This window comes from Phascolarctos cinereus, unplaced genomic scaffold (genome assembly GCF_003287225.1).
Source record: "Phascolarctos cinereus isolate Bilbo 61053 unplaced genomic scaffold, phaCin_HiC Scaffold_3;HRSCAF=262, whole genome shotgun sequence".
Taxonomy (NCBI): Eukaryota; Metazoa; Chordata; class Mammalia; order Diprotodontia; family Phascolarctidae; genus Phascolarctos; species Phascolarctos cinereus.
Window position 1 is genome coordinate 11,586,411 of NW_027555736.1, and position 68,349 is coordinate 11,654,759.

A 68,349-nucleotide genomic window follows, 5' to 3' on the forward strand; every position below is an offset into this window, starting at 1 on the left:
TTCTTTTTAATTTTGCTACAAGGGAGAGGGAGAGATTTGGAATCAGAGGTAACAAAAACAAAACAATAAAATAAAATAATTTTTAAAAACTTGCAACTAATATTTGGCGGGAGAATGCCCAAGAAAACGTTACAACAGATGTCAGGGTAGCTGGCTATAATGATACATGACCTCAGGGCAATGAAATCTTCTTTTACTATCTTCTCACCAGTCTCAGATTTTAGGTCACAGACTCACAGATTATCAGAGCTGGAACGGACCTTAGAGATAGTCTAGTGCAAAGTTAAAATCCAGCCTCAGAGACTATCTGTGTGACCTTGAAAAAGTCACTTGACTTCTCCCCACCTCAGTTTCCTTATCTGAAAAATGGGGATAATAGTACTCACCTCACAGAGTAGTTGTGAGGATCAAATGAATTAACATAACTAAAGTATTTTGGAAGGCTTGAAGTGCTATATAAATGCTAGCTGTCATCATCATCATCACCCTAACCAAAGCTCATCAACTTGGTTTTACAAAAATGTTTTGATAACTATTTCAATATAGTTGGATTCCTTTGTAATCCTATGGATTTTAGTTTAAAAGCATGATACCGAGAAGGGGTGCATGGCACACAGAAGTGAGGTGAAGAACCTCCAAGCTGGGCCACTCTGTCCCATCTACCCCTCTCCTGCCAGTGCTGTGCAGCCTTTGCTCAAGGACTTTGGGTGATGAAGGTCCCACCATCTTTGGAGGCACCCATCCCGCTTCCCTGCTGCCTTTGGAGGCGCCCATTCCACTTCCCCACTGAGAGCAGTCCATCCCACTTCCCTGCTGCCTCTGGAGGCGCCCATCCCACTTGGGGCAGCTCTGATCACTAGGAACTTTCCTTTTAAACTGGCCCTACACTGTCCTCTTTGCAGCCTCTGCCGAGTTCTAGTTCTCCCGCTGGGGCTAAGCAGACCAGCCTCTTCCCTCTACCACATAATGGCCCATTAAAGGCTTGGAAGCTGGCCATCCCAGAGGGCCAAAGTCTCCGTTTACAGACATCTGTCCCACCCCCCACTCCTCTTCTTGTTGGAGAAGGAAGCACTTTGGTTCTCACCCAAAGGCTCACTCTTGTGCTCCCAGCGCTATCCTGGCTTTCCATGCATGTTCGTCTTCAATGCAGCCCTCCTCCCCCACTCTTTTCATTGAACGTGGGATACCCTTCCATTACCATATTGTATTCACAAGTCCCATTTCCCCAAGCTTTGGTAGGTGATAGCTGTGAGCTCACATTTACCTGCTTGTTTTAAAATGTCAGGGTGACTTTGCTTATTACAGTTCTCTCTTCCACGCCATGGGGGCTAGGGGCATGGAGCCCCCTCGATCTAGAAAGTCCGCATAAAAGTTTTTGGTCCTCCCTTTGTACCAGAGGTCTGAATTATTATGGTATTAAAAGATAAACCATATTGATATTATATAACACTATACATCTACTTTATGCATTTCTGAGTTTTCAAACTTTTTATGTGTTGTCCGCTGGCCTTGTTATGTCATCTGCAGCTTTCACAAAACTCCCCCTCAAATTCCCATTTAATTTCTTATGATGACCTTCAATATATCGAAACCACAATGGGGAAAGTCTCGATGTGGAAGGTAAAGCTGTAGTGCCTAGCCCAGTGCCTGGAACATAGCAGATGCTTAATCATCGCTTACTGAAAGACTGATAAACTGCCGACTAACCATCCTCTTTGCGTGGTTATACAAACGTCTGAGGCCATAAGCATTTTTCTCAGAAATGGCACCTCCTCCTTGATCTCTCCCCTTAAATGCCAATGTTGTGGTTCTACAGAATCTGGCTTTACCGTTTCCCCCAAGCATTCTCCCTTTCCCTCCTCATTTCTGTTTAAAGCCCACTACTTGATGAGGTTTGCAGTTTTCATGCTTTCTGGTGTCCATAAAAAGGGACTGTCTCTTTGTTCAGCCTTTGGATATCGTGAGCTATGCTCCAATCTGGACACACCAAAGGCTGAGACTGAATATCAGAAGGGCGGCAGGGTCTTCACAGAGCTTCCCCATGCCTTAAATGGGAGGTCTGCTCAGAATATTTACTCAAAAGTTTCATTTACTGTTTGGTTTAACACTTTACCAGGGAAATGGGGACAAGTCCGAGACCTCACGAAAAACCCCAAAGCTCTGACAAGGCACATGAAAACCCCAATCACCATGTTGCTGTTTGCAACTCGATTTATTCTTTTTGGTACCCAAGGAGATTCCAGTTTACTGTCACCATAAGCTCCATCTTGAGTTGGAACATTCCCAACAGAAAACAGCAAAATGTGTGAAAGCAATAAATATCAAACCATCTGATCTAAAAGGTATAAATATAAAATATCAGTTCTGAAAACATCTTAAGAAAATCCAGCAGCTGTGTGTCCACAGGGGCAAGGGCATTGGGATGCCGTCTGTCTTTGAACTTCATCACCTCAGGTCCAGCACTGTGATGCTTATGTCTTGGCCCACCACATGCTTGCATGTCTAGAGGAGAGAGCAATTTGTTAAAGGCTGAAATATCTGATTAGGTAAATATTCTTTTAACATTTATCACCTGATCTTATTTGCACAGAACCCTGGATTTTGACCCAAGAATGACTCATTAACAGGCTGGTTTTCAATGGAGGAGTAAAGGTGGAAGAGGAGTGAGTATGATGTGGGTGTTCTCCTTACAACCACTAGAAATAAAAGCTATTTCACTTATTTCTACCAAAAGAGGGGGCAGAGGGAAAACAAAGAGGCAAAGTCTGATGAGGAGGAAAGAGCCTTGGAGTGAAATGGTGTGGGTGGGGGTTGGTCCTCCACCTGAGCAGTGTTAGTAGATGTGTCTGTGCTGACCAGACGGAGTCCCGTAGTGGAGGGCCACCTCCATGCGACCTGAGATTACCCCAAATCACAAAGAAGCAGAGGGCCTATGAAAAGAAGGATAGCTCTGGGGTCGCTGGCTTGGCCCTGGGCTGTTTGGCATTCTTATTAGCGAGTTAGATAAAAGCATAAACTGTACACTCCTCTGATTTACGGATGACCCCAAGCTGAGATAGACACTATAGAAGACAAAGTGACAGGTACTGGACCTGTGATTTTATTGGTATAAGGAACTCCCAGGGGAGGACACTCCCTCTACCGGTGTAAGCCAGCACCTTCTCTGCATCTTAGAGAGTGGCTGAGAGCACTGACTTGCTCAGGGTCACTCTGACATACCTCATTACCTTATATTACATTATCTTTGGTCCCAAGATACGAGTCAAATAGTTCAACCATGGAATTAACTCTCCTCCATAATGTTAGAGCATCTAGTATTGTGTTTCCTTGAAGTCACCTATCAACACCATGTCAGAATGGGGGAAGTGGAGACCTCTAATTGACTCTAATTGGGGGTCACTAGGTTAGAAATAAGCAGAAGGTTGTATAAACCGTGAACGATGAGACCCGTCCACACCAATGAACAACTGTGCCATATTGAATTGCTGAGGATGGAGAACTCCCAGTGTGAATACCTCCTCTATTAAAACAGATTGCAAATTGTCTATGGTGTAGTAAGTGAGTTCTATAGGGAGTTGCTTGAGACACAGAGAGGGAAAGTCCCTTGATCAAGAATATGGTGTGGGGGCAGCTAGGTGGCGCAGTGGATAGAGCACCAGCCCTGAAGTCAGGAGGACCTGAGTTCCAAGCCGGCCTCAAACCAAACATTTGACACTACTGGCTGTGTGACCCTGGGCAAGTCACTTAACCCCAATTGCCTAAAAAAAAAGAATATGGTGTGAAAGTGTCAGTGGTGAGATTCAAACCAGGCCTTCCCAGCACCCTGGCCTCCGTTCCTCCAGAAATGAACCAGTACTCTACTTACACTGAATAGCCTGGGATCCTTGGTGTGGGGGTGAAAGCCCTTCTTTTTACAAGCTGAGACCTCCAGCATCCCTGCATTGGTGAGTCGGAAGATGCCAGTACTGGAACAAGAGAAAACAGACTTATCTATGCCCACACTGCCTCCCTCTTTAAAAAGTAAACTCCAGGAGGGCAGGGGCCTGTTTTCTTTGGGCTTTTGATCCTCAGCGCCTAGTCTAGTGTCTACACATAGAAGGCACTCAGTAAACGATCGAGGGCTATATCCTGCATTTACTAAGAGGTACGTGTTGTGGATATTCCCAGGGGAATGGAAGCTGCCTGAAGGCAGGGAATGGCTTGTTTGTGTCAGACAACAAGCCTTTCTTGTGTTTGTTATTTGCCAGGCACTGTGCTGAGCCCTGGGGAGAGAAACAATAGCAAAGACAAAGTCTCTGCCTTCAGGAGCTCAGAGTCTCACAGACTGAGTAGAAGGAAGGTGACTTCAGAGCAGGGCTAAGGGGACCCTGGGGGGAACGACCAGGGAAGCTCCTGCTTCCTCTCTTTTCAAAGATATCAGCTCAGAAGAGAGCACCCATTGTGGCCACAACCATCCATGGCTGGCAATGGTGACATCTGCCCTAAGATCTCCGGGGGCTGCTGCCATGATTATCTGATCCAGTCCAACTCAGCAAGCATTGCCTCGAGCCAGGCTCTGCGTTGGGTAGAGGGAGTACAAAGACAAAATGAAAAATAGCCCCACTCCTCAAGGGGCTCCCATTCCATGGTGAGAATGAACATGCGCAGAGAGGAAAGATGCCTGTGATTATTTTAGGAGGGAGAAAGCATTGACAACTAGGGAGATCAGGGAGGGCGTCCTGTAGAAGGCGACACCTGAGCGCCTTCCTTGAAGGAAACTTGTGCAGTAAGGAGGGAGTGCATTCCAGGCCATGCAAAGGCAAGGAGGTGGGAGATAGAATGGCAAGTTTGAGGGACAGCAAGAGAGACAATCTGGCTGGAACACAATGCATGGAGGGAGAAGAGGGAAAATCAGTAAGCCTGGGCAGGGGATGGACAGTGAAGGGCTGCTGGCTCCCAGGATCACAGATTTAGAGCTGGAAGGAGTGTTAGAGATCACCTAGACCAACTGCTCCATTTTACAGAAAAGGAAACTGAGGCTGGGCACGGTGGAAAGGGCACTGGGCCTGGGGTCAAATATGAATGCAGACACTTACTAGCTGTGGGGTGTGAGAAAGTCTCTTAACTTCTGTTTGTCTCAGTCTCCTCATCTGTAAAATGTGTATAATAATAGCACCTACCTCTCAGGTTGTTGTAGGATCAAATGAGAATAATTGTAAAGCACTTAGCCCAGTGCCTAGCATGTAGCAGGGGCTTAATAAATGTTTGTTCCTTTCCCTCCTTCCCCCTTGCCTAAGGTCACCAGCGAGTAGGTGTCGGAGGCCATATTTGAACCCACGGCTTCCCAACTCCAAGTTCAGTCAGTGCTGTCTCAGGCATGTGCACAAAATGGAGGGGAGGGCGCAGTCCCACCCAAGCCCTTCCCTGACTCCTGCCACCTGTGGGCCAGGCCTCAGAGCAGGTTTGGAGGTGGGGAGCCGGCCTCCATGGATATCTCCCTGTGCCTCTCACTCCCAGACTCACTCCTTATGCTTGGGCGAGCAGACGATGGCGATGGCCTCTGGCAGCATGAGCTGGTAGGAGCAGTGCGTGTGCAGATCGACGCTGGACAAGAACGCCGTCTGTGTTGGGTGCGTCTGCGGAAAGAGACGGACAGCTTTTGCTAGAGAAAGCCCAGCTCCTTCCTCTCTGAGGCCGGGGCTAGCAGCCCTTCTCTGCTCTGCCTCTCTCTCCTTCTGCAAGGGAAAAGAAAGAACTGCCCCCCGCCATGATTCCTCCCTTCCCTGCCCTCCAGGAGCTTCCAACATGGCTCCGGGGCTCCAGAGAGAATCTGTGGAATGGGCTTCACAGCCCATTGGAGCTGTCAGTGGCCCATTGGCCATGAGTAGAGTCAGAAATTGTCACAAAACAGCCAGGGGATGAGGGGATCTGAGGGGCCAGCGAACTTTGGGGGCCCTAGGCAGGGAGCTGGGACTTCATTGGCTGCCAGGTTCTTCTTCAGCTGGATCACAGGGACCCGACACCCTAAAAGAAATTTGATTCAGACACTCTCTCCCAGGCCCCTGATTGCTCTCTTATACACCCAGACAGGCTGAAATACACACACCAATACTTTCTCAGACAGAGTCTCCACTGACATTCCCTGCTTACAGACTTTTCACTTTGAGGTGCAAGAGGACACAGAGCCATAGGAAGGGAGGGGGGTTTGTTAGGGAGGCAGCTTCTCACTAATTAATAACCCCCTCTGATGTATTCATCATCTTTGGGGAGGGGGTACTATTTAATTTAATATTAAATCTAATAGTCAAGTATTTATTATTAGAGATACTTACTATTTGTTATTAGTATTAGAGAGATGTCCAAATTAGCATGTCCTTCCTGCTGCCCCATTCCCTCGGACATGTCCCTACCCTAAGATGGTTTGAGGTAACATTTATAGGAATTTTGAAGAAGAAAAATCACAGTATGCAAAAAAAGGGAAAAAAATCCCCGACCCTCTGTTTTACTGTTGAAAACACATCAAGACCTTTGCTGTTAAATTTATAAATCCAGGTTTATTTATATTTATTTATATATTTATAAATCCAACCTTCCCTTTGGCTCAGGATTTAACACAAAGGGGCCCCTTAGCTCTGCATGGCTGTCCCATGTTCATTACCTCCACTTTCTCTTCAATGTGGGCAGCATGGTCATTTGGATCGCGAACGTCACTAACAGGTCATCTTTTCTTTGAGGGACAAGGCCAGCCAGAGTCTCTGGTGGTTGTTCCTTGAAGAAGTCACCCAGGACTTCCGAACGGCTTTCTCTTTCACCAGCAGATGAAGGGCAAAGCCAGCTTATCTTTGCAGACAGCACAATTCAAGGAGAAATGTCTGCATTATAAATGCATTGGAGAGAAGTAAGGGCGGGAGCAGGCCCAGTTTTAGGAACCCACATCCTTCTGTCCGAGGATGAGGAGAAGCACCTGACTGCAGCTTAGAATGGGCTTTCTTCAGGAACCACCACCCTCAAGGACATCATCTTAATAAGACATGTTCCTCAGAGAGCAGGCTGGCCTGCTGGTTCAGAGGAAGGTTCCAGTGTACTGAAGGGACATCTTATGGAGAATCCAGGGACCTGGTTTATTCAAGTTCTTTGTCTGATGCTTATTGCCTGCATGACCTTGGGTAGATCACTTAACTGCCCTGTGCCTCAGTTTCCTGCTCTGTAAAATAAGGAGGTTATGCTAGATGGACCCTGAGGTTCTTTCCAATGTTAGACTGAGGGTCCTCTGGTCCTGTGGCAGGACGAAGGTCAGTTAGCATCCCAGAATCTATAAGCTGGAAGGTGCTTCAGGGGCCAACTAGACAAACTGGGCCTGAATAAAAAATCCCCTCCACAGCATAAGATGTTCAATAAGCCACTTTTAAAAAGTGAGAAGACCTCCAATAAGGGAGAACTCATCATCCTGTGAAGCAGTTCACGGCATTGGGGAAGAACTCATTTTAGTCAAACTGAGTTTTCTGGTTGTCACCGAAAAATCCATGTGGAGGCCAGTCTGGACTGATCTAGCCATCTCCAAGGACTGAATGAATGGAAGAAGAAGAGCGGGCTGCCATGTTCTGGAGCAGGTCTTCAGGAAATGGGTCACCATTTGTCAGGCATGTATGCTAGAGAGGGTTCAGAATGGTGACTAGTCTCTGAGGTTCCTCCCAACTCTGAGATTCTGGGGTTCTGGAACATGCTTGGAAGGAATGTACTGTGGCCAGTATTACCCCACTCTTCCAGAGAAAGAGGTTGTAAGAAGTTATGGAACTTTCCTATGGTCATTAAGCTAATAAATTTAAGGTGTGGAATTTGAACCCAGGCCTTTCTTGATGTCAAGGCTCTTACCTCTAAGGGACGCTGCCTCTCCAGTATTTATACATAAATAATTAGCATGAGAAGCCAAAAGAAGATGGCTGTATCTTGTCATCACGTCCCCTTGGGCAAAATGGGCAACTGAAGACAAGACCCCGGAAGGAGTTGGGGTGAGGTGTGAAACTTACATGGATCCATCCTAGGGTGAGAAGGCTGTGCTGGTCCTGAATGCCGAACAGCTCCTCCACATTGGCTACGTCACAGTAGTCTGGGCCGGCCGACTGCTTTGGCACGATGACGTGGGTGATCATAAACTCATTATGTGTCTAAGAGAAGGTCAGTGAGAAGGCGCTCATCAGCAAGCATCCTCACACCAGGAAACAAAGGAGCACTGTCTCCCTGGGGAACAGGGAAAGAACCCTGTCTCCTGCCAAGGCTAGGTCCCAGCCCGGAAAGTGCCCAAGAGATAGGCAGAGCAGGTGTCAAGGGGCATCGAGCCTTGTGCCTGAGACCCCCAGGCAAAGTCTGTCATTCAAGGTGTAAGCTTCCTATTTAACCCAAAGCCAGGTGGCAAGACTTCCCTCGCTCTACTCCTTCCCTCCCTCCCTCCCTTCCATTCTTTCTTCCTTCCTTCCTTCCTCCCTCCCTTTCTTCCTTCCTTCCATTCTTTTTCCTTCCTTCCTCCCTCCCTCCCTCCCTCCCTCCCTCCCTTCCTTCCTTCCTCCCTTCCTTCCTTCCTTCCTTCCTTCCTTCCTTCCTTCCTTCCTTCCTTCCTTCCCACCTTCAGGGCTATTTTATTATATGAGATTGGTTCTGAAAGCTAAAGATGTTCATTATGGATTTCTAGCATTTTCAATGATCTCCTTTCCTTCTACAAACATTTTATTTGTGATCATATCAATAGTGATGGGGATATGACCTTTGCAACCTATACCGTAACAGAGGGCTCTAGAGTAATCTGTGACTCTGGCAGGGTGTAACCTAAAATCCTGGTCAGAAGTTGGCCAGAAGATGAAGTCTATGGTCTCTGACAACTGCCCAGTAGATTTATTTGATGATTGCTGGCTGAATACAGCCTGCATTCACATGTACTTTTGCTACCATATCCTGAAGAGGCCACAAAATCTTGGCGTGACTGTTTTGAAGACGTGATCTTAAAGATACAGTAAAGAAATCTATGTTCTCTGTGGATGACACCATTGAAGGTGTTGCTAAAGGTCCCAGAACATAAATCTAGGCCTTGAAGGGACCTCAGACCTGGCACCCTCCTTTCCCCTCTCTCATCTGGGGTAGACTAGATTGCCCTCCAGGTTTGTCTTAGCTCTCAGTCTGACACCCTACAATTCCATGATGTACTATTGAAGGAAATGAACTGCATCACTCTTGGCCTTACCACAAACAAAACCAAATGATGGGCAAGAGAGAGGAAAAACCAGTGGACAGCCTGTGGGCCCCAGTGGAATCCTTGAAACACCAGGAGAAATCAAGGAATGTCTCCAGCCCATTGGATTGTCCTTCACCCACCCCCCAGGGCATCTTATGGGAAGACATGGAAGGGAGTCCAACAGGATAGGGAGACAGGGATGGAGAGTGATCTGGGTGCTGGGAGGGAGTGTGTACACTGCAGAGATCCCAGACCCCTTGGAGGGCCTGAGGAACAATCGTGAGTGCAATTAGATGAGGAAATCTGTGAGGAGTGCTTAGAGGATTATTGAGATGTCAGCATTCATTCTCATCCTTGGTGGTGGCAGCACACCTTGCCACAGTAAAGCCCAAAACCCTGCCTGCAGAGGAAAGGCTGGAGCCCACATACCAGTTTTCCACAGAGAATTCCACAGGTTTCTATGCCCCTCACTGTGTTTGACTCAGCCAAGAGCAGGAATCGGTGACAGAGATCCCTGGGGAGCAGGACACATCGCAGGTCCTCCACCAGCAGGTCTGAAAAAGACGAGGAGAGACCAGGAGCTCAAGACTAGGGCCACTTGTTGTCCTGGAACATTCCTGGAGCAGAGCACACGGAGTGAGCATCCAGGCAAAGCCCGATACCCTTTGCTGCTGGAGCTCATTTTGTGTTAAAGACGGCACAGAGCTAAGAGTTAAGACCAAGGATGCTGGAAAAGCAAGAGCCTTGCTGGGACTCAAATCACTCCAATGCAAGAAAGCACACGTTCAGTGTTCACTATCTCCAGCCCATGATGCCAAGCACAGAGAGAGACAAAAAACAATCCTTCCCTCAAGGAATTTATTTTCTACTGGGGTGTACAACAGTTAAATAGCTAAGAAAGTGAGGTCATTTGGAGAGGGAGAGCGTACTGATGGGTAGGGGCATCAGGAAAGTCTTCCTGTAGGAAGTGGTCCATGAGCTGAGCCTTGAAGAGTGTTAAGGATTCTAAGAAACAGAGATGAAAAGAGGGTGCATTTCAGACGTGTGAAGATGGGAAATAGAATGTGCCCCCAAAAATGGGCCAGTGGGGCTGGAACATGGAGAGAAGTAATGGGAAATAAGGCTAGAAAGGTAGGGATGAGCCAGACTCAAGCAAAAAGTGTTGAATTTAAAAGTATTTCCATGCCCACTGGTCATTATAGAGACTCCAATCCATAACATGATAAATGACAATCCTTGAAAGATCATCACCACATACAATAACTGCTTATTATTAAAGGGGCAGCTAGGTGGTGCAGTGGATAGAGCACCAGCCCTGGAGTCAGGAGGACCTGAGTTCAAATCCGGCCTCAGACACATAACACTTAGTAGCTGTGTTGACCCTGGGCAAGTCACTTAACCCCATTGCCTAGCCAAAAAAAAAATACAAAAACAAAACCACATATTAACATTATTTGTGTCCTATTGTATTTGTAGTTGTTCTGTTAAATATTTCCCAATTATATTTTAATCTGGCCGGTGTTTGACGCCTCAGGTGTATACCATGGAAAGTGAGGTTGCATTTGAAAGGGCTCCTGAAAATTCTGCCAGAAGACACGCAGGCCCCACCCAAAGGCTCGGCTCCTAAGTATGGCGCCAATGGCCAAGCTTGCCGCAGGCCAGGGACGTCCTAGACGTCCCATTACTCACTCTGGACAGCGCTCAGAGCGGTCGCTGGCTTCAACGCTCTGTTCACCGGTGGCGACTGGCCAGCATAGGTGAGAGCATCGCTTCTAGGAGCTTGATCCGAAAAGACGCCAAGGGAGGGTCTGTTCTGATGAGGGGAGAAGCAAGACAGGGCGTTGCCATCAGTCTGCTCGGACAGCACCGGGGCCTCCTTGCTGCGCAGTTGGTCTCTGGCCAGCTCTTGCTTCCTGAGCTGGTCTTCGAAGAAGTGGAACTGTTCTGTCTCCAGCTGCTGCCGCCGCATCTGCGCAATCCGCTGCTTCTCCGCCTCGATCAATCGCTGGTGCTCCAGCTTCCTCAGGACGTCTGCTTTGTATTTGTTCTGAAACAAAAGCATGTAAGCCCGCGCTTTCCTCAGAGGGTGTCCCCAACTGCAAAGGCTGTACCAGGGCAAACGGGCACTCAGGATTGTTTTGTGCCAGAGGGGGCACAGCCGGGCGCTCCTAAGGGGTCACAAACCTCCTCAGAAACACTCCGCAAAGCATTTCCAAATCCCCATGTTATCAGAGGTGTGTGCCAGCAATATACGTTTAAATCTGGAGGGGAACGAGCCTAACCCTGCTTCACTTTACAGATGAGGAAACTGAGGGAGAGAATGGGGAAGTGCTCTGCCCAGATTCACAAAGGGATCGAGTAGCAAAGCTGAGGTTGGAACCCAGAGTCCTGAGCGCAGGGACTGATCTGAGGAGGGCTGCCCAGCCAGCGATGTATGAGGACGCAGGGCTAGCCCTCTTCCAGCACATCCCTTTGCCAACCTTCTCTTCCAAGACCACCTTGGGTTGACTCTCTGTGGATCTTGTAGGAACGCAGTAATGTGCACGTTTCCCATTAAAACACAAGCTCCTTCAGGACAGGGACTGTTTTTGACTTTTCTTTGTATTCTTGGCACTCAGCACAGAGGCAGGCATGTAGTAAGCACTTAATAAATGTTTTTTGATTGGCTGACTTTTCTCTGGCTTTATTGCTACTCCAAACATAGTATTGGAATGCAGGAAGTCATATGACAAAGCTCTAGATCTGAGATTTATAGGCAGCTTGGTGCCACAGTGAATACAGCCTTGGAGCCCATGAAGTAAACATTTATTGAGTGCCTACTATGTGCTACGCTATGTGTTAAGTGACAGGGATACATAAAGAGGTGAAAGACAGTCTCTACCCTCAAGAAGCTTACAATCTAATAGGGGAGAAAACATGCAAACATACATATATATGTATATATCAAGCTATATACAATAATGAACAGAAAGAAGGCAAGAGGGGTTGGGGAAGGCTTCTTGTAGAAAGTAGGATCTTAGTTGAGACTTAAAGGAAGCCAGCGAGGTCAGTAGGCAGAATGGAGGAGATGGTGTTCTACATCCAGAGGTCAAAAACCTCCACAGCTGAGAGACACCGTCTTGTCTGTGGAACAACCAGGAGACCAGTGTCAGGATCCAGAAAATCTGAGTTTGATTCTGGCCTCAGACACTTACTAGCCATGTGATTTGGGGCAAAGCTCTTAACCGCTTTCTGCCTCAGTTTCCTCAACTGTGAAATGGGAAGGAATCCTAATAACACCTACCCAGGGTTGTTCTGAGGATCAAATGAGGTAATGTTTGTAAAGTGTTTAACACAGTCCATGGCACGTGGCAGCCATTTTTAAAATTAAATTTTAATTTTAAATTAAATTTGAATTGTCAGCTAGAAGGACCTTGGAGGACATCTGGCTCGACATCCCCCTTTTCCAGATGGGAGCCTTGGGAAGTCACTTGCTCAGGTCACACAACAGGCAGACAGTGGCAGGATATGAACCTGGATCCTCAGACTCAAAGCCAAGCCTTCTCTCAATGCACTCTGTGACCTCAGCGACCTTCCCCCTGGTGTCTGTTAGGGCAGTCTGGCTTCTCTTCCCTGCAGAGCTCAGGCCCCATCGCTTTTCTCCTGGACTCTTTAGTCTCCTAACTGGTCTCCCTGTCTCTGGCTCCTTCTCCCTGCTTCTCCTTCCCACATCTGCCACTGTGACTGTCCAAGTGCAGGTTTGAGCGTACTGCTCCTCCCACCCCCTCCACCTCAATAAACTCCAATGGCTCCCTATTACCCACAGGATCAGATAGAAACTTGTCCTTGGCGGTATTCAAAGCTCTGGAGGACCTGGCCCCCACTTGACCTTTCCAGCCTTATTACCCATTACTTGCGCTCACATGCACTCTGGTCCAGCCACACTGGCCCACTTTGCTGTTCCAATGATGCTTCATGTCCATCTCCATTTTGGCATCCCTCCTACCTAGAATGTACTTTCTCCTTACCTCCACCTCTCAGAATCCCAGCTCCCTTCAATATTCAACTCTAGGGCCATTTTTTTATAGGCAACTGGGGTTAAGTGACTTGCCCAGGGTCACACAGCTAGTAAGTGTCACGTGTTTGGTGTAATGCCGGATTTGAACTCAGGTCCTCCTGACTTCAGGGCTGGTGCTCTGTCTACTGCGCCACCTAGCTGCCCATCTAGGGCCAATTTCTACATGAAGTCTTACCTGTTGCTAGTGCCTTCTCCCCTCCCCCTCCCCTATCTTACATATTCCATTTTGTGTATGACTACCCATGTATACATTTACCTCCCTGATAGAATATAAGCCCTCTGAGGTCAGGGACTGTTTTGCTCTTGTACTTTTAAGCAAACCACCTTGCACATAGTAGGTGCTTTAAAAATGCTCGTTAATTTGGTTGACTGTGTCCAGGAAGGCCTGGACAGCCATTTCCAAAGTTCATACCAATGGGCCGCCATGCAATAATGACGTTGAGGAGCCACGATGAAGCCAAAGAGACAAGTGAAAAACGTGCCTTTGGAAAAATGCGAGAGAAAGTGAGTGGATTCATTCCCTGAAGTCTGAAGTCTGGGGTCTGGGCTTGGGCCATTCTCTTTCATTCTCTGTTTGGGGCCAGGCTTCTTCCTAGATAAGGATCTGCAAGATGCCTCACCTCCCGGCTGGAAGGGACGACTTCCAACAGAACTTGTCAAGCAGCCACAAGACCCCAGATTCAAAGCGATAAAAGAGGGCACAGTACCCAACCTTCCAAGCCACTCTTGTGCAGTCCTGACCCAGCAGTGGCCCAAGTCAAGATTCAGAGCCTCATCCTCTGACCCAATATACTCCGGCCCAGGTCTGCCAGGGACTGGCCCCTCCCCTCCGCTGACCCTTGAGCTGTGTCTTCTCGGCTAGCCAAGAGCTTCCATCTATACCCCTGCAAAGTGGGCACACTCAGGGCAAAGAGCCCACTTTAAATCAGGGCCAGAAATCCATCTTCTAACACTTTGCTTTATTAGCTGCAGCAGAGAAGTGGAGAGACCGCAGGCTGGCGGAAATGCTCTGCTTGAGAATTAGGGGCATGAATTTTTCATCAACTTTGACATCATCATGGTGTTAATTTTTCATTGGGGTGCCTAGTACGTTTGAGAGATGCATCACACAGAAATGAGACTGAAGGAAATATTCAAAGATAATGAACAGCACAGTTGCCCCACTTACTTTGCTTTGCAAGCATTCTTGGTACTCCGCATTATATTTCTTTAAAAGATCCTTTTTCAATTCATCTGTCCTTGGGAAGGCAATCTCCTTCAGTTTCTTTTAAAAATATATATACAGATTGATTAGTGGGGATTTCAGGAAGACACTTTCAGATCAACAGCTGGGGAGTAGAATGAGTCAAGGAACATGAAAGCAAATGGAAAAACGCAAAATAAATCTGTCTTTCTTAAGGGACACAAGTGGAGTTCGAAGAGAGCCCTGAGTCTAAATCCCCTATTGCACAGAGGGGAAACTGAGGTCCGGCAGGTCAGGTGACCTAGGATCCCAGGATGCCAGGGTCCGTAGTCCCCAAGGGACCACAGAGGTCATTTTAAAGTCTCAGAGGGATTGAGACTTCTCCAAGGTCACACGCCAATGAAGCATCAGAGTTAGAATTTGAACACAGTACCCTGGACTCCAAGTTTGGCAGGCACTCTCCATGGCACTACTCCCACAGGTATTGAGTGGCAGAGAAAAGATTCAGGCCTGGGGTGTTTGGTTCTGAATACAAGGCTCTTCACTCTATTTGAAAATGTTTAGACAAGGGAACTTGGGGGTAGTGGGATGGAGTGTCTCAACTCAAGTTTTCATTGGTTTCAGGAGCTGAGGAGGAAACTCCTTTCACTGATGGAGGTCAGCAAACTCTTGGGAATGCTGAAAGGAGTTGTCCTGGGTCACAAAGCCTATAAACTGTGTTAAAGGCAGGACTCAAACCCAGGCCAGCTCTTTACCCACTAGGCCGCACTGCTTCTCCTCAGAGTAAATAATCACCATTTCTCTCACAGGCAATGGCCCCTGGAGAAAGTCCATGTGGGCTGGACTGAAGAGCAGCCATCAGCAGGACCTCCTGACTTGGAAGGAAACACAGTACTTATTCTATGTGAAGTGCCAGTGGCCAGCTCTGGTACAGAACTTCCACCTCTTTCAAAAAGGAACAACTTTGAAAGAATTTAAGAGAATAGCAAAAATAAACCAGGAGAAGCTATTTAATATTTATGTTTAGGACTAGACTGGCCAGAGCTGGCCTTGGAAGTCTTGGCCTCAAGTCCTGCATCTGACACGTGTGATGCTGGGCAAGTCAGTCAATCTCAGTGTCCCAGAGTCATGCTCTAAGACGGTAAATGCATAGAAAGTTAGAAGGGCTTCCTCTGAATACCAAGGACAGGCCCAGGCTCTACGTTCCTCAGCCACTCCTGGATTCCTTGAAGACTCAGCTCCACTCTGGCCTTCTGAGGAAGGCCTTTCTGGGTCTGTCCCCAGACCCCCACCCACTCCCATCAGATCCACTCTCACCTTCTGCAGGAGGCCTTTCTGGGTCCCCAGACCCCCACCCACTCCCATCAGATTGGCTCCCACCTTCTGCAGGAGGCCTTTCTGGGTCTGTCCCCAGCCCCCCACCCACTCCCATGAGATCCGCTCCCACCTTCTGCAGGAGGACTTTCTGGGTCTGTCCCCAGCCCCACACCCACTGCTATCAGATCTGGTCCCACCTTCCACAGGAGACCTTTCTGGGTCTGTCTCCAGCCCCACCACCCACTCCCATCAGATCTGGTCCCACCTTCCACAGGAGACCTTTCTAGGTCTGTCCCCAGCCCCCCCCCCCCACTGCCATCAGACCATTCCTTTGAGCATGACTTGTCCACATCTTGTGTGCACCTTGTGATAGGCACATGGGACTGTTTTTCTTCTTCGTGTCTGTACCCCCAGTGCTTGGCACATAGTAAGTGTGTGCTTGATAACTAAATGCTTGCCTCCTGGCTCTTCTAGGGCAGGCAAAGCCTAACAGATAGAAGAGTGGGCCTGGGGCCAAATCCCATCTTGGACCCTCTTGTGGCCCTGAGCAGATCATTGCACATCTGACCCTCGGGCAGCACAAGGAGACTCATCTCCTGGGTTAGAGAGTGCTGGCATGGGCAATGTGGAGGGTGTTCAGACACTGATGGGATCACATGTGCTTGACGTGCTGATCTAGGTACTACCAGGATTTCAGGATGTATGTCCAGTGATTTCCACAATAAAACAAATGTGACTTTGACCCTTGCAGTGCCAGGATGTGGCTGTATGGGAGCTCTCTCTGCTAGCCCACACCACAAGCCCTCCACACCTCACAAGTTGGGCTTTTTGAGTAGTTGTGCTGAAAAACAGGGATCCCCGGTGGCCATGGTCATGGTGATGAGCCTCTAGGGGCCGAGAGGGCTGATCCTAAGCACATTTAGAGTTAGGCCCATCACTGAGCCCTCCCTTAAACCTCATGAGACCCACCAGAGCTCAGGCTCCCAAGCAGGGCCTTGCACAGGGTCAGCCGTGCACTATGATGAGCATTGGAGAAGCAAAATTCCCTAGACTCACTGCCACAGTCTTCCTCCCTGTCTGGAGCACCCCATCCCCTCCCCCTTCTCCTTCCAGCTCTAAAGCCAGGTCCACACGGGCAAAAGTACTTGGCTTGGGCACAAACACTGAATTTGTACAGCTGCCTTAAAATGGCACCCACCCCGACCCTCACAAGGGATGGGGCTGCAGCTGCTGTTTAAGAGTGCTGGGTTTGGTCCCTTGCTCATGGAGTGTGTCTCAGGCTCATTCTTGCTGAGAAGAAACAAGTGGAAGGACGGCTTTCCCACCACCTGGTGAGTGACCAGGTGGCCCCATGCCAGCGGCCCGAGGATGGTTAGTGTCAGTGAAGCCCCCTCCCCACTGTGACCAGTAATGGTGACAGAGCGGCCAAACAGAAATCTAAATGACTGAAGGCTGGGGCATGGGGGTGCTGGCGGGGAGAGCGGAAGGGGCGCCTGATGCCCAGCGGGGCGGCCCCCCGGTACCTTCATGATATCCTGTTTTTCTGGGATTACACACTGCTGATAGTCTCTGTGGCTAGGCAGCTTCTCCACGAAGAGGCTGGAAGAGGAAAGAAGGGACCTTTTGCTTTATGTGACAATAGAAGATGCGCCGTGTCTGTGAGGAAAGGAATAAGGGTCTTTTCATACATGAAATGTTTAATTCACTCCTGCTCCCACCTGGTTTTCTTCTACTGCGTTTGCCTAGTCAGCTCCAGGCCAAGGTCACAGACTGGGCCTTGGCATCAGCCAGAGGCAGTGTGGTTCAGTGGGTAGAGCCCTGGTCTGGGGGCTTCCAACATAGTTCATCTCACCCCCAGGCTGAGGCTCTATCTTTCCCACTTCCTCAGGAAGGCACAGAACAGAGAAGTCAACAAGAGTTTATCAGCTTGTGATTTCTGCCTCAGAAGCCCTAAAGGGTTGGAGAAGGGCCAGTGCCTGAGGCAAGGGGTGGGGACGCCTCCTCCGTTCACGTTTATGAGATAATGCCTAGAAAACAGAAAGCCTGGCCACAGCCATGGAATGCCTCCTACCAGGCTCATAGAAAACCCCGTTAGCAGCTAAGAACAGAGGGGAGCAAGATGGGGGTGAACACCCTTTAATTTCCCCCTTGGCAGGAAGTCGGGAATAAGGCTGCTTGCTTTTCTGCCCTCGCTAAATAACTCACCTAGCTCCTTTCTCAAGCCTCCTCCCAGGCTGTGAACTTCCAGAAGACCAGCATAAAATGGGAGCCTGAAGCAATAGATGAGCCTGGGCTCCAGAGACAGTGGAGAAGTTAGCCCTTGTAAAGAGGCTTCCTCCCAGCAATGGCAGGGACCCAGCCGGGCTGTGGGACTGCCCCGTTAGCCCAATACATCCACAAAATGTGTCGTTAACATAACTTGTGGCATGGAAGCAATATAGCCAGACTCAGAGATGTTAAGCGATGTGCCTCTGGTCACACAGCAGCTTCTGAACTCATCTTCCTGAACCCAAGCCCATCTGCTATGCCATCCACTGGCTCCCATCCTCTGGCTGTGTGACATTGGGAAAGTCACCCAGCCTTTTAAAATCTCACCTACATGGGGCAGCTAGGTGATGCAGTGGATGGAGCACTGGCCCTGAATTCAGGAGTGCCTGAGTTCAAATACGGTCTCAGACCAAACACTTGACACTTATTAGCTGGGTGACCCTGGGCAAGTCACTTAACCCCAATTGACTTAAAAAAATAAAATAAAATAAAATCTCATCTACTAGCTGTGTGACCCCGGGCAAGTCACTTATCTCTTATTTGCCTCAGTGTCCCCATCAGTAAAATGGGAGTAATGATAGCACCTACCTCCCAGGGCTGTTGTTAAGAGATAATAGGAAAGGTACTTTACAAATCTCAAAGTGCAATATGAATGCTAGCCATTATCATTATCATTGCTGCTGTGGTTTGGTTTTATCTAGGTCCCAGAGCTAGTGAGCACCAGAGGCGGACTGGACTCTAGGATATCAATAAATCCATCAACCAGCATTTATTAAGCTTTGATGATGTGCCAGAGATACAAAGACAAAATGAAGCCGTTCCTGCCCTCAAGCAGCTTACATTCTATTCTTCCTCGGTTACCTCCCATCATGTAATCTACCTGCTGCCCCACAGCACACCAGCCCCTTTCATCCATGACAAAATGGAGGTCCCAGTCTGGGTCAGGGGCCCTTCCACGGTTACATGGTTAGCCAGTGAGATGCAGGGCTAGACCCTGCCCTCCACCTCTGTCTCCTGACTCCCAGCCCAATGTGTGACGGGATGAGCACAGAAGACTTACGTTATAAACTTATTATAGAGGACAAAGGCATTTTCCAAGTTTCCTTCCTCCAGGTACACAGACGCCATTCTCTCCATCTCCACCCCAGATCGGAAATAGCGGCGCGGAGTGATGTCTTCATTGATGGTGATGTTGCATCCTAGCTTGCTCAAGGCCCGGACCCGTTCTTCGGGGCTCAGGGACACATCTGTGTGGTCCGGCTCGGCAGCTAACTTTTTCTGCAAAGCAACATGGGAACCACAGCTAGTGTGAGTCCAGGAAGGATGCTCTCCTAACCTTCTCCCTGGTGAGGCAGGATGGGAGGCTCAACCCTTGAATGGTGCTTGGAGGTCAGCCCACACAGCTCTAACGAAGGACCATAGATCTCCAGCTAGAATGTACCTTGGAGGCCTCTAGCTCAAGGTCGTGCAGGTATGAAATAGAAAGCCAGGATGTGAACCCTGGTTCTCTGACTCCAAGCCCAGGGCACTTTCTACTGGGCCAATGTCTCCACCAAAGGGGAGCTGTGGGTGGTGGTTAAAGTGGGAAATGTAGGAAATGTGTGTACTCTGTTTTGAAAATCCCGTTCCTTTCTGTGCGACAGCGAGGTGTCCAGATGTATAATCCAATCCAACCCAATCCAATAATCTTTAGTGTAATTCAATAATAATAATAATTCATTGTGTATTGTATATTGTGTATTGTGTAATTGTGTAAGTAAGACACTCTGTCTGGCCCCAAAGGTTCAAAGACAAAAGTAAAACAGTCCTAGAATCTTACTTTCCAAAGGAATCAAAGTCATAACCAGGACTTATTATAACCAAGCCAAGACACTGGGGAGGAGGTGACATGGAGGACTGTCTGCATGGGGCTGGGTGGTCGCCCTAGTGTCTAGCCCAGCCAGCAGTGCCCAACCTTTCGATCCCCATGAGGAGAGAGAGGCAGGTGGGGGATTCCAGAAGCATGAAAAGGTGAGCCCTGGATGAGGGGGCTCTGTGGCAATGGGACCCAGGGATTGGTAGCCCAGGGCCAGATGAGAAATAAGGAGTAGGTTGTGTGGGGAGTGAGCGCTACTCCTCAATGTTTATTCTGTGGTACAAAGCCCCAGTGGCCAACCCTGATTAAATCTGACTGGTGCCTCCAAAAATCTATCCCAGTAGAAGACAAATGCAATACCTAAGAGCTCCAGAGGATTCACCAAATATTTACTAAATACCTCTTATGAGTCTTACTAAGTGGGGATCTGGGAAGGGTTCTTTCCTTGGGTCCACCCCCTTGACCTAAATCCCTCAGCTTACTGAGTCACTGAGTGCTATGACACGGAGCTAGAAAGTCCTGGGTTCAAATCTCACTTCTGATATTTCCTAATCCTGTGCAACCAAGGCCAAGGCATCTAAGCTCTTTGAGGCTTGGTTTCCTTATCTGCAAAATGGGGGCATTTTATCTCACAGGGTGTTGAGAGGCAAGGATGAGATTAAGATACGTTTAAGCACTCTCTAAGCTTTAACAGATCAATGCTGGTTGTTCTTGGGGTGCTTATCGTCATTCCTGTGACTGTTATCATCTGCACACCCGCCTGAATTCTTTGAAAGAATTAAGCCATCTGAGCCTCGGCAGGGGATCCCGGGACCAGAGAGAGAGAGCTAAAGTGAGAAGGGAGGGACCTCAGAACTTCTCCCTTTTCAGAGATGAGGAAACCGTCCCAGAGAGGTTGGGACTTGCCCAAAGTCATTGTGACTGGCTGAGCTAGGATTTGAACCTGGGTTCTGGCCCCAAATTTATTGCTCTTTCCATGACACACCGCTGCCTCTACCTAAGCACCCAGGTGGCACAGTGGAGGGAGCACTGGACCTGGGATCAGGAAGCTCTGAGGGTCAAATCTAGCCTCGGGCACTTTCTAGCTGTGTGACCCTGGGTAAGTCACTTCACCTCTGTCTGTTTCAGTTTCCTTCTCTGTAAAATAGGGATGATCAAAGTGTCTACCACAGGCTTATCATGAGGATATTTACATAGTGCTCAGCACAGAGCCTGGCAGGCAGCAGGTGTCTAATAAATGCAATTTCCTTCCTTCCTCTCTGTTCTGTGATGCCCCCATTCTTAGATGTCAGCACCCCACAATCCTCGGGGGGGAGCCTTGAACACCGCTGAAGCAAGCCTCCCTAATGTACGAGAACCTTCTCCTCTTACATTTATCGGAGACTTGAAGGGAACTGAGAAAACACTTGCTATACAGTTGCTTTTTCACCCTCTCCTCCCCCAGACTGGTTCCAGATGTGAAACCCACTTTAATTCAGGTCAGCCAGCATGTACTAAATGCCTGCTATGTGCCAACCAGGCACATGGAGACAAGAAGGAAGGCATGTCTGCTGCCCGCCTCCTGGCAGACGGGGACGGACTCAGGGCACAGAAGGTGCCGTCCATTTTTTTTGGCCACGTGGAGAATTGTTGTACGTGACTAGGCATATTTGTTACAAGCTTATCTAGTGGGGTCAAGGGGAAGAGGAAGGGATAAAACACAGATTTTTGATCATTGAAAACAATAAAATTAAATTAAAAAACCCAATAGCTTCTGTCCTCAAGAAGTTTATTTTTGAGTGGAATCAAAGTCCTAAGTAGGAATTCTTTATCATTTGAGCATTGCAGTAACCCTAAGAAATGAGTGATATGGATATTATTATCCCCATTTTATAGAAGAGGAAGTTGAGGCTCAGAGCAAAAGTGGCTTATCAAGAACCAGAGGTAAGATTCAAGCCCAGGTTTCTCCTGACTCCAAACGGTGCGATCCTTCCACTACACCTCTCTGCCTCTTACCGAGCTCTAAATTAAGAAGCTTCTTTTTCTTTTTCACCCAACATCCTCAACAAGGCTTGCAGGCTGGGCATGGCAGGAAGTCAGTCATCCTTTAGAGAGAAACTAGAAATTCAATAGAAATTGGGGCATTTTCTGAGAGGAGAAATGAAACTGAGTCAAGCCAGGTTTGTCTTGGGCAGGGACCCCATGACAATGCTTGGTATGCTTCTGATGCGGTGCTAAGAAATGGACTTTCCCACTGAGCGATTCCAGGCCCCACGGTGGGGCTGGGGAACAGCCAAAGTGGTCTGGGGATTGCTGGGCCCCTTGGGTGGATGCCTCCAGACAGTCCTAACCTTCCACACATGAATCATCCTATCCCATTGGGCCCAATGAGTGCCCAGCGCTCACTTGCTACCCAGTGGAAGCCTGGTTTACCCAAAGTGCCCCCAAAAAGGCCGTCCTCCCATGATGGGCCAGACTCATGCAAAATGCAGGCGTATGCAGAGCTGCCCAGTTGTTTTTAGACCTGATGAGGTGGCAGCGATATTCATCACTTCCTCAAAGGAGGAGATGAGGAGGGTGCCAGGCGGCTGCAGAGAGGCCCTCTGTTAGGCAGCCCCAAGTGTGGTCCATGGCCACGGTCTGGACTTTTGTATATATAGTGAGTGTGTGTGTGTGTGTGTGTGTGTGTGTGTGTGTGTGTGTGTATGTGGAGAGAGAGAGAGAGAGAAAGGGGGGGGAATGTGAGTGGGAGTGTGTACGTATAAATGTTTTTGTGAGTGTATATGTATGAGAGTATGGGAGTATATGTGTGTGTGAGAGTATGTGTGTAAGGGTGTTTGTGTGTGAGAGCATGCAAGTATCTGTGAACACGTGAGTGTATGTATGTGTGAGTACGTGAGTATATGCGTGAGTGTGTATGAGCACATTTGTGAGTATACGTGTGCATGTGAGTGTGTGCACGGTCACCTTTTTAAAAGGACATAACGAGCATCAGCTGGGGACATACCAGAGCATTCACAGTCAAAGGCTGATCCATGGTGGTCTGTCTGTCTGCAAATGAAGATCTTCAAAGTTCCTTTTCAGTTTCTGCATCTGTTGACAAAAGACAAAACCATAGGGGAAATCAGTCCATGAGCTGGCATGAACTCGACTCAGCCACCATTTCCGAAGGAAGGCTCTGCTCCATGCCGGGTCCTGTGCTCGGTGCTGGAGACAGAAAAGGCAACATGGAACCAGCCCCTGGCCTCAAGGATTCCCATTCTCATCTAGAAAGCTGATCAGCCAGCACAAAGTCGCATTGGCAGTCAATTTATTTCTATTGTTGTGGACTTCCCTGACATTTATGAATTAATGTGAGCAGTCATCTGATGCAGTCTGGTGCAAAGGACAGAGTCTGGGAGTCCAGAACCCCGAGCCTCCAGTCCTGCCTGACACACACTGGCTGTGTGACCCTGGGCAAATAACTTAACTTCTCTGTGGCCCAGGCAACTCTCTAAGACTGTCGGGGACAGATCAGGCACCAGCCTTCCATGGGAAAGGGAGTTTCCTCCATCAATTAAGTGACAGGTCTGCTCTTAAAAAAAAATCCTGAAAAATGCACGTGATTCTGTGTGCTGTATTTACAGCGATATCACTGGCGAATGGTGGAATGCCAGCAGGGGAAGGGCCTGGAGATATCGGTTGTCGCAGCGACGCTCACAGGATGGCTGATTTGGGAGGGTCCGGAGCACCGAGGCCCACTAGTTCAAACCATGAGCAAAGGAAGTCGTCTGGCTTCTTTCCAGGGAGCCGGGAGCTCCCTCCCTCCATGGAAGCCCACCACATAGTGGGGGGTTTCCTTACATACAGTCTAATTTGGCTTCTTTGTAACTTTCTCCCATTGCCCTCGGTTAGTCAGTCAACAATCGTTCATAAAGAGCTGACTATGCGTCAGGCACAGTGCACTCTGGGGCCAAGCAAACAAGTCAGATGCCTCCTTCCCGTGACAGGTGTCCAATACTTGACTATGGCTCCCTCGTCCATCCTGACTCTCCTCCAGATGAAACACCCCAGGTCCTTCACCCACTTCTCCGATTATACCCAGAGGGGGCTTTCCACTCTCCCGGTTGCCCCCCTCTGACCATTCTCCAGCTTATCAACCTTTCCTCCTCACTTCTGGTCCCTTTCCTCATCTTACAGATAAGGACACTGAAGCCAGGAGATGTCAATGCTGGGCTCAAAGTTAGTAAATGACAGAATAGGATTACCGTGGACACTTAGGGGATGGAGAGGCTGACCACCATGGTCTGGGCTAGTTTGAGACTTCCTGAAGGTGGGGAGCAGGAGGGCTGGATTTGAGATGGGCCTCAAAGGAAGGGTGGGATGAGGCTGAACACAGGGGAGCACAGGAGGAGGGATGTCACCACGGGAGAGGGGTACAGCCTGAGGAAGGGCCCAGAGGCTAGCACGGCCAGTGTGCAGGGATTCCTGTCTGCACCCTCCAGCCCAACCAGCTTGTGCAGCCTAAAAATAGCCTTTGGGCCTCAGAAGCAAAGCTGACTCAGGTCTGGAGCCCAGGAAACCCGGACACGGAGAGGCCTCTATTTACTCTGCAGCTGCAAACCTGCTAATCTGTCCAGCCTCACTGAATGCAGGCAGGAAGATTTGGGGAAGTAAGACTTCTCAGACAGAGGAGGGAAAGGGAGGGGAAAAGGTTAACTACCAGGAGATCCAGCAGGCAAGTCCCTGATAGTGGAAGCACATGGCGCTCTAGGGAGAAGCTAAGGGGAGTTACCTTCCCTCTCTCCTCCTCCCTCCCTTCTTCCTTCCTTCCCTCCCTCTTTCTCTTTCCTCCCTCCCTCCCTTTTTCTTCCTTCCTTCCTTCCTTCCTTCCTTCCTTCCTTCCTTCCTTCCTTCCTTCCTTCCTTCCTTCCTTCCTTCCTTCCTTCCTTCCTTCTCTCCCTCCTTCCTTCCTTCCCTCCTTCCTTTCCTCCCTCCTTCTTTCTTTCCTTCCTTCCTTCCCTCGCACTCTTCAATCCTTTCCAATCTGTCTGCTGACCTCATCACTCAGAGCTCTGGCCAAGGTTACCATCAATCTCCCACTTGCCAAACTGGACAGTCTTTTCTCATTCCTCATTCTTATTTCCCTGTCTGCAGCAGCTGACATCCTTGACCACTCCTCCTGGACACTCCCTTCCCGCTGTGTATTTATGACACCATGCTCTCTCCTGGTTCTCCTCCTATCTGTGGGATCACTCCCTCTCAGTCTCCTTTGCTGGTTCATCATCCACACCACACACATCAAACAGGTGGCCCCTGAGCCGCCGGTGGCCCCCAACACTCCCAAGTGTGGCCCACACCAGATTAAAATGTTAACTAGAAAATACAATATTTAACAAAATAAATGAAATACAACAAAACATAGATAATATAACATTTTAAACCTCAGATTCTGCAGCTCTGCATCCCATCGTGGGGATGGGTCTCTGGGAGCAAATGCAGAGATCAGGAGGGTGAGCCTGGGCGCCAGCAGATTCCTCCAAAGGCTGAGCCGGCCAGGGCTGGGAAAGGCTGTCGCAGGTTTTGACCCTGGAGGATTTAGGGATCTCAGGAAGGCAGCATCACCTGCTGTCAGAGCATCTCCCAAGGAAAATGGTATAAATGGTACAAATACATGGAGGAGAGGGGGAGCAAGATAGTCACTTGTCCTTCCTCCATCCAACAATAGGTTAATGAGATGATTGCCTGATTTCTCAGTGTGTGTGTGTGTGTGTGTGTGTGTGTGTGTGTGTCCTCACAGGATCATGGACTTTGAGGGGGAAAGGACTTTCAAGGCCATTGAGTCCAACTTCCTCATTTTACAGATTAGGAAACTGAGGCACAGAGCAGCAACATGGCTTGTCCAATGTCATGCAGCTAGGACATGTCCAAGCCTCAAACCAGGGTCTCTGATTCCAGCCCCATAGAAATGTAAGTAGGTACTATTATCACTAATTAAAATCTCCAGGTTCCTTTTTATTACCATCCTGGTCATAGGAAAATAGTTTCTTTAACAAGAAAATATGTCAGGATTGGAAGATTCGACACTTGAAAGTTAAAACAAAAAACAGAAAAGGCAGATGGACAGAACAAGGAGTGCGCTAGGTCAGAAAGTCAATTTCCCAGGACTCTTTGTAGAGTCTCATTCCTGCCTGCAGAATAGCATCTCATCACTTCCTCAGGAAGTCATTCTACCCTCTGTGAATGTTTCTGGGAAATGACTCACTGGAAATATTGATTTGAGGTCAAGGGGAGTTGAGTCATGGGATCCCACTTTTAGAGGCAGAAGGGAATTGAGAGGTCACCCAATGCAGCCCTGAGTTTACAGATGAGAAGATGGAGATCTGAAGGGCTAAAATGATCTCCCCCAGATCACACAGCTAGTAGGTGGCCAAGCTCAGATTCAGACTCAGGTCCTATTGATGGAATCCTAATAAAGCTACCCCCAGACTCAATATAACCACTGCCCCCAGATCCAATTCGCATATTTGAACAGGTTGTGTTCTTATACTCAGCCACAATCACATCATCCATTTGTCCCAAGACAGGACCACGACAGCTGGCCAGTCAGAAAGCAGCACAGCCAGGATGTCTGACCACCGAACCATAGGAGGGATCCCCCCCCATCACTAATCACTTGACAAACCCCTCCGGCCATTTTAATAGTCATAATTTCTGTTGTGTGATCAGCCTGTGTTGTCCTACTAAGCTGCTGGTACCTCTTGGAAACTAGCCCACTTCTGGGGGCACCAATCCTCAGTAAATACCCATATTTGGATTAGAGGTGGTCTGACTCTGAATTCTTTGAGACAGTGCCACCACAGAACACCAGGAAACCGCGACACTGTGATTCCAATGTAGATCTCTTACCACTTGCCCTCTGACGTGTGTCAGACTGTGGAGAGTGAAGGCAATGACTGACGAGAACACAGCTGTGAAACGTTCACTTTCCCCCTTTCACACTGTGGAGGTAAGGGGGTCTTGAAGGCCCTGGCCCCCTTTCTGTCCAGCCCCACATCTCTCCACTCAGCTCACACTCCTTGGGCAGGCTAGTCAACTGCCATGCTGTACAGAAGATTGTCTACGTGGAGCCCTTAACAGAGAACCGAGCTCAAGTCTACATCACATACCAAAGAGCCCCCCATCCTCATGGGGCCAGCCCCATTGTTCAGCCACCTACAAGACCCTTTGAGGCCAACTAGACTGGGCACCAGGTGGAGATGCGACCAAAAACGTCAATTTCCCATCCTGTAGTGAACCGGGGATTACGGGAAGCAAACCAGACCTGAGCGCGCACCTTGGGTCAGAGGAATGAGCACCGAAGGAGGCTCCAGAGGTTTGGTTGGAATGCCAGCTTGGCCACCAGCTAGCTGCGTGACCCCAGGCAAGTCACTGGCTCACTCGGAGACTCGGCTTTTCTCATCAGTAAGAAGGGGTGGCAAGGGACGGGATGGCCTTGGGGATCTGCTGCATCCCTTTGAGCTCCGGACCCAAGGCTCCTGTGACTTGGGGTGGGTGGACAGGACAAAGGAGGAGCTGATGGCTCCTCCAAGTCCAGGCTCATCCCCAAGCTAGGAGAAGCGGGTTGCCATCAACCTGGAAAGAGGCTGGCCAGAGCCAGACTGGAAGGACAAATCCTCCCTGGGAAGTCTGAGAAGCACTTCTTGGAGACTGCAGGTCCCTTGGCAAAGTTCAGCAGAACACTGGTTACTCCAGATGAATTTATTTGGAAGGCTGAGGGTTTATCTCTTTACATGCTGAACCCTTTTTTCCTCCATTCTAAGCAGCTTGGTAAGAATTCTTTCTAAAGAATGTTCCTGCCTCCTCCGGCAGAATGTGCTGAGCACAATTTAAGCTTTGCCTGATGACTCAGGATCACGAGGATCATAGGACTTGGGGCAGGAAGGGTCCTCAGAAATAATCCCCTCCAACCCCTTCACTTCTCCAGATGCGGAAAATGAAGGCTGGAGACCCACCCAAGGTCACACAGGCAGCTGAGACAGGATCCTGGAGGCTTTGAGAAGGAGGAGGGAGATTGCTGTGCTGAACCATGGCTTCAGTTCGGATTTGGAGATCTCCATCCTTCATATCGTATTGTCAGTGTGGATGCGCCCTCCCCAACAGGGCAGGTCTCCACCCACCCGGGCCATTCCACCGTATGTGAGTGCAGCCCATGTTCTGCCATTGGGGAGGAGGCTTTCTTGAGTACTTCAGGCTCCCATCTTTGATTCCTCACTCCCACCATGTGACCAGTCAACTTCCTTACAGAATCATATGGTTCCTAGACTTGAACTACTTCAAGAATTCAAAATTCATTCAGCAAACTTTCGCTTGGGGCCTGCAATGTTCAAGGCCTTGTGGCAGAGCTGGCATGAGAGGATTTTTAAAAAAAAGAATGAAAAACATTCCCCACCCTCATTCCTTGAATATCATCCCTCACTGGAAATACGCTGTGCTTTATGGCATCCACCACACTTCTCTCTGTCATTGCCCTTTGGGCTCATGGCGCCCCACGGAGATGGTGATATTCCAAGGCCTCCATGCAGATGACGGCCCTGAGAAGAAGGGTATTTGAGCTGGGCTAGATCCCTAAAGTCACCATGTCATCTCTCCAGCGCCATCCCACCTACCCTCCTAGTGCATTTTGGGTCCAGCCTATTGTGCCTCTGCCTTATGTCCAAGTACTGGAAGGTCACCTCCGGTGCTCATGGGCTTTGCCTGGAGCACATGAGCTCTGGCTGTTTTGACTAGACTGGGAAGGATTCAAGTAGGGTCCTACTAACAGACCAAGCCTGTGTAAGGACACCCTTGGCACCAGGACATTGCCCATTAGGGGATCAATTTTTTTTTGTTGTGGTAAAATATTTAATTATAAATAATTTCTATAACTAAATAGAAAAACGTTCTTTGGGTATTGTGTTAAGGTTGGACGGCCACTTGTTGGGGTACTATAGGAGTAACTGTCAGTCTGGATGAAATGGCCTCCAAGGCCCCTGAGAAGCCTGAGATTCTGGGATCCATCCTTCCTAAGAAGTCCTCAGGAGACCTGGCTTCTACTACCTTCTCTTGCTCTGCTTAATGGTGTGACTTTAGGCAAGTCACCTCTCGGGGAGCCTTGGTTTCCCCTTTGTAAAGTAAGGACCAATCAGTGGGCTCTACGGTCCCTCTCAGGTATCAAACTTTTCATAAGAAAGGCTGCATTTGGGGACTTAGCTTTTGAATGTCAGGAAAGGTCTCATAGGATGCAGAAATTGTGTAAATCACACGTGGAGACACATGAGTACTAGCTAGCTCTTTCTCTTGGCACCAAAAATGGTCCACTGGGTTTTCAGGGGTTCATTCCAAAGGAGAGATAGCATTTTAAAAGGCAGCTCCCTGGATCTATCCCTTTGCTGGTATTTTGAGTCATGCAGACTGTGTAGGTCCAAAAGGAAGTGATTGCCCATTATTTTAAAATGTGGTTCAAAGGCTTTATAGAAACAGACATGTTTTGATGTACTGAATTTTTGTTCAATGTAGGGGAATACTAGAAATACATTAAAAACGTGATTGAGCGAAGCAGAGAGACTGAATTAAGTAAAAAATAACACCTTTCAGCTGGTCCCACAAAGCTCTAATATGTGCATAATCAATCCTGTGGCTTTAGGGAAAATTAAATGTATTTTATTTATCTTTCAACTACTCTCCACAGTCTGGAATAAGTACATCTTACAAAATTAAAAGAAATAAGTATACCTGAGATAAGGAAGATGAATCTCTTTATCACGATAGCAGTGAGTCTCAGCTGCCTTACTCCAAGTGCTGACACCTATAATGTGCTTACATTTTGGAAATTCAGCTGTTGTACTTTGGAAAGCAGGGAAGGAATTTAAAGGTTCAGTTCTGAGCTGTTTGCCTTAGCAGAACAGTCAGTCAGCATTTACTAAGCACCCGGCACCCTGCTGAGAATAAAGAGGACTGATTTACTAAAGGTTCTGTAATCTCAGGCTCACAGGATGTAAGGGACCTCGGGGCTGCCTAGACCAGTCCCTGCCTTAGCAAGAACCTACTACATCAGACCTGACAAGCAGGGTTAGAGCCAGCCAGCCTCCGCTAGACCTCCAGTGATGGGGGGGGTCCTTTAGTCAAGAGGACCTGAATTCAAATCCAGCCTCAGACACTTATTGGCTGTGTGACCCTAGGCAAGTCACTTACCCTCTGCTTACCTCAATTTCCTCAAATGTAAAATGGTTATAACAATAGCACCTACCTTGTGGGGTTGTTATGAGGATCAAATCAGATGATATTTGTAAAGCAGTAAGCATGGAGCCCTGCACATAGTAGGTGCTTAATCAATGCTCATTCCCTTCCCTTCCCCCTCCATGAACAACAATCAGCTAGCATTTATATAGCCCTTTAAGGTTTGAGAAGCATTTTACTAAATATTATCTCATTTTATCTTAATGAGTGATTTAGGAGTGTCCTGGACAAGAACTAGGATGGGACAGGAAAGTACGGTTGGGTTGTTAAGGAAGGGCCCCCATGGATGCCATCCCAGAGCCATCAAACTTCTCCAAAGTTCCAGGATCTAACCCCAATTTATCCCTCCAACTTTACTTCCAAGTTCTACCTAAATGAGAGAAGAGCTGGATTTATAGTCAGTCAACAAGCATTTATGAAGCACCTACTGTGTGCAGGGCACTGTGCTAAGCACTGCGGATACAAAGAAAGGTGAAAACACAGTGCCTGCCCTCAAGGAGTTCACCTTCTAATGGAGGAGACAACATGTAAACAATATCTCCACACAAATTCCTGACAGTGGGAAGGAAGGCGATCTTTGAGGGGAGGCAAGGGTTAGAATGACCCAGGCTGGACTACCTGTGGGGCCTCAGTTCCCCATCTGTAGAATGCGGAGGCTGGACCCAATGACCATGGAGGTCCTCCCCAGCTCTCAATCAAAGCTACAGAAAGGGAAACATCTCCCAGTGAGAGTAGAATGCACTTGGGAGTAAGAGACGGGAGCCCTGCATTCAAGTCCAGGTTTGGCCACCAACCCTCTACGTGACCTTGAACAAGACCCTTCAGACACTGAGCTTCAGTTTCCCCATAAATTGGGGAAGGGCAGACGAGATGATCTCTATGGCCCCTTCCAGTCCCCCTTTCTAAGGATGCAAAAAATGAGGAACAATGGAAAATTAGGGGACCCAGAGAGGAGAAGCAGGGAGCCCTTGGGAGGGAATTCTAACAGAAGAAAAGCCCTGTGACAAAATGTGTCCCTGAGTAGCCCAGGTGGCAGATACTCTGTGAGGAGAAGCATGGCAGAAGACTGAGCCTCAGTCACTCGGAATGTGGGTCCCTGGACGTGGCAGGAGCCTGCCCAGCCTCCAGTGGGACAAGTCCAGGGTTCTCCCTGAAACAAAGGCCCCCCCTGTGGACCGAAGCCCTCTCCCTGGGATGTTGCGTGCTTTGAGTCACAGAATACCCCAGGACTGGGAGCCTTAGACCCAAAGGGCAATAGAGAGGACCGCGGTGGACATGACAGGGTACAGCAGAAACAGCTAGTAGAAAGGCGTGTGCTTGAGAAAGATGGCGCCCGCCAGGTTGGGATCCAACCCTGGGGCAAGCAATTCTGAGCAGGGGTTCTCTACCTTCATACCCCTTGACCCCCACTAAGAGGTCCGTGAACAGATTTCAGGGGGTCCATGAACTTGGAGGAGAAAACAATCATAAATTTACTTTCACTAATCTCTACCTAAAATTTAGCCTTTCCTTTAATTATGTAAAAACATGATTCAGAGGAGTCTGGTAATAAAACAAAAGGGAAGGCCCTCTCTGCACTAGGCTGAACCCCACCCCTCCCCACGCGACTGGTAACCCCTGTGAGGGACCAGGATGCGGAGGCACGGGTGGGCTGCAGTCTTCGAGGCTGGGCCTTTGCTACCTCAGCCTCTGAATAATCAGTAATAACTGACATGGCCTTTCATTAGCAGTTAATAATAATGACAGATAGCAGTAACAATAATAATAGCTGGCAGTCATATGTAGGCTTTCCTCAAGATAGCCTTGCAAGGCAGGTGGCACAAATGTTAGCTCCATTTTACAGATAAGAAAGCTGAGGCTCAGAGAGATAAAACGTTAGAGGAAACGTCCCAGCAAGAAGAATCAAACCACAGAAACCACTCAAGTCTGTGTTTTCGGTCCATCCCACCCAGAAGCCCGCCCCTTCTGCCCCGGTCCTTCCGGTGAGCTAGAGGGATGGATGCTCTGTGGGGTCTGAAACCAGAGAGATTCGGCAGTGTGCTCAGCACGAATGGTTAAGAAGCATCAGAGTCTGCATGCAAACTTGGGCGTCTGACTCCCGTTCAAAGAGCTTTTCACTACAGCATACGTTGTCTCCCCCTGAGATTTTTCACACTTTTACTAAGGGACCCAGTAACCTACATTACATAGCATTTATTCAGAGGCTATAAAGCAGGGATGGATGGAACAGAGCTGTTACAGTACTACACCCTGGCTCAGGAAGACCCAGGTTCAAATCTCACCTCAGATACTAGCTGGGTGACCTTGGGAAAGTAACTTCCCCTCTGTTTCCCCATTGGGAAAATGGGAAATAATCATAGCACCTACCACAGAGGGCAATGGGATGATTAAATGACATAATGGATAGATAGCATTTTGTCAGCCTTCGTGCACCTTATAAATGTGAGCTATTCATATCACAAGCATCTCTAATACTGGGCCCTCACATTGCAGAGGAGAAAACTTCCTTGTTCACCACTCATGAAAAACAAGATGATAAAATGTTACAGGAAACGATCATTCTAGCAAGATGAATCAAACCACAGAACCGTTCAAGTCTGTGTTTTCGGCCCATCCCACCCAGGAACCCACCCTTCTGCCCCAGTCCTTCCTGTGAGCTAGAGGGATGGATGCTCTGTGCAGTCTGAATGACAGCCCTCAAAGGAGGGGGAGGGAGAAGGAGGGAGGGAGGGAAGGAGGGAAGGAAGGGGGGAAGAATAAAAGGAGAGCAGTAGGAGAGATGGGAAAAAGAGAGAGAGAAGAGACAAAAACAGATAGAGATGGAGGTGAGAGAAGAAAAAGGAAGGTAGGAGAAGAGATAGATAGAGAGGGGGGGAAGGAGGAAAGATGAGGGGAAAGAGGGAGAAAAGAGAGACAGATGGAGAAGAGGAGAGAGAGCAAGAGGGAGAGGTAGGGGGAGAGACAGAGATGGGGGGGCAGAGAGGAAGAGAGACAGGGGAGGGGAAAAGAGAGAGAAGGAGAGACAGAGACAGAGAGATGGAGAGGAGAGGGGAGGAGGGAGAGAGAGATGGCGGGAAGGGAAAAAGAGAGAGACAGAGACAGAAAGTGAGACAGAGAGAGCTGGAGACAGAGAAAGTGGGTGCTGGTTCTCTCCAGACCCTCTCGGTGACAGAACAAACAGGAAGCCCCCCCCACCCCCACCCAGTCACGAGGAGGGTTAATGAAAAATGACTAATAGCAGATCTCCTGTTTCAGAACTAGTGGAGACGGTGCAGTCACACAATGCCGAGGAGGGTCTGGTGCCCAGAACGTCAACCAGCAGGGCTAATGAAAAGGGCATGTGACTGACTCCCAGCAGGCCAGCCGGCAGTGTGTGTGAGGAAGGGGGGCCCTCCCAGTGGCCTTATGTAAGACATAGTTTCTCCATTTTCACCAGAAAGAGAAGGTGTCAGGAGGGTCGGAGGCAGGGCCTGGGGATGCTCAGCTGGAGAAGAGAAAGCAGAAGGGGCTGCTGGCTGTCTCTGAACCTCTCAGGGGACCTGACTGGGTCTTTGTGGCCCAGAGGGAAGAGCCAGGGCTGAGGAGGAGGATGCAGAGAGATCCATTTAGACCTGAAGCCAGGAAAGGCTTCCGAGTACCGAGCTGTCCCAGAGAGGGGTGGCCTGCCTACGGTGCTCATGGCTTCCCCAGCACCGAGAGCCTTTGGGCAAAGGCTGGACGACCTTGCTAGGGATGCAGCAGGGAGTCTCCTGGCAGATATTGGTTACACGAGGCAGCCTCTGAGGCCTTTTCTATCCTGGGATTCTGCAAACCACGGGTTCAAATGCCAGTGCTGCTACCTGCTATTGTGTGCAAGCCCCATAACCTCACTGGGCCTCAGTTTCCACATCTGTGAAATGGGGGTAACACCTGCCTTCCCTCCCTCACAGGGTTCTTCAGAGAACAAAGTCCTTTGAGATCATGTTTGGGAAAGGTCTTATAGGCTGTCAAGCAGAAGGCTGATTGTCATCTGAACATTCTCTTAGACATGAAACTCTTGATAGGAAAACTACAATGTTAGCCACATTCAAGAAATACGGCTAGCAAGAAAATCCTGAGGAGGAATCAGGAGAACTAGGGATTCCAGGGATGAATGTTGTAACATTGAGATAATGAGAGCAGCTGAGCGTGCTCACAGTTGGCAGACAGACAGCTCTCTGGGAATCACAGAGTTTGGGTGAAAGAGCTCTGGTTCTGCAGTCAGAGGACATTGGTTCAAATCTCGCCTCGGATGGGCGCCTTGGTGGCATGGTGGATAGAGCACCAAGCCTGTGGCTAGAAAGACCTACTAGCTATATGACCCTGGCCAAGACTCTTCACCCTGTTTGCCTTAGTTTCCCCATCTGTAAAATGAGCTGAAGAAGGAAATGGTAAACCATCCCAGGATCTTCGCCAAGAAAACACCAGAAAGGGTCACAAAGAGTAGGATATGATGGAACCGACTGAATGACAACCATTCTTCATGGACGACCTGTGTGATCTTGGGTAAGTCATTTAACTTCCATTGGCCTGAGCTTTCTGATCCACAAAACGTGTGTTAAACCACTTTTGTATAAATAAATGTGTGAAGAGTTTTTTTTAAAGTGGTTATCTAAAATATCAACCATCAAGACAAAAGTAAATGCACATAAAGAAATAAAAATGAAAGGGTCAAATGAGATGGGTTTTAATCCTTCTAGTTCCAAACCCCTCCTCCCACGTCCAAAGTCAAACCCGTTCCTCCCTCTGCTCTTTTCTCTCTCCCCTAAACCAATCAAACTGATTCACGAAACGCTTTAGGCGCCTGCCGCGCTCCAGGCACACTGGCAGGTGCTGGGGGCCAAAGACAAAAATCAAACCATCCCTGTTTCCTCGGCCGTGCTCTCTCATTTCAGCGACAGGCAGCTCCACGCGGTCACCCTCACTCTCACCTCTCTTCCTGCCACCCCATAGCAGTGCAATGCGCCTGCCCCACACCATTCTTCCTCCTAGCACATCCGGTCAGAGATACAGCGAGGTGCATTACTGGACTCACTTCTTGTCTTGGGACAGCAGGCACGGACGTGAAGAGTTCTCCAGAACAGTCCCAGCTTTGGATGTCACCCAGTTCAAGGTCAATCCCCACCTCAGGATTGCGAGGGACTGCTAGTCTGACCTATCCCAGAACAGAAATCCCCTCTACTACACTCGTTTACTCAAAATACATTTATTAAACACCTACAAAGCACAAAGCGAGTCATGCTGGGTGCTGGAGACACAAAACCCAAATAAAGCCATCTCTGTCCTCAAGAAACTTATATCACACTGGGACTTTAAAACATAGACACAGATAAATGAAAAATGCAAATAAAGTCAGTTCAGGAGGGAGAAAGTAGTGATGCCTTAGAGGATCTGGAAAGGCCTCACCTACCACGAGGCTCTTGGGCTGTGCTTGAAGACAGCTGGGATTCCAAGAGCCAGAGAAGAGGGTGTGTGTCTGGCATGGGGCACAGCCTGTGCAGAAGCCCAGAGATGGCAGGTAGAATGTGGCACTCAGGAAGTGAAGAAAAAATATTAATACTGATATTAACACAATACTGCATTTTAAACTGAAGTCTGCCGAAACGGCTTTATTTAATTCAACATTAATCAAATGTTGAAGTATTTCTAGCATGGAGAGAGAGAGAGAGAGAGAGAGAGAGAGAGAGAGAGAGAGAGAGAGAGAGAGAGAGAGAGAGAGAGAGAATGAGAGACTTTTATAGGAACCCTGAAGAAAAAAAAAATCACAAAATGTGAAAATACAGTTTGGGTGGACTGGAATAACTGGGTAACCAAGTCACCACTTCTTCTCTTGGGCTCCTCCTCCAGGGCGATCAACAGGAGAGCAGTACGGAGGCAGGAAGGCACCTCCCTTTTGATGAAAAAGGAGCACTCTCTTTGAGCCGCCCTGGCCCCAATCACTTCAGGGGTGTTTGGTTCTCACCCTCAATCCATGCCCCTAAGGAAGGTCTTCTGGTCCTCAACCTATCACAGACCCTTTCTGGGGGCTTTTCCAAGGATTTTGGAAAAGGCCTTTTAGAGCAAAGAGATACTATTATTATTATTGTTATTGTTATTATTACTATTATTATTATTTTGGTGAGGCAACTGGGGTTAAGTGACTTGCCGGACTAGTAACACAGCTAGTAAGTGTTATGTGTCTGAGGCCGGATTCGAACTCAGGTCCTCCTGACTCCAGGGCCGGTGCTCTATCCACTGTGCCGCCTAGTTGCCCCCTGAATTAGATAATATTTCTTAATAATTCTAGAGAACCTGAAAAACAGAGGTTTTTTAAATATGCTCTGCATGAGAACAGGAAGCAGGCCAGTCTGATGAGAAGGGAGATCACCTGTGGTCATCCAGCCTGAAGACCTTCAGGGCGGAGCTCTCCTTCACTTGGCATAGTCTCAGTTACTTCATGCCGTGCTCTCAGAGCCCCTCACCATCCTGGCTGAACTCTTCTGGATGATGTCAGGTTATCAAGGTCTTTCCCAAATGGTGGCATCCAGAATTCAATACAACACGTCAGATGTGTTCTGATCAGGCCAGAGGCCACTGGCCCGGTCACCTCCCAGGTTCTAAAATGCTCTGATATACCAGGGGCGCGACACAAGGAATTGTGAGCAGCCTGTTGGTGATGAAACCTTTCCATACTTTGCTGGACTGGTACTTGAAAAGTAGACGTAGTCAGTCCGTCCCCACGCTCATCATCGAAGCCTCTTGGTGAGATGGACCAATCAGTTTGTGGACTCTCCAGGAGAGCTTCTGAGAACCCAGGGCTACCTCCTTGCCACAACAGCCCACCAGAGGACAACCTAACTGCATATTTGGCCTAGCTTCAATGACCAGCTACTTTGCAGACCTACCTCTGCGAAGCCACACCTCCTCATCTTGGGATTTGTGAAGTTGATTTTTTGGACCCAAGTATAAAACTTGACATTCATCTCTACGAAATTTCATCATACTAGATCCAGACCACTGTTGTGACTTGAATTTTTGGATACTGACTCCATTACCCAATATATCACCCATTCCCTAACTGCCTTTTCATCACCTGTAAACTCAGTAAGACTGCCATCCTTATGCCTTTATCTAAGTCATTGATAGCTGTGATATAAACAGTAGGGGGCTAAGCACAGACCCCTGCAGTGCTCTACTGGACACCTCTTTGCAAGCTGACAGCAAGCCATTAATTAAATACCCCTCGGTTACAGTTTTCCAACCAGTTCCAACACCGCCTATGTGGACTGTCTCACCTCACACACCGCCATCTGGCCCATGAGAACAGCATGAGGGATCTGGTCAATGCTTGGCTAAAATCATCTCTGAAGAGGAAGCAAGAACATGCATCTATGTCTCTTTTTGGCAGAACTGGAGGACTGTGGGTGGGGCACGCTGCTCACCCCATCACACGTGTTTGGTATGTTGGTTTACTTTGCTGAATTGTTTGTACCTTTTTCTTTTTTATTCTTTGTTATAAGAGATGGCTCCTTGGGGAATGAATGAGGAGGGGTTCATTTAGAAATAAAGGCAATAAAGAAACAAAAGATAAATACAATTTTTAAATATTAGATAAAAATCTGAGCAAGGGACACAATCTTAAATCTTCTTACAGAGCTTGGGGGAGGAATTGGAACCAAAGATTAGCTATGTGACCCTGGACAAGTCATTTTTCCCCTCTGAGTCTCATTTTCCTCATCATCAAACTCTGCTCCAGATCTAACCCATGATGGCATCCCACGATGCCTATCAAATTAAGTTTCCTTTCCTGGCATTCAAGGCTCTCTAGAGCCCAGCCCCATCAGCCCCATACAACCTCCTCCATTCCATCCCTCCTAGGTGCACACCTTCAACACTGGCTGAATCTAACGTCTAGGCTTTGCTCCTCCCCCTAAATATTCTCCTCTTCTCCTCTTGAATTTCTACTTCCATCAAACCCCCAGGCTGACCTCTGCCCCCCGAGCAAAAAGCAGCACATTTCAAAGGCCCAGAGAAGATCAGTGTCTTGGCCCAGATCTGAACCCAGGTCTTCTGGTTCCTCCACTCCAGGTAGTGGAGAGAGCCCTGGCTTGGGAGTCAGGAGATGCTGCTTGGATAACTACCAGCTGTGGGACCTCGGCCAGCTCATTGTCCCTCCATGGCCCCTGATTTCTTCATCTGTCAAATGGGCCTGCAACCCCTCTCTCACAAGCCACTTTGAGGATCCAGGGAGGTAAAGGGGTCAGAGATCTTGGGGATCACACATGCCTCATGGTGACGTCAGCAGTGGCAGTGGGGAAAGGAAGGAACATGAGCGTGGCCTTCATCTCCAAGCGAGCGATGCTCTGCCTTCCAAAGCAGGGGGCAGAGTACAGATTTCTCACATTTCTACAGCCTTTGTAGTTTGACAAGCTCCTCTCCTTCAAAGAGCCTTTGGGGAGGCAGCGTACAGTACAGAGTGTGCTGGATCTGAAGAGAGAGGACCTGAGTTCCAATCTACCACTCACTAGAACAGCAGCCTTGGGTGAGCCGCTGACCTTCTCTGGGCCTCAGTTTTCTGACCTTTAAAATGATGGGGCTGGACCCCAGCGTCTCTGAGGTCCCTGCCAATGGCCAGCAAAGGATTCTCTAAGTAGGTCTAAAAGGATTATATTCCCATTCTCCCTATGAAGAGCCTGGGGCTTTAGAGGTCACATAGCCAGGAAGGGTCAGAGTGGGGATTTGAACCCATATCTCTCCTGACTCCAGGGCCATCCTTCTTTCCACTTATTGTCAGAGTCTTGTGACAGTTGGGGGTGCTCACGGAAACCTGGGGGACCACAGTGCTTCTCTGCAGCACAAGGCGCTGCTTAGAAAACCCAGAGGTTACCAAGGAAGTACAAAACTCACCCTGAGCCTGTGTTGCTAAGCAACCTGCACCAACTGGCCCAAATAGTGCGCACTTGGTTACCTTTAACTTTAGAAATAATGATGCAGAGAATATTAACAATAATCTGCATCATGGCCTTGGACTCTTGGATAGGTGGCCGGGTCAAGGCAGGTGAGGCAGCGGTGGGGGTGTGGAAGTGAATGGGCTGCTGCTCCATGCTCGGCCAGCTGGCCTCCCCACAGAGAAGCCTTCTGACAAAGAAAGCTGCATGTTCTGGCAGGGAGAGCTGGCAGAGAGAGCTGTTAGGGCACCCAGGTTCAAATTCTACTCCATGACCTTGGGCAAGTCACCTAAATTCCCTGGACCTCAGTTTCTTCATCTGTAAAGTGAGGGCTTTGGACTAGATGGACTTTGAGGCCTTTCTCTCCTCCTTCAGTGGACTTCCTGCACCCAGCACCTAGGCCGGAAGTCACACTCCCTACCAGAAGGAACGAGCACTGATTGTGGAAGCAGAGGCTAGGGAGCTGAATTCCAATCTTGCCACTGACCACCAGGGGCCACTTCACCTCTGGCCATCAGTGGGCTCAGTGTGAGGCATTTGGACTGGGAGACATTCAAGGTGCTTTCAGCTCCAAAGATTCAATTCTTCAATGTGGCTGTGTGACCTTAGGGAGGTCACCCCTCTCTCTGAGCATCAGTGACCTTGCCTGTTAAATGATCAGTTGGGACGTGGCACAGCTTGCTTACCCATCCAACCTGGGATGTGTCTGGAGAAGAATCTGTCTGAAGCAAATGCTTTAATGCCCTAGCTTGTGAAGCTAAAGAAGGAGGAGGGGATGCCAAGTGAAATAAGCCCAGAAACCTGAAAACAAGATTTCCTAGAATGTGAACCACTGTCCTGAGGACAAAGGCCTGTGCTGGGAGTTAGGAGACCTGGGTTCCCAGACCCTTCCCATCTCTGGCCTTTGGGTTTCTCACCTGCCAAATGAGGGCTATGATAGCTAAGGTCAATTCCAGCTCTAAGATTCTATGATGCCATGGTCCCAGAGTAAAATTGCGGGAGCTAAATTTAGCATCCTGGCTAGGAACATTCAATTGGTAAGTGACTCCAAGGCCCAAGAAAAGGTAAGAAAGGATGGAGAGAGAAAAGGAAAGGAGACAGGAAAAGAGGGAAGGAGGAGAGAACAGGACTATGAGAGTGGAAGGCGAAAGCAGACAGGGAGAAGGATGGAGGAGAGAAGAGAAGGAGAAAGACAGGAAAAGGAGTCAGAGAATGAGAGCAAGAGGGAGGCTGATATATTTGGGCACAAGAAATAGAAATTAAAGCAGAGACATGAGTGAAGGAGACAGGAAAGTACTATTACAAACAACAACAACCACCTTCCCACAAAACTTCGGGAAGAAAAGCTCAGCAAAGCTCTTGGCCATCTGATTACTCTGCTGGGAAGTCTCCCCCCAAAATAGGAAGGCCCTGGGCTATGGCCAGTGTGACCAGCAGCATTCAGTGACAGGCTAGATCTAGAAAACAAACCTCCTGCCCTGACATCATTCAGTTTCACTGTCAATGACAGGCTTTGGCAATCAGAGTGCTCACTTTTCAAAATAACAGTTCTGTCGACTGCATAAGATCATTCTCCACGTTGCCTTCTTTCTCTGGAACTTGCAGCATTTCCCCAGAATGTTGGATTGTGTGACCTTAGGCAAGTCACAAGCCTCTAGGGAGTTCTGTTTACCCATCTGTATAATGTGGGTGGGGTTTGGTTACGGTCCTTCCAGCTCTTAACTAGGAGCTAGGAGGTCAGGCTGTCTCACCCTGTTATTCTGTACTAATAAAATATTAACAGCATAGAGTTATTGTTGTTGTTGTCGTTTTTAATCGCCTGGGGTTGAGGAACTCGAATGTAAGGCAACAACAGTCAGGATTATTTCTGTGCCTCTAGAAACTCTTCCAGGGGCTCTGAGAAGACTAGCCCTGACGGCGCTCATTTATTGTTTAAATTATTTATCACAAGCAGGAGGAGCCTTGGAGAATGGCTCAGGAACAGCTTGGACAAGTGAGCCCAGTGATTTCTTCTTCCCTCCTCCACCACACACACACACACACACACACACACACACACACACAAGCTCTATCTGTCACCCACATACACAGATCCAGTCGTGTGTGTGTGTGTGTGTGTGTGTGTGTGTGTGTGTGTGTGTGTGTGTGTACCCACCTGGCCGGGGGCATCTCCCTGAGGACAGCAGAGGAAGTTTCATCACAAACAGCTGCTCGTTCACTACTCCTACCTCACGGTCAATTCCACCCGTCTTTCCCAAGCGGCCAAAGCTCGCTCCCTTCCACCCCCAGAGTGGCCAGAGCGCGTCTGTGAGCGGCCTTGGGAGCTCGAGGGCCTGGCTTCCACGTTCCTCGCTCGGTGCGTGGGTGACCTTGAGCGAGTCCCTTTCCCTTTCTCGGACTGCCTCGCTTTCCTCTCCTGTTCCAGGTGGGTGGAGGTAGGGGGTTGGGGAAGTCCCCTTAGAAGCTTCTGCCTGCTTGGGATGCAGGGCTCGGGAGGGACCTCCTCCCCGGGCTCCTGGGCATCTCACAGCCACCCGAGAGGGAGGGAGGGAGGGAGCTAGCTGTCAGCAACGCGCACACTTCCGCCCCCCCCCAAAGTCCCGGCCAACAGACCCGGGCAGGTGCGCACTGCCGCACAAGCCCTCACGGAAACTAAAGCATCCAGGCGCAGCCACACAGGTACACAGAGGGGTAAGCACGCGGAAATACAAGCGAACCCCCCCCCAGTACAAAGACAGACACACATGCACAAGTGCAGACAAGCGCACCCCAGACACACGTACACACACGCACACACAATCACACGCGCAAGCGCGCGCACGCACACACACACACACACGTCTGCTCACCGGCAGCCCGGGATGCGCAGGATCTCTAGTCCGGATCAGTGGGCCAGTCTCCTGCCGCCCGGCCGGGCATCTGAGGGGCGCGGAGAGCAAGCCGAGCAAAGGAAGAACCGGGGCGCCTAGCCGCCCACCAGCCCGTCCCGCTGCCCGCTGCCGGCTGCCCTTCCCAGCCTGCCACCGGCAGCAGGTTCCCCAGGGGTTGCTGCTCCTTCCTCCCTGGCTCTCCCCGATAGCGATCGTGCGTCCAGGGCAGCCCCCGCCTCCTGCTCTTCTTCTCGGCGCTGCTGTGGCTTGCGTCTCCCTCCCAGGCACCCCTGGGCAGCCGCTGGGCCGGTTACCTGCTGCGAGCGCGGCCAGAAGCACCCTCCCGGCCAGAATCCCGGGAGTCAATGGCCCCCGGCCCGGCCCCGCCCCGGAGCCGCCTCGGCCCGGTCCCGCCCCCGCCCCGCCTCCTCCTTTTCTTCCTCCTCCTCCCGCGGCCGCCACGGCGGCATCCCGAGGCCGCGGGCAGGTAAAGTGAGGCACCTTCCCAAGAGCGCAGGGTCAGGCCCCGCGGCGCCCGCCGGCCGTGGTCTAGGAGCTGAGAAACGATACCCCTGCTGCGATGGGCTCCGAGGGGAGACCCGAGAGCCAGGGGAGAGCCAGGGCTGTTCCCTGGATTAAAGCTCAGCCTTGACCGTCCTGGCAGAAAACAGGAAGCGACCGCGCTGGCTCCCAGAGTATGCAAGCTCCTTGTGGCCAGGGCTAGAGAGCTGTCCTCCCGGCCAGGCAGACCTGTCCTGGGCTCCTGCCCTGCTTCTGACACTTACTGACTGTGTGACCTTGGGCAAGTGACTTAACGTGTCGGGGCTCCTGGCGACTCTCCAAGACTGCCCATCGCAGAGAAGAGAGCGCCAGGCCGCATCTCTGGAGGGATCTTTCTGTTCCTACATTTATGAACTCTCAGGACTAGTCCTGTTCCCTGCCCGGTCTTGGCCCCAGCAAACAAGAGCACAACCTCTGGTAAATAAATGCTTCTTAAGTAATTGATTAATCGAGCAGGGGACTGGTTAAATAAATTGCGCTTCGCCGATGCGATGGAATCTTACTTTTTTCATTTTAATTTTCAATGAATAAGCATTGATTTTCTTTCCTTTCCACCCCTCCCAATTTAAAAGAAGAAACCAAAACTCAGACCTTGGTAACAAGTAAGCATAGTCAAGCAAACACACAAAATCTCACCCTGTCCATGTGGTGCGTTCTGCATCTGGGATCCATCACCTCTCTGGAGCTGGAGGCATGTTCCTTCCTGAGGCCTCTGGGATCCTCTGATAAGAGACCTTGAGCAGTTCAGAATTGTTTATCTTTACACCGTTGTTGTCCTTGTATACTACTGTTCTACTGGTTCTGCTCTTTCCACTTTGCATCAGTTCATACAAGTCTTGCCGCGGTTCTCTGAAATCATCTCTTTTCTAATTTCTTGGAGCAAAATAGTATCCGTTACATTCCTAGACCATAATTTGTGCAGCCATTCCCCGAGCGATGGGCACCTCTCTTAGTCGGCAATCCTTTGCCTCCACGAAAAGAGCTCCTAAAATGTTTTTGTCCTTCCGGCTCCTTTTCCTCGTTCTTTGATCTCTTTGGGGAAACGTCAATAATAATATTTACATAGCACTATGCTCCACTTCACCTCATTTGAATCTCACAAGAAGCGCCAGAAGGAGGTTATCTCCATTTTACAGATGGGGAAACTCAGGCTTGGAGGAGTTAAGGGGGTTGCCCAGGGTCATGAAGCTAGTCAGTGTTTGAGAATGGATTTGAATTCAAGTCTTTCTGATTCCTGGCTCTAACCACTGAACCATGTAGTAGTAGTAGTAGTAGTAGTAGTAGTAGTAGTAGTAGTAGTAGTAGTGCTGGTGGTGGTGGTGGTAGTAGTAGTGGTACTGGTAGTAGTAGTAGTAGTAGTAGTAGTAGTAGTAGTAGTAGTAGTAGTAGTGCTGGTGGTGGTGGTGGTAGTAGTAGTGGTACTGGTAGTAGTAGTAGTAGTAGTAGTAATAGTAATAAGTTGGAGGCAGATTATATAGTACTTTATATAGTACTTTATGTATAGTACATTTACATAGAACTTTCAGATTTGTAAAGTGCTGTGCATCTGCCACCTCATTTAATCCTCACTACAACCCTGGGAAGTAGGTGCTATTCCCATTTTACAGATGAGGAAATTGTTGAGAAAAGCTAAGTGACCTGCCCAGAGTCACACAGCCAGTAAGTATCTGAGGCCAGATTTGAACTCAGGTCATCCTGACTCAAGGTCCATTCCTTTATGTCCGGCTAGCTGCCTCACAGAGGTGACAGGAAAAGTGAATGAGAATGAATAGACAACCAAAGAATCCTGTTAGAGACTTAGAGGGATTGAGGGGAAAGGTTTGTTTTTTAATTCATTTAATTAATTAATCTAAATGTAAATCTTTACTAAGGAAAGCAAATTACCTGTATTAGTGTTCAACAGTAGGTTTTTAATGAATCATTTAAAAAGATAAATCAACAATTGTTTATTAAAAATTCTAGGTACCAGAGAAGAAAAGACAAGAACAAAATGGGCCTGTCTGCAATATTCTTTGGAGGAGGAAAAAAAAATGTGTGAGTATATGTAAGCATGAACTGTACACAAAATAAATCGAAGTAATTTGGAGGTCTGCATTAGCAGCAGGGGGAAATCAGGAAAGGCTGCATGTAGGAGGTGGCATTTGAGCTTTAAAGAATGCTAGGGACGGATTCTAAGAGGCAGAGGGAAGGATGTGCATTCTGGACATGGACATCCTACCAGGGGAAGGGAGCAGCCTATGCAAAGTTGCTGAGGCAGGAGGTGGAATGTCCTAAATGAAGACAATTGTAGCTTAGGCATCAAAATCTACTGCCAAGGGTGAAAAGCAAAGAAATTCTACAAAGAATTCAATAAGGCCATCCAGAATAAATCGGAATTGGAAGGTCTTGAGCAAGGCAACACCCCCCTTCTCCCAGAAAAAGAAAATTATGACATCTCAAAAAACAGGAAAGAAGCTTATGTAGTGGGAACTGTGTGCTCTTAGACCATTAATTGAGGAGAAAAAATAAACCAAAATCAACACCGTAATAGAAGAATAAAGGTTAGGAGATTTGGCACAATCTTAAGAAGAAGGTAGCAGAGTATGGAGGAAACAGTGGATTTGGGCTGGAAGTCTGGGTTCTCATCTCAGCTTTACCATTTTACTAAGTCGCTTAGTAACCTTATGCCCCAGTTTCCTCATTTGTAAAATAAGGGAACTGGCCCCGATGGCCTCCAAGTTCTCTTCTGGCTCTAAGTAGGAGCCTATAAAATAGCTCAAGTCTGACCCAAATGAGATATTGATCCTGAACTTGGGAAATGGAGAAAGTAACAAATAACAATAGAGACCATCACCATTTCCTCAATAATTGTTGTAGAGTAATTACCAGAACAAGGAAGCTAAAAGAACAGAGAAGCCACACCAACCAGCCTTGCCAAGGGGAGAGATAGAACAGCCAAGGGCAACACCAATCTAGAATATAAATTGATTTGCAAAATCTAATGGAGAAAGAAATCGGAGAATTAGGAACAGTCTCGACTCATGAAACAGCAGCGGGGAGTGGTGGAGTAAAAAGCGACATTCCAGAAAGATTGGCAGGAGGCTCAGTTAATGGAGCCAATTCATCTCCTTGTAGGATGGACCTGGAAGAAAGACAAACAGGTAAAGAAGGGGGTGATCTGTTGATTTTTCTATGATCAATGGTTTGCTCCATCAATGATGGTTGAGTCACTACACTTGTGCTGAGGGGACAAAATGGTGAGATGGCCTGAGTAGATGACTGAATGGTGGGGAAGATGGAGGAAAGGTGGGTCCAGTGTCCAGGACCAGCCAGTAGACAGAGTGGCCCAAATGGGTCAGTTTGCTCACACTCAGCCACCAGCCAACTGGACTGGGCCCCAGTGAAGGGGACAGTAAATCAGAGAAGGCCGAGGGGCCATGGTAAACAACAGCAGTCTTCCAAGTGTTTGAAGGACTTCCACAAGGAAGGGGGATTAGCCAGCTTGGAATTAGGAGCAGAGGGCAGAAACTGCAAACAGGCAGCTTTAAATTGGGTGTCAGGGAAAACCTCCTGATAATCTGAGCTGTCCCAAGGATGAATGAGCTGCTCTGGGAGGAGGTGGAGTCTTCCTCCATGGAGGTCTTCCTGAAGAGTCAGATAGCTACTCACTGATGATGCTTTCAGGGGATGCTTGTTCAGGTGTAGACTGGCCCCAGAGGTCCCTCCCAGACTCCAAGCCTGTGGTATAAGCATCTAGCTGACCTTGCCTTCAGGTCTCTGTTTTCCCCTCTAGATCTGTGCGCTCTTCTCTTAAGCTCTTGGACCTGAAAGTGACAGGAAAGCCCAGAATTGTCACTCTGAGGGAGCTTCCTAAAAAGACAGAAGGTATCTGGCTATGGCCAATGGCTTCTGGGATGGCCTTGGAGTCAGGAAGACCTGGGTTCAAGACCTGCCTCTGACACACACACACACACACACACACACACACACACACACACACACACACTAGCTGTGTGACCTTGGGTAAGTCACTTAATTTCTCAATGACCCAGGCCACTTTCTAAGACTGTTGCAGTGGAGTTGCTGATTTGCAGCTGTATCAGTAGATGGACTTTCCACACTGGGAATTCTCTGCTCTGATGAGACTACCTGCCACTAGACTAAGAGATCCATGAGGGCCAGTTTCTTGCCTCCAGCTTCAACATTGTACCTGGAACATAAAAGATGCTTAAAAATTGCCATTTATTGACTCCCTACCCTTCCTCTCCACCTCCCTGTGCTTGGCACAGGAGCAGCACAAAGTTTAAGACAACATTCCTGACTTCATGGAGCTTTCAGTCTGCTAGGGAGAGGGGACACACACACACACACACACACACACACACACACACACACACAGAGTTACAATGCAAGGTGTTTTTTTTTTTAATAGTTGCATTCAAAAAGTGAGGGCAGAGTGCTCCTTTGGCTCTGAGGGAGAAAGGCCATCGCCAGCTCATGGCTCCATGGCTTTTACCACGAGGCCCAAGCAAGCTGCCCTCTGGCCTTTGATCTTCCTGCCTCCTGGTCACTTGGTTTCTCTGAATTGTCTGGGAGCTCTGGCCCAGGACCAGTACTCTATTGGCAAAGTGGCCCTGATGGCCATAGCCTACAGCCAGTGGTAAATGGCCTTCCATGGAGAGCCAACCACACCAGCCCACACAGCAGAAGGCTAGATCCTCAAATCCCCATTTTCTCCCAACATTTACAATACTAAAAATGTCCTGGCCCCACAGGCTTTTCTGCATATTTACCTCCAGCTCCAGTAATTAGACACTAAAGCCTCTCCTCCCCTCCTTCAACCATTGCACCAGGCCAGAGATGTAAAGCTGGGAGGAGCCTCACAATTGCTGAAATCAGGCATAGAGTGGGAGGGGACTTTAGAGGTCAATTCCCTTTTCAACTGAGAAGGAAACTGAGGCTTGGGAAAAGAATGGTATGGAAAGTCGTTTATCAAATAGTTACCATGCCAACCACTGGGGGAACAAATGAAAAACTGAAACAATACTTGCTTTCACCAAATTCCTGAGCCATTCCAGAGTTTAATCTTAGTTCCAACCAAGCAACCAGGCGTGGTCTGCTTAACAGCTGAGCGTCCCTCCAAGAATGGCTAACCAGTGTTCATCACCCAGGTGCAGAGCACCACGGCCTGCACGATGGCTGCTGGATCCTCACAGGGGCTGGGGGGATGGGAGAATAGATCAATGACTGCAGTAGGATGGCAGAAAGATGTCCTGGTCCAAGTTGGTTTTCTCTACCCAGGAAAATGACCTTCAGACTGGGAAGGGACAGATAGGGAAAGGGGGTGGAGCTATGGCATAGGGAACTCCCAGAAGGGAATGAATGAATGAATGGAAGAAAAAGTATTTATTAAGCACTTACTGTATGCCAGGGACTGTGCAAAGCCCTGGAACTAAAAATACAAATGGGAAACAGTCCCTGCTCTTGAGAAGCTCACCTTCCAATAAAGGAAGACTCCATTTAAAAGCGATTTCAGCTGCCCATGGGAGGAAAGTCCTCATGGTCCTTAGGAGGCAGCAGCAAAGTGGAAGCTCAGATCTCTTCCTTCATAGCATTTCCGCTGATAAAATGTTAGCAGTTTCTGACGTGGAGCCATTTGGCCAAGGACTTTGGCCCGAGCTTTCTGTTTTCTGAGTCTTCAGGAGCTGGGGCTGCTGGGGTAGGGGAATGAGTGGGCTGCTCCACCCACAGAGACAACCCACAGGTTGAATCTCCACTAGAATTGTTCCCCTGGAAGATGTCTGAGTAAAAAAGGCAGAATAAAAATGGGAAATTGAAAGGCAAATTAAGTGATGAGATAAGCAGAGGCTTGCTAGCTGCCTTCAGTGAGTTCAAGATACCAGCCTCCAGTGAGGGACTCAGGAGTCTGGGCTTGCCTGTTGGTCCTTTAACACTTATCTTGGTGACCTGGATGAGGGGGATGGTATCATACTTCTTAAATTTGCAGATGACACAAGACTGGGAGGGGTGGCTGCATGTTTAATAATAGAATCAGGATTCCCAAGGAGCTTGATTGGGTAATATTGAATGAATGTAATCAAATGACATTTAATAGCTATAAATATAAAGTCTTACTCATAGGTTTAAAAAATCAGCTTACACACATACAGACTGGGAGCACCCTGGTTGGTCCTGTGAAGAAGTTGGGGTTGTAATAAACTTCAGACACACTAAGGGTTGATAGGGTAACAGGAAAGGCAAAAAAAGATGGTGAATTCATGGGCTCCATGGATTGCAACAGTGCCCTGATTGAGGTTGTGTGAGAGGTGGCCTTGTAGGTGTGGATTGGTGTTTTCAGAAGGAATGGGGCTTTCAGGCATCATGGGAAACTGTAAATGAAAGCCCAGAGGCTGGAGGGACCTAGAACATGCTCCACAGTATTCTTCCCTCTTCCTATCATCACTATGGCATATACATACCCATTGTCTTCCCCCAGAGAATAGAAACGTCTCATGGACAGGGATTACAATTTCTGTCCCTGTATTTCCAGAATTTAGGACAATGCCTGGAACAAAGTATGTGCCTAATAAATGTTTGTTGATGCACTGATTTATACTCTGAATATACTAATATATCTACATGATGTCTCCCCTACCAGAATATAAGCTCCTTGAGGGCAGGAACTGTTCACTTTTCTTTGTATTCATAACAGCTCATATAATGTGGGGTATACAGCAGATGCTTAATTAATGCTTATTGATTACTGGATAGATTGGTCCCAGATGTTGCTTGCTTCTGTATGGATACAGGTCCTTATAGTAAGCCATCTACCTAGAACCTAATCTGTGCCTCTCCAAATCCTTATCCTTTTTCACTGATTGTTGAAGGAGGCTGAGGAAAGGAAGGTGTTGGGGGTAGGGGTGTCTCTCTTGGGAGGCTCCACATCTATTCCATATTTCTGAACTGATGAAGGTGGTGCATTGCTTTCATTTCAACAAATGGGGCTTCAAGAACCAGAGCGATGCTTTTAGGAGGGCATGAAGTACCCACTACCATGGAGTGAGAGCCCATCACTGTTTCCCATTTGGAGGAATCAGGAGCTGAGCTGATTGCAAAGACTAGAAGAAGGGTGTGTGTGTGTGTGTGTGTGTGTGTGTGTGTCTCTCTCTCTCTCTCTCTCTCTCTCTCTCTCCCCCAGTTAAAAGATGGCAGAGGCTTTCTGCCATTTGTGGGAAGTGAGTTGGTTCCAGGATTTTTTTTTTTCTGCTCAAGAACTTTGCTGTTGATTAAGAGATAGCCTGGCAGTCAGAAGTGACAACCCACTAGATTTGGGGGAAAATGAGCTATGAGACTTTAGAAATTTAAGCAGTCAATCAACCAGTATTGATTAGGAAAGCCCCTTTCTTTCTTAGACCCTTGTTTCCTCATCTGTCTAATGAGTGGTTCAGCCCTAGAGGCTGTTTAAGTTTCTTTCCAGACCTAAATCTGGGCTCCTGTGATGCCTCATTTCTTGGCTCCCAGCTCGCTGTTTCAAACATGATCTGACTAGGAGAAGGAGAGAGTGCCTTAGACCCTATTTAACTATTTACATTTTTTATTTAAGTAACTGTTTAACTCTGGGTAAACCATTTAACCTTTCTGGGACCCACCATATACATCTTTGAAATGAGAGTAATAATACTTGAACAGTCTACCTTCCAGGGTTGTGGTAAAGAGCCAAGAATTCTGTATGTGAAGCATTTTACAAACCATAGAGCCCAGTCTCATGTAGATGTGACTGAGTATGGGAAGGAATGGAGTGCGAAATCTAAAAGATTTCAATTAATTCATTAATAAAAGAACCTTCAGTGGCTTCCTTTTGCCTCTAGGTTAAAACACCAAGTCTTCAGCTTGGCATTTAAACCTTCCACCATCGGGCTCCAGCTGTCCTGGCATCTTGCACATGACCCCAGCACTACGTGAACTCTGAATTCCATCTCATCCCTCAAACCTGTTACGTGCCTCCCTCACCTCTGCCCCCAAGAATTCTGTGCTTACTTTAAGGCTCAGCTCTTGGGCCACCTTCCCAAAGGAACCTTTCTTAAGCCTCCTAAATTAGAGCTTTCTCCTCCTCAAATTATTCCACATTTACTTACCTGTTTCCATATATTTTGTCCAACTAGTATATTATAAGCTTCCTGACAGCAAGGGTTCTTTCATTGGGGCAGCTAAGTGGCACAGTAGAGAGAGTGCTAGGCCTGGAATCAAGAAGATCTGAGTTCAAATTCAGCCTCAGACACAAATTAGCTGTGTGACCCTGGGCAAGTCACTTAGCCTCTGTTTGTTTCAGTTTCTTCAACTGTAAAACGGGGACAATAACAGCACCTACCTCCCAGGGTGGTTGTGAGGATTGAATGAGATAATAGCTATAAAAAATGCTTGGCACAGTGCCACAGTAGGCACTATATAAATACTCATTCCCAACTTCCGCTCCCCCTACTTGGTATTCCTAGCATCTGACATAGTATCATGCACATAGCAGGTGCTAAATAAATGTTTACTGGGACTCTATTGAATTGGCGTTTTTTGAAATTAAATTTTTATTGAAGCTTTAAAAAAAACCCTCAATCATTCCCAGATATACTTCTATCTCCACCCTCTCCCCATCTCTTTCAACCCAGCCCCACATGCAATAAGCCTTTCCTTGGAACAGTGAAACCAACAAACCTATACCAACTATGGCTGGGAGACTTTGCCGTTCCACACCCATAGTGCCCCACCTCTCCAAGGAAAGTAAGGAGCTACATTTTCTAACCTTTTCTCTGGAAGAGTGTGGCCATCACAAGTACAAAGCATTTGGCTTTGTTTCAGCATTCATTTTTGTTTCTGTTACTGCACTTACTACGTTATTTTGCTGGGATTCAAAAAAACCTGGTAAATTTATGCAATTAAATAAACAAATTTCTGTTGCTGTGTTTGGTGTTGCTCCTTTGATGTGTTCCAAGCTGGGCTGATTCCTGCAAATGTCCTACAGTTTGTCTTGAAATGTCATTCTCTGTTTGATTTTTAAAAATCATTGGAGAATTTCTCATTGCAAATGAGACACAGCTGGAGAAGGGAGAATTGGCTGAGTTGCATAAGACTCGGTCCTTTCGTTTTTAAATTCTTCAGGCTCATTTCCTTTCTCTTTTTTGTCCTCATTTTCATCCTCCGACTATTTCCATCACTGATACTGTTCTGTGCCACATTGTGTGACATAACCCCCGGCAATTCAGTGCAAGACCACTGGAGACACCTATCGCCTGGACCCCGTGCCTCCTCGCCTTCGTCTCTGGGGCTCCCCAGCCCTCTTCCAAGCTCCAACCAGCCCAAGTTACCGATCTCTTCACCCCCTGATAATCTTATTTACCGTGTAATTAGTGTCTTGTCTTTGTCTGTTTGTGGGCATGTTGCCTTCTCCTTAGACTGAGGGCTTGAAAGCTTTGTCTTTCGTTATCTCCTCAGAGCTTAACACAGTGTGTTGCACAAAGTAGGTGCCTAGTAAATGCTAGCTGACCCAGGACCTAGCCGCCACACTTTTACCCATCCTGTTCCCCAGGACTGGGATGCCTGTTCCTTCTGCTGAGGCCAGTCGATGCTGGGGCCACTCCTGTCTGGCTGCCTCAAACATCGATGAGGATAGGAGATTATCTCTGGAGGGGTCCAAAGACATCTGAAGCCACTGGGCCTACCCAGAACAGAGCAGCCCCTGGGCAGCTTCCCGTGCAGGAAAGAATGCCTGCTGGGAACAGGAGACAGCTGCCTTTGAATCCCACCCTGGAGGCTCATTGCTTAGCAGTCAATTAGATCCTTTAAATCTTAGTTGCTTCAGCTGTCAAATGGGTAGCCTAAGGCCTGGAATACCGACTTCACAAGGATACTGAGAGGAGCCAATGAGGCCACCTATTTATGAGGTGCTTTGGGGAATTGTAAATTGCTTCCTGGGCAACTAGGTGGTACAGTGGGTGGAGTGCCAGGCCTGGCATCAGGAAGACTCATCTTCTTGAGTTCAAATCTGGCCTCAGACACTTACTAGCTATGTGACCCTAGGCAAGTTACTTTACCCTCTTCAACTCAGTTTCCTCATCTCTAAAATGAGGTGGAGAAGGAAATGGCAAACCAGTCCAAGATCTTTGCCAAGAAAACCCCCAATGGGGTCACAGAGAGTCAGATGTTTGGGGTTTTTTTGTTTTGTTTTGTTTTTGGCTAGGCAATGGGATTAAGTGATTTGCTCAGGGTCACACAGCTAATAAGTGTTATGTGTCTGAGGCCGATTTTGAACTCAGGTCCTCCTGAATCCAGGGCCGGTGCTCTACCCATTTCGCCACCTAGCTGTCCCTAGAGAGTCAGATGTAACAAAACAACTGAACCACAACAAAAGTGCTTTCTGGAAGACGCTCATTTTAGTTGGGGAGCAAAGAAGTGAGGAATCTCCCATTCTATAGTGAAGCACCTTCGGTTTTGCAGATGCCAGAGCCGAAATGACTTACTTGTGGTCAGTTGGCTCACAAGTTTCTGAGGTAGGATTTGAACCCTGGTCTTCTGATTCTAGGTGCTGTGCAGCCCCCCTTTGGCCCTCACAGCTAGCGCCGTCCTCCCAATTTGCTAAGGTTGAGCCTCAGAGACGCGACGGCATTTGCCGCACTCGCCCGACTGCTCTTTCCAGGGCCCCGCAGGTACAGAGCATGGTCTCTCCCTTTTCTGTGAGGGTGGTCCGAGGGCCTTTATTTCTGCGTCCCCAGCTGACCTCTGCCATGGCGTATGTGGGCCGTGGACGGAGAGTGAGGTCTAGTCACAGAGCAGTTCTTGGAGATCTTCCAGATCTGAGCAGGCAGCCATAGCGACCATGACCTTGGGATGGCACGAGGAGGCTGGAGTCCCAGCCTGGACAAACCGGGGGTAGGCAGGTGAGGGCCAGCCTGGCTGCTAGCCCCAGGTTTCCAGACTTCAGGGACCTGGTTCTTTTTTCAGGCTTCCTTTGAGAAGGACTTCGAGCTTTCCTCCCAGTAAAGTGCCTCTTGTTCCAAGTCTCACTTACATCTAAACCTCCACTCCTCCCTTCTCTGCCTTCAAACACCCCCATCACTTTATTGCCCTAAAGAGATCTTCCTCCCACCTCCAGAGCGGTTGGGAATTTGCAAGGAAGGGATTTTACAAGAGGCCACAGCTTTGTGCACTGTGGGGGTTGCGCAGCGTCCCAGCGCCAGGAGGGGGCGCCCTGCGTTAATCTACAGCGGGAGATTTCCAGAGGTGGGAGAACCCAGAACGGCCCCTTCCTCTTGTTCCTTTTGGGGTACATTCAAGTTGGGCGCAGTTGGGCTCCTCCTTTGTGGACGTCAGGAAGTTTACTTCTGAGATAAGGCCCCTGGAGACTTCGGAGCTGTTGTTTTCAGAGCTGTTCTGGATGAGGCCAGAGACCAAGTCAATGGCCCTTCGAATTAACTTTAAATTCATGTTTAAATCAGACCCAGTTTCAAGTCCCACTTCTGCCACTCACTACTTATGTCACCTGAGGCAAGTCACTGAACTCCTCTGCACCTTGATTCCCTCATCTCTAAAATGGGGACACTTGTATCTACCTTGCAGGGGTGTGACCCTGAACAAATCAATTTCTCTGTCAGTTTCTTCAAAGTGAATGGGTTGGACTAGATGGGTGACTTCTGAGGTCACTTCTGGTTGGAAATCTATGAGTCTGTGACCTGGGACTCAGAGAGAGGGCAGGAGATGGCTCCGCACAAGCATCCTCAGCCTCAGCATCCTTTGTCCGCCAGGTGCGTCGCTCTTAGGTCAAGGAGAAGCTGAAAGCCCAGCCTAGCCTGGTACACCAGTACTCTCAGATCCTACACACTCCCCTGTGTTTGATTCAAGAAATAGAATGACATATATATGATCGTGGAACATAAATCAAAATCACTTTAACTCCCACCACCCCCCAGAAAGCAAAGGGCTCAGGGAAAAAGAAGAGTGAATCAAAGAGGGTATGTGTGCATGTGGGAGCATGAGGTCCCTTCCTCACGGTGAGAAAGACCAGCACTGACTATTCCTCTGATTCATGGCTCTGCTTTGAGCTTTCTCCTTCCTGTCTCTGCTTAGTCTCTGCTGTCATTCTGGGTTAAAGGCCCAGGTTTAAGTGCCAAACAAATGTTATCTTTTTTCTTCAGTGAAAACCACCATATTGTCCCCAGCTAGCTCTTTGAGATGTTCCACAGGGATGTTTTTTCCTTGTCTCTCAGAGCAGCCCCAGATCTTCTTCCTGGCCTTCTTGGTGAGGGAGGGAGGAAGGAAGGAAGGAAGGAAGGAAGGAAGGAAGGAAGGAAGGAAGGAAGGAAGGAAGGAAGGAAGGAAGGAAGGAAGGAAGGAAGGAAGGATTCTGAAGCCAAATGTCTCAAGTCTTCCTGGTCCATCTCTCTATGTCACCTAGATTCTCTGCTGCCTTTTATAGTCAAGGTCCCTGTTTGGGTGGAAATTCTAGATATGTTTCCAGGTCCTAGGCTGGTTCTCTTTCCACTTGACTTCCTTTTCCCATCCCTCCACCACGGCTCCAGGCCCAAGGACTGCCATGCTTGCTCCTTTTGTCCTCTGTGAAACCCCACTAACATCTCCTCTTTTGCAGGAAGCCTTCCCTCTTATTCCCAGTGCCTTCCTTCTCTTAATTATTTCCTATTCGTCCTGTATAGCCACAAAACTGGCATCACTTGGTGCTTGGCATGTAGTAGGCACTTAATTTTTTTATTGCTCGTATTACATTGAAATGTTTATTGGACATTCTTTTTTCCAACATGCTATAGAACTGGGATGAGACTTTGAGGTCATGCAGCTGTGAGCTCATAGATTTGGAGCTGGGAGGAGCCCTGGAGGTCAGAAGCTATAGCATTTCCATTTTGCAGATGAGAAAACTGAGGCCAGAGATGGAAAGTGACTTGGGAATCATAGGATTATAGATTTAGAGCCAGAGGGAACTCAGAGGTCATCTTGTCCAACCCCCTCGTTCTCTAAAGGAGAAAACTGAGTCCCAAGAAGGTTTAAGGGATTTACCCAATGTCACACAGATAGGTAAGCAGGGGCTAGGATTTGAACCCAGGTCCTCTGGCCCCAAATGAAACAGTCTTTTCCCTATACCACACTAGAGAAAATGTGGCCCAGGGGTGGGGTGGGGGGAGAACCTTGTCTCCCACATCACCATGGTGGTCAGTAGCAGAACCAGATGGCTCTCTAGACCTAGAACCAGGCAGACCTGGATTTGAACCTCTTCCTAGGCATTATCTGTGTGATGCTGAGGTAGTCACCGTTTCTTCATCTGTAAAGATGGTGACAATGATTGCAGCTGCTGCCCCGGGTTGTTGGAGTGTGTATAAAGCACTTTGCAATCCTCCAGGGTCCCTATCATTCTGCCCTGTAGGAAGGGCATCATTTCCCTTTCTTTCTTCTTCCTGCTGCCTCTGAACAAAGCCCTTCTTGAGGCTAATAAAAGTCTGTTCTTCTAGTCTCTACAGGGAAGAAACTGTGGCTTTGAATAATTAAGGCAAGAGGAAATCGAAGCAGATGCTAGAAGTCTCTAAATCCCATTATAGTGGATAGCTCCGCTTGTCAGTCTGATGTTGGGGAAGCTGTACCCAGGCAAGTCACTTAACCTGCCTGGGCCTTAATTTTTCCATCTGTCAGATGAGGAGGTTGAACTAGATGGCCTCTGTCATCTCTTCTCAAGCTGTGTAACCCTGGGTAAGTCAGTTCTATTCTTTGGGCCTCAGTTTCTTCATCTGTAAAATGAGAGGTTTGGCCTACCAGCTTCTCATCTCTGGGTCCTTTCTAGCCCTATGTCTGTGATTTTACTTATTCATCGTGGGAGCTTAGGAAGTCACTTTCCTCCTCTGAGCTTGAGGTGCCTCATTTACAAGATAAAGAGTTGGACTCCATGTCTTCTTCCCCCTTGGGATTTATGATTCCGTGATTCTCTGATCCTTCTTAGCCGAGAGCCATCTGCCTGGCTAATGTCCCTGGAGTCCAGGCCCAAGTCTTCTGCCTCAGGTTTTGTTCCCAGAGCTAGTCCTCATCAGGGTCCCCCTCCCTCTGCCTGAGATCTCCATCCTTTTAGCCCAGTGGACTAGACATTAATCCAGGGTCATCTGTTTAGGTAGAGAATCCAGGGAAACCCCAGCTGCAAGGCTCACTCTCGTTGTTTTCTCTGATTCAAGACAGGAAAGTTGAGTGCAGGACATTTCCTTATCCAATAAAGAATTAGAGAAAGTCAGATGGATGGGGCTGCGGGGTATGTCCAATCCCACATGCACCCAAGAAGGGTCTCCCTTAGAAGAGGGGCTTATTCCACAGCTGATGTGGCAAGATGTTTGCGTGGTTTCACATGTATCATATTACTTGCCTTCTCAATGGGTAGGGGAGGGAGGAAGAACATTTGAAACTCAAAATTATTTTTTAAAACGAACATTAAGAAGAAAGAAAGAAAAGCTCACTGGTCATCCCGCCCACCTCTGCCATTTTGGGCTGCTTTACCCAGGCACCTCTGGTGACCGATCATTCTTTTAGAGGGCAGAGATCTACCTGCCTGCATCTTTCCCCTGGTGGGCCCAGACTGGACCTTGGAAAAGGGGCCAAATGAGATCACTAGAGGCAGCTTTCAATGTAAAAATGGGAAGAGGGTTGGGGTTGATGGATTTAAATTATGCTCTGGGACTCACTGCCTTGATGACCTTTGGCAAGTCATGTAACCTCTTGTCTCTGTGGGCCTCAGTTTTCTCATATACAATTTTTAACAAAGTTCTAAATCTATAATCCTATGAGTTATCAGAAGAGGACAATCCTATCTACGCCTTTTCTTTGCAGGGTAAAGCTTCCATGTGGCCAGTCTTCCTCATCCTCCTGGACACGCTCCACTGGACACCCTTCAGCTGGTTACTTTCCTTCCTCAGAGGTGATTAGCTCTTCTCTCCACTGTTTATAATCACCTCATTTTGTGCTTATCAGCACCCCAAGTTTTTAGAGGGATCCCACTATATGGAAAGGTCACCAGCACAGTATTTGGGGATGAATCAAACAGTAGGCTAGAGGAAGTTTGTGGGAGAGGGGATGACCCCTGGACCTGGGCAGTCCTCCATCTCCCCTCCTAGACATCCCCCTGAATCCACACTGAGTTGAGGTGGCTGAAGCTGCAGAGAAATAGCAGAGCCCACAGCCCTCGGATGAATGGGACCCTTTGGTGTCCAAGCTGCTCCACTGAATACTTATGTTGCTCACTTACCCCTCATCACAGAGGTTTTTGCTATTATCTAGTTTGGATGCTCTGACACATTATTCCTTCACTTACCTGATGGCGTGGCCCATGTGTGCCATAATCAACTTCTCCCTTCCCACACCTCACTCAGCACCATTTAGCTCCTTTTTTTTTGGGGGGGGTCACAACCTGACCTTTTGGGGAAAGAACATGACTCAGAAAACAGAAATCCATACCTGGTCGCTTGACTAGATTCAATTTGCCAGCACAAATTAGTGCTGATTGCTAGCAAATTTGGGAATTTCTGAGACTTGTTCTTCTGAAGAATCTGGGGAATAGTCCAGTTAATACTTCTGATGGAAAAGGAGGAGTACCTAAGGCATGGTTGTGGTTATATTAGTCTTGGCACTTTTGGGGGTGGCCATGACTCACCACTGTCCCCCAAAGCTCAGACTTGTGGCAGAGGAAAGTTGAGAAAAGAGCCCCAGGAGGAAAAGCAAGAAGATGGATGGAAGGAGTGGGGAATGTTTAGCTTGAAGAAGAGAAGATTCTGGGGAAACATGGTGGCTGGCCTCCAGTATTTGAAGGTATGAAAGACCCTGGAGTCATAACCCTAGGTCTGGAAGGAATCTTCGAGCCCACAGAGGGACCCTCCTAGTTTGACAGATGAGGAAGCTGAGGCCCAAACAGAGAGTAAGTGGCTAGGGCAGATCTGAACCCAGGTCTTCTTGACTGAGTTCTGTGAGCCACACTGATAAGACACATTCCTTTGGTCCTCAAGGAAGCAGCCAGGAGTAATGGGAAGAAGTTGCACATGTCAAGGGCAGAGCAGTGATTTTTAATCAGTAAGAGGAAGGTGTGGTGAGTGAAGTCTTTCTCCCAAGCCCAGTGGGTGCCTTCTTTGTAGTGGGCAGTTGTAGAGTGGCCTGGGACTCCACCAGGTCATGTCAGAAAGCAGGACTTGAACACCTCGTGACGTCAAGCCAGGTTCCCAATCATTGGAAGTTGCATAAATAAGGAAAACTTCCAAATAATCATAAAAAACCCCCAAGGACAGCCAGTATTTACAAGAAGATTGATGTCAACATCTTGCTTGTGATACTTACCAACTTCAAGGGTCATTTAACTCCTTGGTGCCTTGGGCAACCGCCCAGGATTTATCTATTAAACCACAGTTGGGTTTTATTCTGCCTAGGTGAAGGGAGTTGCCACACTGGAAGAGCCTAGGCTTATGAGTCATAAGCCAACTGGACAGGGATTGTTTCCTGGGTGTCGTAAACTGATGATGATAAGATTCTCAAGGGCAGAGACAGTTCCATTTAATTTCAGTGCCTAATAATGCCTAGCTCATAGTAGGTGCTTAATCATTGCTGTAGAGGGCACATGGCAGGCAGTTAATAAACATTTGTTGAATAAGTGCCTGAGGGCCTTCAACAGGTGAAATATCGCTTGTATCTTTCTTCGGAAACTGCCTAGTACAATGCCACCTCACAGCCCATTGTACAGTAAGGGGAGTGAGGTTAAAGGAATTTCCCAAGGTCACTTAGGTAGATATTTGTGCCTGTTGGCAAAAATACATCAGATGGCAGTGGGGGTGGTGTGGGGATGGGGGTGGAAATTTACAATTGCTTCTTCCTGATTGTGTTTAGAAATGAGGCACTTCCTGTTTTGCTGACGGGGCTGAAGGACAAGTTGGAGCTTGACAATCTTTCCAAGAAAGGAGAAGGGAGGATGATCTCCACAGGCTGGGTAGATGCCCAGAAGGGAGGGGCAGCAAGGAGCTGCCTCTGTTGAGTCTCCTGCTCAGGGTGCACACGCATGCAGCTGTTCAGAGTAGAAGGTCTGGTGTCATGACAAAGGCTTCCATGAAAGAGAGCCCAGAGTTCTGGGTTTGAGTTCTGCCTCTGCCACATAGCCGCCAGGGTATCTTGGGGAACACGGCCCATCTCTGGCTGTCCAGTTCCCTGAGCAGAAAATGAGGAGGTTGGACTAGGTCATCCTGAAGTTCCCCCCAGCTCTGCAAGCTTGGCAGGGGCTCCAAAGGGGAGGAAGAGGAGGAGGAGGGGAAGGGGCAGGGGAGAAGGAAGAGGAGGAGGGAGAGGGCCAGGGGAGGAGGAAGAGGAGGAGGAGGAGGGGAAAGGGAAGGGGGAGGGAGAAGAGGAGGTCCTCAGCCTGGCATTTAGAGCCCTCTGCCATCTGGCTCCCACCTGCCTTTCCAGCCATTTCCCGAGATTCTCCATTCACCGTTTCTCTGTTCTGGTCCCGTTGGCCCATTTGCCCCTCCCTGTACTCAACATGCCACCTCCCTACTTTGCATAGATGATCTCCTCCGTCTGCAGCACCATCCCTCCTCACCTCAGCCTTACCGGATCCCGGTTTCCTTCCTGCCTGGCTCTGAGGCTACCTCCTATAGGAAGCCTTCCCCATCTTCTTGAATTCCCAGTTTCTCCTTCTGTAAGTTACTTTGTGTTGTGCTGTATTCACTTGCCTGTCTACACATTGTATCCCACCCAGGAGGATGGAAGATCTTTGAGGGCAGGGACTGCTCTTTTTTCTTAATTAAAAAAAAATTATTTTAGACTTAAATACTAAAACTTTAATACACAACAAGAAAAGAAATAGAAACATTATAAACTTAAATATTGAAACAAATACAAAATAAGAAAAGAAAAAAAAGCATTGCCATGTGCACAGCAGAACAAAAGAGAGGGTTCAAAATAGACAGCAATAGATTTCCATTTCAAGAGAGCCCATAACATAAATACTACGCTTTGTGTTCAGAGCTGTCCATCTTTGCTTCCTTGTAAGTTTTCTTTTGTTCTCTGTGTACTTTTTACTTTGTTCTTTTACCCCCCTTCCTCTCCCACCCCAAAAGGTTACAATTAAGCTCAGATATAGATAGATAGATAGATAGATAGATAGATAGATAGATAGATAGATAGATAGATATAGATATATATATCTACATGTATACACATATACACACATATGTATATATGCACATATAGGTGTGTATGTGTATGCATGTGTGTGCATACACATATATACACACATACATTCATACACACATACACATGTACATCTATATATATATACACACATACATACATAGGCATATTGACACTATATATATAAACATACCCTTACATACATGCACTTACTTATACATACACATACTTGGATATCTATAATCATACTCATATATAGATATATACATTCATGTGCATCTATGTAAGGCCATACTATGCTTATTTATCTTGTTTCTCTGAGAGTGGATGACCTTAAGTCCAAGTCTTTCCATATTTTTCCAAGTCCACAAACTTGTAATTCCAACCTTATACTGTTTAATTATTTTAAATAGTCCAAAGCAATGTTGATGACTATGGCTGACTCATAGTGTAGTTTGCCTATTTTTCTCTTTTGATTACATCTCTTTTAGCCTTAACTTTGTCTGAGATCATGATTACCACTGGGCAGGACTGTTCTGCTTTTGTCTTTGCATCTCTAGGGCCTGACCTAGTAGTGGATAGGGTGAGTCACTTTGCCTGGATGAAGAGATGATGGGCCAATAGGATCCCATCTCTGACCTTTGATCACCAGCTGGTGTAAACACCTCCTCTTACCCAGATGACCATTGATCCTCCCCACCAACTGCCACCTTGAGTCATGAGTCCCATTAAGGGACCTCTTTCCGAGGCCACATAAGGGAGCACAAGCTAAGAGGGTCAGGACCCAAAGGGGCCTGAGAAATCAGCCAGCCTGGCCCCTTCATTGTATAGAAGGAGAAAACTGAGTGCGGTGAAAAGAGGGCTGAACTCAGTCAAAAGACCTGGGTTGGAAGCTTGCCTCACTTTTCTCTGAGCCCTCAGTCTCTGCATCTGCAAAATGGGCATTCACTTCTACTCAAGAGATACACTGCTATCCCAGCCCACTTCATAGGGTCCCTGGATATAGTATTCTGTATAAATGGTGTTGTGCTGGATGGACAGGGGTCCCTGAATAACGCAGGGGAAAGAGTCCTGGATTTGGGGCTGAGGAATATGGGGTAGGACCAGAGTCCTAATGAGCCATACTGGTACCTGGGGATGTGCACCACCAAATGCATACAGGACAAACCCAGTTCAGATTAGGGGTGGGAGACCTAGCAGAGGGACCCCAGCCCTTGTGGTGAGGAGACAGAGTCCCTGGGATGATGGGAGGCAGCTGCCAGGGATGTGAGCAAGATGGAACCAGGTTAGAAAGGAACCCACATAGGGTACAGGGTGGAACAGGGGGTGGGAGGAAGCAGGCTTCCTACGGTAACCAACTTTTCTTGTTACTCAGTATCAAGCTTGGCTATATATACAAGTGCTGTTAGCACCCTCTAAATTTCACCACTCTGGTGCAAAGCTCAAGTCATCCCATCCCAGGTACAGCTTCTTGCCGACCATGAAATCTTGAGTAAATCACTTCCCTCCCTGGCCCTGAATTTCCTCTTTTGTAACTCGAGGGGGAGGGTAGAACTAGACGGTCTCTGGCATCCCAGCAGCCCTAGATCCTGACATTTAGCCTGCAAGGGCCTTGCCAAGACCTCCCAGAGCCCAGGGCTCCTGGTCTGCTTCCCACAACTCCACCTGGACAGCACCAAGAACCAAAGTAAACAGAAAGAAGACGGTTGTGTCCCAGAAGCAGCCTCAGCCTCAGCACAGGAAACAGTGCAAGCTCTGTCCTGGAAACCACAGCAGGGCTTCCTTCCCTCCTGGTTACGGCCATCTTGGAGACCTGTGGTTGAGGTCAGGCAGGGGTGCAGCCACTGGAGGCCATTATCGCTGACCTCTGCAGCCAAGACACTCGGGAAGGACGAATCCAGGCAGGAGGAACATAGCACAGGCAGGCTCAGGGGCAGTCTTGTTTCTTTTTGTCTCTGTGTTCCAATTGCTAAGCATGGAACCTGGTGTATAGTAAGTACTTAGCAAGCAGGTGAATGAATGGCAAAATAGAGAGAAACATTCATAAAGGCTCTTGGCTTATCCAAACAAGCTTCTCACTTTGGTTACAATCACCCACAAGCCATGCTACTGCTAGTGGTCTGAGTTTGGCTAAGAAGAGACAGACCTTCCCAGGAGGAGAAATTCTAGGCCATTTTGATGGATAAATACTATCAAGTGCCTATCATGTGAGGCAGAGGTGTGAGAGCTGGACTTGGAGGAAGGGAGACCTATACTTGAGTCCTGTCTCTAACATTTACCAGCCGTGTGACCCCAGGCAAGTCCCTTGAGCCTCAGGCAACCGTCTAAGTATGGAGTCTTGGGTGAATAGCAATCTGCATTGGTGAAGGGAGTTCCCACATGGAATAGTCATCATAGTCATAGTTAACACAGAAGCATCTGACAAGTGGCTGAATCATACAGGTTTGTTTGTTGACAGAAACAGTCATTTATGATAGCAATGTAAGGCCAACTCATTGATACTGTGACCCACAGAAAAGTCATTCTGAGAGACTTCAGATTGATTGACAGGTGTAGATTTTGCAAGGAAATGGGAGAAATTGCGATTTATCACTGTGGGTGGAAAAAAAATCCACCTTGACTGGATATCTAAAAAGACTGCCTTGAGTGACCAGAATTCTACATCCAGAACTCATTTTCCTTCACAAAGTAACTGATGACCACCCCCAGATAAGTCCAACCCCCCAAACATCCTTGAGAATTCAATGGATAAACCGTAGCATTGTCACTGACAGGTAGTCGCTGAGGCAGAATCACTGTCCCAGACGGGTTGGTGCTGATGCTTACCTGGATGTGACGCTGACCCATAAAACATTTCAGAGCAACAATTAAGAGATGGCATTTGTTAAAGCCAAAGAAAACAAAACCATGTGGAAAGAAGACGAGGTGCATTTGTCACCCCGGGGTTCTGTAAGCTTCGGGAGCTGCCTCAAAGGCGCTTTCAGCAAATCTACAGACAGTGAGCTTCCTTCCCAATTCTTTTATTCAATTACAAAAACAATGATTGTATCCACCGGCATAATAGTTTGTTAACATTAAATACAAAAAGGTAAGATTGTGACCTGTCCCTGGACCATTTCCATCCGACCTCCATCAAATATAAGATGAAAAAATAAATGCTTCCAGCAAAAACAGCAACAATTGCCCCATGTCTCTGTAAGCAATAGCGACCAACTGACAAGTGTTTATTGAGCACCTGCTGTGTGGCAGATGCTCCACTAGGCGCTGAGAATACAGGTACAAAGAAGGAAACAATTCCCACTCTCAAGAGCTTACATTCCATTGGGGGAGATAATGGGTACATAGATAAATATATTGAACATAAATACAAAATTATTATTAATAATAGTAATAGCTAATATTTACATAACGCCTATCATGTGCTGGGCCCAGTGCTAAGTGCTTTACAAATATTACCTCCTTTGATCCTCACAACAATTCTGCACATAGGTGCTATTATTATCATCCAGATTTTACAGATGAGGAAACTGAGGCAAACAAGTTAAGTGGCTTACCCAGGCTATACATGTAGGAAGTGTCTGAGACATACAAGTAATTAAATACTAGGGAGACCTTTAACATTTACAAGGGATTTCTTCACAGCGGCCTTGTGGAAGAGGAGGTGCAAACATCTACCAGGGGAGTGTCAGGGGACAAAGGAGGGAACCAGACAAAGTCCTCCAGGAACATTTGAGGCAGGAGTGTGCCAGTCATTGAAATACAGCAATGGGTTGGTCATTGCCCTTGGTGCTAGGACTCAGAGATGAAACCTCACAGTGCCTGTCCTCTTGGGGCTTACACTTGACTAGGCTACTACCATCAACAGAGTCCATTCTGGGAGTCATCAACATGCCCCAGTTCTATCACTGTGCCCCTGGGGGGAAAATTGAGGCATGTCAGGCACTGGCCCCCATAGGGATCTGAGAAGACTTCCCGGGGGTGGTGGCCTCATGCTTGGGCTGGAAGAAGATGAAAATTCTGACAGGCAGAGGTGAGACCCCTGCATCCTCCAGTCTTGGGGAATGACTTGTCAGAGTATGTGGCAGCAAAAGCTGGCATGCTGAGTCCGATTTGTCCAAAAAGTAGAATTTATGAAAAGGGTAAAGGAGGACCTCAAAGGCCTTTTGGAGGCCAGTCTGTTTTGGAATGGACTGCGAGGGGAGAGGGTGAGATAAAGCGGCCAGTCCTCCTTAGTATTGGTCATGTGACCCAGAAGACTGACCCTCTCTTTTAAAGGCCCAGAGAAGCTAAATAAGTCACATGTACAGGGACTGAGAGCTGGGATTTGAATCCTGGTCCTTTGATTTGAAATTCAACGTGCTTTTTGCTGCACCTTGGGGCCTGGCTGTTCTTGCTTACTATTGTTCATGTTTGCAGTATTGTAGTATTCCATCCTGTGCTCACACGCGATATCAACTCTTCCGCTCTTCTGCCGTTTATGATCTCGGAAGGTCAGTCAGTCAGCCAGCCCATAAGCATTCATTAAGTACCTACTGTGTGCCAGGCACCATGCTGAGTGCTGGAGAGCTGCTTGAGAAATAGAACGTCTTGCCTGGGGTCACACAGACAGCATGTGTTAGAAGTGGGATGTCAGACTCCAGGATGGGCCTTCTCTCCATGGCCATATTTCTGTTTGTTCATCTGCTCACCAGCACCTGCACGTTAGCTCGCTTAAAGTTTGCAGTGGGTGTGCCCCTGGAGGAGTCTGCTAAGTCCTCTTGAAACTGAGAGAGATTTACCCTCATGGCCTAGTTCACACACTGAGCTATGCCCTTGGCCTTGGCCTGTAGAAGTAAGGTCAGCATCACTGAGAAGTGATGGAAGAAAAAGAGCAAGAGCTGGACAGAGAACAGGCTCAGTCTCCAAGAGAAGGGCCATGCATTTGTGCAGCCCTTTCATGGGGCCACAGTCATTGGAGACCCTGCATTGAACTGAGACACGGAGTCAGAACAATGGGATCCTCCACCCCCCCCAAACACCCCAAAATTGTAGAGGGTCCCAGCATCTACTGGGCTCCCAAAGAGGCGTGGGTGTGGAACAGTCCTTCTGTGATCCTTGAAGAGAAGAAGATTAACATGCATGTTCTAAGCTTCATGGGATACTGAGAGTCCAGAGAACTCACCACTCACTCACCATAAGTAGCAAAGCTTCTCTTAACATGTTAGAACTGGTTTTTTAGCCCCAAGGCCACTAGCAAGTTGTCAGTGAACACCAGGAACAGATTCCTGAGCCTTCTGAAGGATGTGGCTGCAACCTCACTCTGTCACCCAAATGTGTTTTTAACACCCATAAATGATATGGTAGTTTATAGCTTGAATTCTTTCTTTCAGGAGTGTGATGGAGCCCTGGTAAATGTATGCTTAAAATAGCTCACACACTGGGGTTCTGCGACCTGAATTTCCAGCGGTGAGGTGATCTTGGCAAGAGACTTCTACTTTCTGGGCCTTGGTTTCCTTATTTGTAAAATGGGCAGGAGGGTCAGACTTTCTTTCCCACTTAAGCCTGAGGTCCTATGATTCCTCTCTCTTTCTGTCTCTCTCTCTGACTTTGGTACCATATTGGCAAAATGGACATCATGAAAATACATCATAGTAGAAAGATCATTGGAGTATAAGCCCAAAGACCTGGGAATTAAAGTGGGTGTCCACTTACCAGCTGTGTGAGTCTCAACAGATCACTACTCTCTCAGAAGCTCAACTCACTCTTCTGGAAATGGAGCATTTGTAGGAGATGCTTTCTTTCCTCTTTGGGAGACCACATTTCCCAAGATTCATTTTTAATTTAAATACAATTTGATTTTAATAGGTTTCAAAGAAGAAATGATGAAAATTCTGACACCCTAGCAATGTCAAGAGAAGATGAGAATGAGTCTCAAGCGTTGGTGGGGCTTTCTGGAATGTACTGGGCACACGTGGACAAATGTCATATGAAACCTATATCAAAATTGCTTGCCATCTAAAGGGGGAAAGGGGAGAAGGAAGGGATGGAGGGAGAGAATTTGAAACTCAAATTTTTCTTTTAGTTTTTAAAATTTTATTAATTTATTTTGATTTATCAATAATCACTTCCACATGCTTTTGATTTTAAAATTTTTCTCCCCCTTCCTCCCCACCACCTTCCCCAAGATGGTGCACAATCTGATATAGGCTATACATTTACATTCCTATTAAACATATTTTCACATTAGTGGTGTTGTAAGTAAAAATTAAAATCAATAGGAGGAACCATCAGAAAGAGGAAACAAAACTCAACAGAAGAGAAAAAAATAGCAATTCAACTTTCATAGTTCTTTCTTTGGATGTAGATAGCATTTTCCATCATGAGGCCTCTGGAGATGTCTTAGATCCTTGCATTGCTGAGAAAGGGTAAGTCTATCAATGTTAGTCATCGCACAACATGGCTGTTACTGTGTACAACGTCCTCTGGTTCTGCTCATTTCACTCAGCATCAGACAATACAAGTCTTTCCAGGTTTTTCTGAAGTCAGCCTGTGGAACTCAAATTTTTAAAAAATGAATGTTAAAGTTGTGTTTATATTTAATTGAGAAAAAACCCCAAAATATTGTTTAAAAAACAAACAAATGTCACATGAGTAGAACAAGCATGGCCAAGCTGCAGTCAACATCATAGCTGGGAGTCTCCACATTGAGAAGCTCTCAGATTCATCTGAGCAATTTTTTTTTAGACTTTAAAATTATAACCACATCCCTTTATCTGGCTGGCTAATTTCTTTGTTCAAGTGGAAATTCCAGGGCCTCTCATGAGAGTTTTCCTTGGACCCAAATGATCAAAATTAAGTTTAAAATTGGCAAGATGTTTCAGGGGTTGGAAGAGTCTCTGCTAGCAAACCTTATTACAGCCTGATCTCAGAATTCCAGATCTAATTGAAAAAATATGTTTTTGTTGATTCCTTTTTTTTTTCAACTTTTTACTGAAGATATTTTCTGATATTGCCCTCCCCACCAGCAACCACCACACAACACTCCCTGGAAACAAAGAAAAACAGGCAAGAAAAACTGATAAGAAAACAGGCACAGTGGCTGTATCTGACAGCCTATATACCATTTCCTCCTGTAGCCCCCATTTCTCAACTGAGAGGAGGGAAATGTGTTTCATCAGAGACAAGATTGGTCGTTGAAACTAGTGAGTCCAACGGCCTTTTAGAGTTGTTTTAATTTCCACCATCAGAACTGCATAGTTCATCCTCCTGGCTTTGCTTTCATTGTTCTGCATTAGTTTATACAGACCCCAAACCTAATTCGAAGTGAGGGAGAGGTGAAGCTTTGAGAAAGCTCCACATTAGAAATGTGGCATATGTCTAAGCGCTCCCAAGTGGAACATGTGTGGCCAGACCAGTTGGACATGGCGTGGGAGAAATTGCCAAGGATTAACAAGTGTTCCTCTTACGGGAAGACTGTGGGCATTGCTCAGATCAGGATCCCTCTGAGGACTGGGCGAGAACTGAGTGAAACACACCAGCTGGAGTCTGGGCTCTACACTTAGTGCCTACTTCTGTGACCCTGCCTCCAATTCATCGAATTTGACAAGCATTTATAAGATGTCTACTCTGAAAAAAAAAAAGATGTCCACTCTGTACCAGGGGGGCTGGGGGTATGAAGATAATACTCAAGGAACTTATTGAAGGG

General features: G+C 47.8%; 1 protein-coding gene and 1 long non-coding RNA gene across 7 annotated transcripts; one reads left to right on the plus strand and one right to left on the minus strand.

Annotated features, from left to right (window-relative positions):
* Nucleotides 1-2,193: 2,193 nt before the first annotated feature.
* On the minus strand, nt 2,194-42,310 carry STAMBPL1 (STAM binding protein like 1). 5 transcript variants are annotated; one of them, XM_020973614.2, is made up of 11 exons: nt 41,913-42,309; nt 22,869-22,954; nt 19,088-19,305; nt 17,283-17,358; nt 14,428-14,523; nt 10,892-11,249; nt 9,632-9,756; nt 8,007-8,144; nt 5,503-5,615; nt 3,866-3,965; nt 2,194-2,502 (listed from the first exon to the last, which is right to left on the minus strand). In XM_020973614.2, the coding sequence occupies exons 2-11, from the start codon at nt 22,896-22,898 to the stop codon at nt 2,446-2,448; spliced, it is 1,311 nt and encodes a 436-aa protein (XP_020829273.1). In that variant the 5' UTR covers nt 22,899-22,954; nt 41,913-42,309; the 3' UTR covers nt 2,194-2,445. The 5 variants fall into 5 exon arrangements, 3 of the variants coding, with proteins under 3 accessions (XP_020829273.1, XP_020829274.1, XP_078006830.1); XM_020973615.2 differs by lacking the exon at nt 41,913-42,309 and adding an exon at nt 41,219-41,576; XR_013485140.1 differs by lacking the exon at nt 2,194-2,502 and adding an exon at nt 5,076-5,129 and having other exon boundaries at nt 3,876-3,965.
* Nucleotides 42,311-42,381: 71 nt separating this feature from the next.
* LOC110198967 (uncharacterized) lies at nt 42,382-51,425 on the plus strand. 2 transcript variants are annotated; one of them, XR_002321888.2, is made up of 4 exons: nt 42,382-42,911; nt 44,457-44,528; nt 46,267-46,496; nt 50,342-51,425. It is a non-coding gene; the product is annotated as an uncharacterized LOC110198967 (long non-coding RNA). The 2 variants fall into 2 exon arrangements; XR_013485141.1 differs by lacking the exon at nt 46,267-46,496.
* The last annotated feature ends 16,924 nt before the right edge of the window (nt 51,426-68,349 follow it).

Coding starts and splice junctions, on each gene's coding strand:
- STAMBPL1 (XM_020973614.2), bottom strand. CDS start 22,898: ATGGATCAGCCTTTGACTGTGAATGCTCTG. Junction 17,359..19,087: donor CTCTATAATAAGTTTATAAC/GTAAGTCTTCTG, acceptor TTCCTCTTCCAG/CCTCTTCGTGGAGAAGCTGC. Junction 11,250..14,427: donor AAGAATGCTTGCAAAGCAAA/GTAAGTGGGGCA, acceptor CTTTTGTTTCAG/AACAAATACAAAGCAGACGT.